We start from the raw sequence: 72,089 nt of genomic DNA, 5'->3' as shown, positions 1-72,089 counted from the left end.
AACTTGGTAAACAACAGTTATTCAAGGCTCTAGTGTGATTAGTGGCTTAACAACAGAAGTAAATGGACCACTTTATAGTGTTTACAGGCTTGAATTTAAACTTAATAGCCTTAATTGGACACTGTTGAGCAATCAAAGTTATAAGTATGGATTTTCATTCAAATTCAGTGAAGCTCGACTGAAGAACTCAAACTTTTGTAAATTCAGCAGATTTGATTAAATGAATGTAGTGTACTGTTTAATAAAAAAAAGTTGGGATGTAAATGTGAACTTCCCTGCACTCTTTGGTATCTACATGCATGGCCCATAGCAGACCTTTCACCAGTAATCAAGCATATTAGTGTTCAGCCATTTGGAATATGTGACACTTTTTGACCTCCATTTTAAAGAGCACGGCAGAATGGAGACGCTGCAGATGCCCTTTAGCAACCGGCACCACAGTAATGCAGAAGTGAGGAGAGAAATGGATGTGTGTGTTATTAAAAAAGTGGGAATCAAATTCTAATGAAAAAACGTCTAACCTTGTCCAAGTTTATGACTGGAAAGATGTTTATAACGTAAGGTCAGGTTTCAACGAAAAGGAAACAAGTCTAAAAAGTTTTAACAGTACTGCAGTTCAATCTAATAAACTGCACTCTAAAAAAATCTTAAGTTGTATTAAGAAAGTCCCAATGTTGGATGTTATTACCTTATTGTGACTCTGTTCAGTGCATTAGTCTAACAATATCCACCCAAAATAAACTAAAGTGTGCTTTAAGGGATGGGTTTGGTTCGTATTATTCAGGTGCCAACATTGGGAAATCCATTCCTAATGTGTAGTCAGTCTGAGTTAGATAAGTGGTATCTTCCAAAATGACAGTCTTTATAGTAAACCGCTCAACAGTGTCACCATCCTGTTCACAACCTCTCAGCAAGAAAACAATGTCAGGAGAAAAAGGATCTCTTATTTTAGAAATAAATACTTAAGAAACTATTGCAGCAAGCAAAGCCTGATTCAATATACAAATGGCCCCCTGACTATTGTTCTAAGACAGACTTGAAAAATGTTAACATATAATTGATTAACTAAAATCTGTTGCTTTATTTGACAGATTGAGGGCATGGTTAACTAAAGTTCAACATTTAGATTGGGACAAAAATACAATATGTGAAAAGTAAAGTATCTACCTACCACCCTAATGGCCACATTAATTTTTCACTGCAATGCTATATCATATTACACAGTATAAAATGTGACCCTCCATCGTGTGTTTCCTGTTATACAGTTTTTCTGTCTTTCATTTTATTAAAACAACTTTAGATAGTTCGACATTCTCTGGTCACTGATTTTAACCACCTGCAGCACACATGCAGACATGTGACACCTACGAAATAATAATATGATATATTATATTATTATATCATTATCATATTTTCATTTAAATGACCCATCATTCACTCTCACATGGCTGTGTGTTAGATATAGGTGTTAGAAATACTGTAAACCCCACTGCAAATGAAACAGTTTTCTAAAACAGGGTGTCCTGTTCCTTTAAATTGACCTACAGTAGCAAGGTTGGTGGCAATTAAATCAAACTCAGTAATGATGTCAGCGTTTTTCCCAGCAGCTTGAGCCAGTGAAAGCTCTTGTGTGCACATTGACTATGACAGGCAGATCATTATCTGACACAGTAAATCCCTGACGAATGGCTGTATAAAGTATCTCCAAGAATGTCTAGAAAGACATTATCAGAGGTCTGGTCAGGCCGCAGCATATCAGATGGAGAGAGAATGGTATATAATCCCAGGTCGTCCTGTTCAAATAGAAAACCAGTGCCAAAATGGATGGGCTTATAAAAATACTCTGTCTTCAATTTCCATTCATGATGCAGTCTCTCTCAACCTCCTAGCTCATCTACTACTATTCCATTACTGTGTTTCTGCCTATGATTTCTTTAACATTACTCAAAATGTTTTTAGACATATCCCACAAAAACACCTGCACTGACTTGTTGCAGCTGTTGGTCTTACAGAAGCAGGACGGCGCAAGTCATAATCGTGGAAAGAGAGGATGTTTATTCTGGCTGGACTTCTCTCCCTGTGACTGTTAAATGTCAACAGTCAGTCTGGGAAGAAAATCATTTACTTTTGACATTCCCTTGTAATAATGACAGTTTTCTCCTGGAGACGTTTGTTGACTGGAAGTGTCTTAAAACCAGTTCTTTAACAGTATTTGCTTTACTCTGAACACTTCCATGAATGTGAAAGTCAATGGTTAATCATTTCTGAATTTGTGAGAAATGTTGATTGCACATGCAGAATATTATCTGACATGGTAAATCCCTGACGAATTCCTGTAGTCTGTCCTCCCACAAAGTCGACGCAGGCATGTCGGAGGTCTTGTCAAGCTTTAGCATATCATATAGCCAGGATGGAGAGAAGGTACGTCCTGTAGTTGACTAAAGTGAGTGGAACCATCTGTAGGGCATTAGAGCTTTAGTGTGCAGCCCTTGTCTTCAGCTGCATGAAAATACACAATGGTCTCTCTAATCTGACCTGCCCAGCCTTACTATTTATTATTTCTAACTGAGAAGGAAATGTTTGGTAACTGGACCTGCACTGGACTGACGACTCCGTGGACTGTTGGGGACTGTAGAAGATGAGGAGCTTTAGATAGGTGTGTCCAGGAGCACTGCTAGCAATTATAGACCCCTTGCGAAAAGTGTGTTTCGGGCCTTGAGCAGGCGTACTGACCAAAAACCGCCCTGTGTTAAAAAAAAAAAAAAGAAAGGCTGTTTTGCTTCAGCTAGATGAGATATGGTATGTGAGATATGAAGAATTATCCAGGAAATCCGGTTTGGGAAACAGATTCATGTGTTTAAATTCTTTTCGGATGCCAAAACACTGCACAGCGATATATAATACTCTGAGACAGGAATTTCCCACCCTGCAGAGTTGTCACAAAGAAAATTATTATATCTTTTGTGTGAGTGATTGCAAGAGAGATAGAATCATTAAAGGGATACTTTGCAGACATTCAACCAACTTTCTATTGTTCTATCGTTGGCAGTATGTGTAAATAAACTATGTTAAAAACTATGTTTCCTCCATCTTACCAGTGCCCAGATTTCCCTGCTCAACAACCATCAGAACTCAAACTCAATCTGAACTGAGATTAAACTATTGAAAAAAAAGTGACAAAAAAGCCTGAGGAAGACCCAGCAGGGTCAAAACAATGCAACACCTTAAATGTACGCACGCACTCTGCTAACACTCTGCTGTAAACGTGGAGTATTAGCAGAGTGCGGGCATTACATTTTTTTCAGTGGTTTCCAGGCCTTTTTTGCCCTGGACTTCGCCATTGGGGATGTGCACACTACCACTACTGCTCAGATTAAACTATGAAACGTTTTTAAAGATAATTTTTTTCCTAAAATGTTTTCAGGAACATATTTTAGTTTATAAAAGACTAGCAGCCATTCTGTGTCAACACGGACAAGCTTGACATGCTGCATTACATCACCAACCAGTGGGAACATTTATTGGTGCAGGGCAGTGCATTCTGGTAGTTGTAGGTTTTCTATCTTTTAAAGGAAAAAGGGAATGTCACAGCTTATTTTCTATGTTTTCTCTCTTCCTGTAGCACCAATTTCAAATATGTTTGTGCCATTGCACAGACCGCCCATTTTTAAAGACCCTCTATCCAGCGGTTAAACACTAAGAATTTTTCAACCATTTAATGTTTGTAATTAGTATATAATTAAGATGTTGCGTGATAGCTGAAGTGTGACATTTGTGATCCTGAATAAGTGAATGTAATTGATCAGGTAAGTGTCTGTGGTTGGTCCATAATGGGAAAAGCAGCTGGACCACAGAGAGAGTGAGTGTGAGAGCGCGTGTGTCTTTGCTTTGTCACAGTGCTACTGAGGGCACACTAAACCAGTCAAACCAACTCTGTTTTAGCCTTTCCAGCCAAATCCACATAAGCTACTATGTTCTCTCTGAAAAAATAGGTCTCCCATTCTTCCACTCTTGAGTTTCTCTTAAGCCATCCTCATCTTTTTTTGTTTTAAGGGTGGTGGGGCAGCAGCTGTTTGTGACACTGCGGACTGGTGTCTTTGTGTGTGTGTGTGTGTGTGTGTGTGTGTGTGTGTGTGTGTGTGTGTGTGTGTGTGTGTGTGTGTGTGTGTGGTGTGTGTGTGTGTGTCAGTACATCTCAGGGATATGGAAAGTGTGTGAGTGGAAAGTGTCCGCTGGCACTGTTTTTGTTATTCAGTCACAGATGAGTCATATAACGAGTGAACAGCATAACAAAAAGAGACAGAACTCTCTTTCTCTTTTTACATATTTTCCTTTTACTCCATCCACCCTTTTCTTTTCTTTGGCCGTTCTGTCACAGGTGGCTATAAGCTGGTGTATGCGACAAGGTGTTGATTTACACACACAGCAGGAGCTCCACATGGTAACCAGGTTCAACCAAGAAAGAGCAATATAAACAACACCTTGTGAGTTAACTCTGTAGAGAGGAAGAGACGGGGAGAGGAATGAACTCAATCAAGATTGAAATTTAAATACAACATTTTCTCAAGATACGGGAGGTGATTTGCACTCAGCGGGAGCCTGAAATTGTCACTGAAATTGGAGCATCTTGGCATTACCTCTGGAAGCAGCTTTAGCAGTAATAACATCACACCTTGAATCATAAATGTATCTAATTTCTGCTATTGAAATCCTGACCCATTAACAGTAAAATGTTTACTCATGGTAAAAGCAGCATGTGTGAAAATGCTTTCACACCAACACAGAGAGACTCCTTGCAGGTCATCTGTCTGACCTCAGCACCTGGTCAGTGAGAGGAAATGAGTGGTCAGCCATCTCAGGACAATGGCCACAGTATCCATCCAGCACTGACCTCTCACACACTCACAGCCAGTATGTAGAAAACACTCGCGGCGACATGGGAGGCCTCGACCAATTGTACACTGCAGTGGCCTTTGACATTTTCCATGCATCCTGTTGCTGTCAGGGTCCACCCCCCCATCTCTCCTTTTTTCTAACCCACTCTCTTTCTCTTGTTTTCTCTTACTCTTTTTAATTTTTTTAAATTACAAGAATGTCCTTGGATTTATATTAGAGCTGGGCAAGTTAACGCATTATTATCACGTTAACTAATTAATTAAATTTTTTATTGCGCGTTAACGCAGTTTTTATTATTTCTTTATTATTGTAAAAGTTTGTTGTTCACAGGCTTTGTAAATACTGCAAAGTTGAATTTTCTGATCACCGGAGTACTTCCAGTCTGAAATATCACCTTGACAGTTGATACCAGCAAATCATTCAGCGAAACACACAGTGGCACGAGGCTTACACTACATTAGATGCAGCGTGTGGGTAAGCAGAGACAAACAAAGACAAGAGACGCTACAATGCCATAGCGACGTGGAAAGCTACAGACTGAAGGCCCATTATGGTTGTGGAGGACATTGGTCTGAGAATCGCAACAACGACGGCAGTGCATTATATTGATGAAAAGTGTGCGCTGCATTCACGTGCTATGACTGGACTGAAAACAGAGGAGAGACATTAAGCTGAAACACGCGCGGGACACTTATTGAAGTTGCACAGCAGTGGAATGTGTCAAATTTGGACAGTGTCCCTCAGTGTCTCTGCTTAACAGCGCGTTGGACAGTGTCCCTCAGTGTCTCTGCTTAACAGCGCGTTGGACAGTGTCCTTGCGAAGTGCAGAAAAGTTGTGGGGCTCTAAACCCAGGCAGCAAGTGCTGCAGAGTTAGAGCAACAACAGATGAACGTGGACATAAGAAGGAGTCGCTTATGCAACACTTTCCAATCAGATGGAATTCAACTCTGGACATGATAAATACATTGTTTAAGTTGAGATGTACACTAAATATTTTATTTAATTGCTACTTAATAAACAAAATGCTGGTAAGTTTTTGCAGAACAAATGTTAGGGCACTTTTGTTCATATGGCAGAACATTTAAAAAAAAAATTGCACTAAATACACTACTTTTGAATTCATCATTTCATTTTGCAATCAATCGCGATTAATCAGGGAAATTCTGCAATTAATCGTGATTAAAAATTTTAATCGCTGCCCAGCTCTAATTTCTATATGTGGGGGCAAAATGTTGGTTGCAGCGAGGGTGTGCATTTGGAAGTTTGTGTAAGACAGTGAATCAAAATTGCAAATTTTACTTTGTCACGTTTGATACATATTGAGGCAACAATCATGACAGGGACTGAACTGATATGTTACACTATTAGCTATCCTACTAGACCACTTTGTGCTTTATATTTTCTCTTTAACCACATGCTGTACTGCTTTGCCAAACCACTAACAAACAAGGGATGTAAGAGATGTGAAAGAGGGAAGAGAAAATAAAAGCAAAACTAAGGAGGTGGGTGTGAAAACAGGTCATGTAAGCAGTATAGAATGTGTTTGCTTACAGCTCATTCACCTCCAGAACAGGGCGGGGGTGAACAGACTCTATATATAACTGCAGTGAGGGTGCTTTGGTGTGGCTGCTCATCTCTCTGCCCTATAACTGACTCCAACTCTACAGACTACTAAGGTACTAAAGTACAACCACGGCTTCCTGTAGGCTTTTATTAAAGCCCAAGCTAAACAGACAGAAAGCTTTGCTCTCTTTTACGTCTCATTAAAAGATCACTTTATCCCCAATATATTTTTTGTTTCCTATAAGCAAGTTTGTGGTCATGTAAATCAAAGATTATTGACATGACATTGCCTATAAATTCTGCTCCGCTTGTTACAACACTTCATTGAAAGGTCATCATGTGAAATATAGCCAAGATGCTTTATTTTATAGTTGCACCGGTACATGAAATGGAATATTCTCATTCCATGTGGATAAATTTATACTGTATGTTTAGCAAAACTTTTAAAACCCTTGAGCAATGTTAGTCTGCACACAACAAGTTTATTGCGATGGACCCGTAAAACGGTCCACAGTGCCGTGGGTTCACTGCTGACCTGTCTGATCAGCATTCAGAGTGGGCAGTTACAGTGTGAGTAGATTTTGAACCTTAAAGGGCAAACCACAACCTCCGCAGGCCTGAATGGGAGAGTATGACAGAGAAGCTGAGGCAGTAATCTGGCGCCTCTTCTGTGATTAATGGGTGTAAATGTGACCCTGAACTTGATGGTGGACCTTTGTACACTGGAGGCCACATACAGAAACCAGTAAATCACACACACACACACACACACACACATACGCACACACACATTGAACACATACAGGAATGTGTGAAAGAAATAGCTCATGTTTGAGGGTGTTGACTGTGCGTTGCCAGAGTTGTGTTTTTGCTTGTGTTAGCATTGCAAAATAACTTTAGTCCATATTGCTAGAGAATGATTTATCACATACTCAATTTTGTTTGGTTTTAAATGCTGGTTTCCAACTACATAAGGATGTTGTGTGGATAAATGTCAAGTTTTTAGCTCCAGTAGTCAGACATCTTCTGTTGAACAGCCCATCCATCAGCAGGAGTCAGATTGGCTGCACTGTTCTGGGTCACCTTACACCATGTCTCACACCACAATCCCTGTTCCTCTCCTTCTCAACCTCTTTCTTCCCCATCTCATATCTATGCATACTTTCTCTCTCCTCTCATTCTGTGAACTCTGTCCCTATCTTTACTTCTGTTCTCTCTCTGTCTCACTTTCTCTGGGTTTCTGTACTACCTTTTCCCTCAAGCGCCATCACTCTTTCCCTTCCTCCCTCCCACAGGCTGGGCAGTAAAACAGGAGCAGGCTCATGGGAGGCCATTAACCACCAGAAATACGACATTAGAGCTGTGCTCTGCAGTCTCTTTTACACAACCATTGAACCAAGTATGGTAGACCAGCACCTTGCAACAAATGGCACCTCTGACCCTGCAGCTATACTGAGGACAGTGACCAGCAATAGTAGAGACTTATACAATTATTAAAAGACGTTAATGTGTCTCACCTCTGGCTAGTTTGTTGTTCTAGAATACCCACAATAAAGAATAAAATTCCTGCTTTTCTAGTTAGCATTTGCAGTTGATTTTCAGGGAAAGTGGCTATTTGTTACTTTCAGTTTGTGTTGATTCTAGCCACTGATTTGGATAAAAGTGGTAGTATTTTAACCACACATGCTGTCCTAAAGGAGTTTTCTTTAGGGTGCTGTATTACACACTGTATTACTGAGATAGCATTACTTGGAGGTTATATAGTTGAAATGAATTGACAGAAAAACCTAAATTTACAAAAAGAGAATATGTTACAGATGCATGGATGCATTTCAAGTGTTGCAAACAGAACGTCTGGATACTCACTAATATAGGCTTTTACGGTTTTACGTTAAAATCTGTGACTGGTCATAATGTGTTACTGTAGAGCTGGTCTGCCTGCCGTAAATCTTTTTGTTTCTTACTAATAAAAACAAAACAAAAAATAGCGTACTTTTCACTGTTAGTCTTGTTTGCTATTACATGTCATTTGTGATCATCAGATGAAAAATTACACAGTTTCAGAACATTTAACAGTTGCATACAGTTACTTTAAGACTAAATGATCCCTAAATTAATGGATTTTTGAGTATGTGTAGGCTACTCATGAATTTATGGTCAATTAGACTAAAAATATACACAACTTCTGCACATTAATTTTAAAAAAATGACGAGACAAATTTACAGTTAATGGATGTTGATAATGATGTAGCCGTCTAGTAGTCCTTCATAACTTTGTGTTGATCTTGCAGTCACCACAGCTTGACAATGCAGATCATAGAGCCTTTAAATCTGCAGTAACGGGATGTAATTCTGTTCCCGGGGGTTGGGTTTGATGAAAGAGCTGGTAGAAAACAATCACAGACCCCAATGCTGTAATCCAGTGCATCCTACATTATAGCATTATTATAGATTACTTTGAATTTGAGTCTCTTGCACAGATGTGTAGCTAAAAGCTTTGGTAATTGACAAAGTCTCCATAACAAGAGAAGGTCATTTGATTCATCACTAGGCATTTAAAGAGAAAGGTTGCCAAATCTAATTTGGCAATATGGCCAAATTGCTCCCTCTGTACTGCTGTTGAAAATTACAGGCTATCACATAAATAATGGGAAATTAACTTTAAGGGTGACATGAGAAACTGTTAGGAAAAAATATATATTTTTAAGCTAATCTACTACCATATTGTCAAATAGAGAACTGAGCTACAAAATATCACAACATCCTTGGTCAGGACACATATGGCACATGTACCACAAACGTCTTTAGTGCAATTAACTTATCTAACTGAATTACTTTTTAAACAATCTTTTATTAGAACCTGTTGAACAGCGAGTGCACTATATGTGTCAGGGTGTTCATATGTGTAATGTGTGTGAAGTTTGACAGGATGAGTGCAGAATGGCTCCGCCTTCACCCCGGTCAGGACAGCTGCAATGAAGACTAAACCAGACCTTCCTCCTCATGTCCCTTCCTCTGCCACACACAGAGACACATTGACGAGATTTTCTACCCTCTGTAAGGCTTTAGCTGGGTGCAGATCGTGCGTGTGGTCTGTAAGGCAATGCCCTTGTTATGAAGTGCTACGTGCTCAAGACGCTAACCTCAGGATTTACATGAGAGGGAAGCCTCAACTGCACTCCTGATCCAGAAATGGGAACCCCCCCCCCCCCCCCCCCACACACACACACACACACTCAGAACTGTCACCAAAGGCCAGGTGGTAGTGTCTTACTAGCAAACAAAGACAGGCTTATTCTCATGTAGTTTGTGATGGGAGTAATACATTTGTCATAGAAAGTAAATAAAACCACACATGTCTAAAAGGAGGATTCAGTTACCACTATCAAGCTATCAAGTAGAGACTAGAGTTAACAAGGTTTAAAAAAGGGGGTAAAAATATCTGTTTTTGTGTTGATGTGTCACATGCAGTCACCTAGGGGCAAGGGGCCCTGTGTCAAGCTATGAACTAACTTTGTCTTTTCTCTGCAACAACACTGAGCAGTTTGTAGGAACAAGCACATTGATGCATTTTCACCCCATTACATTACATTACATTACATTCACTAACTTGCACTTCTAACCTTAAACCTTACCATCAAGTAGTGACTTGATTTGCTTTTCCAAACACAACCAATCAAAATGCTACACTTATTTCCCAGGGTTCCCTGTTCAATTTCTCACTAATGCAATTATCTAATCAACCAATCGCATGGCAGTTGCTTCAATGCATTTAGCGGTGTGGTCCTGGTCAAGATAATCTCCTGAACTCCAAACTGAATGTCAGAATGGGAAAGAAAAGCGATTTAAGCAATTTTGAGCGTGGCATGGTTGTTGGTGCCAAACGGGCAGAGTATTTCACAATCTACTCAGTTACTGGGATTTTCACGCACAACCATTTCTAGGGTTTACAAAGAATGGTGTGAAAAGGGAAAAACATCCAGTATGCGGCAGTCCTGTGGGCGAAAATGCCTTGTTGATGCTAGAGGTCAAAGGAGAATGGGCTGACTGATTCTAGCTGATAGAAAAGCAACTTTGACTGAAATAACCACTCGTTATAACCGAGGTATGCAGCAAAGCAACACGCACAACCTTGAGGCGGATGGGCTACAACAGAAGAAGACCCCACCGGGTACCATTCATCTCCACTACAAATAGGATAAAGAGGCTACAATTTGCAAGAGCTCACCAAAATTGGACAGTTGAAGACTGGAAAAATGTTGCCTGGTCTGATGAGTCTCGATTTCTGTTGAGACATTCAGATGGTAGAGTCAGAATTTGGCGTAAACAGAATGAGAACATGGCTCCATCATGCCTTGTTACCACTGTGCAGGCTGGTGGTGGTGGTGGTGTTATTTCTTGGCACACTTTAGGCCCCTTAGTGCCAATTGGGCATGGTTTAAATGCCACGGCCTACCTGAACATTGTTTCTGACCATGTCCATCTCTTTATGACCACCATGTACCCATCCTCTGATGGCTACTTCCAGCAGGATAATGCACCATGTCACAAAGCTCGAATCATTTCAAATTGGTTTCTTGAACATGACAATGAGTTCACTGTACTAAAATGGCCCCCACAGTCACCAGATCTCAACCCAATAGAGCATCTTCGGGATGTGGAGGAACGGGAGCTTTGTGCCCTGGATGTGCATCCCACAAATCTCCATCAACTGCAAGATGCTATCCTATCAATATGGGCTATTATTTCGAAAGAATGCTTTCAGCACCTTGTTGAATCAATGCCACGTAGAATTAAGGCAGTTCTGAAGGTAAAAGGGGGTCAAACCAAATCCTTTAGGTGTGTGTAGGTTGAAGGTTGGATGACCTGTTTTGAACAATAGATGGCAACAATGGACAGAGAGCAAGGGGAGGAGGAAGGAGAGACAGGAGACGACAACGAGGAGGAGGAGGAGGAGGAGGAGGAGGAGGAGGAGGAGAGGAGGAGGAGGAGGAGGAGGAGGAGGGAAGAAGAGAAAAAAGGAGAGCCATCACTGATGAGATCAGGGCCACACTTTTTCATCATGTGATCAACCACGGATTGACCATGAGAAAAGCCCATCTGGAGTAGCTTTACAGTGGTGTCCAAAACTTCAGAAATGAGAACAACACACAAACGCACACAACCCCCCCCCACACACACAAACACACACTCACACACACATTCAAAAACATATTCACACATATTTTTATTCCAAACATGATACCTTTGGTTTACATGTGTAATCTTATAAATGTAATGTTTTGCACAGAAATATTTTCTGTGTTACTGCAACATTGCATTGTTGTTTACAGTGCACTTTTCAACCACTCTCCCCCAGATTACTTTTACTCTGGAACATTGTAAATAAGCCTATGAAAGACAAAAGAGCTTTAGATTTACGAAAAAAGTGTTTGCCATTTGATGCCAATGCTTCCTTTTCAGATTTGTTTATGCCATTTGGAATGCAGGGTTTCATTTTAAAGACGTAAGGCATTTTGCATTTTGTGTGTGCAGTTTTGGGAATTGTGTGTAGAGTTTTGAAAAAAGGAGATATGGTTTTGAAAACATGTGTAACCAGTTGGAAAAAACTGTAATTGAGTTTTCAGTTGTAGTGAAACCCGATCTTGTACTTAGGGGGCTCTTCAAATTGGTTTCAGAGTTACAGCTTAATAATTATCAAATAGAGATGTCTCAAGACACCTGTGTGTGTGTGTGCGTGTGTGTGTGTGTGTGTGTGTGTGTGTGTGTGTGTGTGTGTGTGTCTGTGTGTGTGTGGTGTAACAGAGACCCCTCAACTGCCCCCCAGAGACAGGCTTGACACAGAAGCTAAGAATAGTCCAGGCTGTATTACCACCAGTCGGGGAGTGAGGGGGTGATGAGTAGAAGAGGCAAAAAGGGGGGCAAGTGACACTATGCCACTTGGGAGATGACTGGTGGACACAGGAGCCTCCGACCTTCTTCGGACATCTCTTTTACCTGGTATGGATATATACATATGACCTAACTGATGACCCCTCCAACCTCTCAAAGAGAAACATGCACACACACACGCACGCACACACGCGCACACACACACACACACACACACACACACAAATACTTACTGTGTCTTACTTGTCAGGCATGCACAGGTTATGGCGTTTGGAGCCTAACCTATTATTTTTAGACTGAGTAAACAGTGGTCTGTGCTTGAGATGTCCATCATCACTGGGTGCGATGCCGTGGATTGTAAGAGGAGGGTGGAAAAGATGAAAAGGAGGAGGTGGGAAAAGGGAAGAGCAGGCGTCAGGGGGAGGGAACAGGAGGAGGAGATGTATACTTATCAGGAAGTAGGATTGCCAGAGAACTTAAAACCCCTTCTTGACTTTACATGACATGAAGACCTAGGGCTATTATCACTGATTAAAGGACAGAGATGCAATCTGTTTCACCATTTGGTTACTGCTGTCATTTCAAAAGCGTTTTTTTCAGCTTGACAGAGCCTTATTTATTTAGTATTGTGAGGGGAATGGGTTTCAGTACAGATAGATAGGGAGAAGGAGAGGAGCTACAAAAAAAAAAAATGTGCTCACATAACACACACAATCACACAGACACACACACACACACACACACACACACTTCTCACATGTCAGGTGAAAGGTTGTGACCTTGCACTAACAGCTCTGTTTCCTTTGCCAGTGAATATGAGAGCTTCATCCCAAGTCCCTGATTGGTTCAGAAAAGGGAAACAGTACACTGAATGACTTGTCAAAACAGGCATCTGACAGCAGGCCAAGGACTAACTGCATGTGTGTGTGTTGACACAAAGAAAATAGAGACATGAATAGCTATATGCAGGCCAGCAAAAAAGCTACTCTGGAGGTGGTGTTACATCAGTATCTGTGATGATGTCTGATAATCACCCATCATTTGAAATAATTGGGTAATTGGAGTAATGGGTTTCACTGTGGTCCCCTGAGCTCATCATTACAAACAGGTATGGACTGTTATATTTATGCCATCTACAGTGGCTGTCCAGTGGCATAATAGGATGAGCCAGAGGTAATTGGCTGTATTTTTACATACAAGACAGAGAGGCAGACAAACCCAAAACCAGGATTTGAGAAAAAGAGCAAAGAGAATGACAGACGTAAAAACATAAAAAACTGAGAGCCACCGAGAGGCCCTGCCAGGTGGTTAATGGTGGTTCAGGGTTGTTCAATGTGCAACAGGGGGAAAGACGGAGCGCATTACAATAGCAGCCTAACATTAAGGTCCCACTGCCATTTTAGATTTAATGACATGCTGGGTGGTGTCCAACTACATTTAATGTGCTCATCTGCATAATAGTGCTGCCCTTACAGCACTCACAGGGGAGTAATACTTCTCTGTGATCAATCTTCCTCTCTTTATCTCTCTCTTGCACTCTGTCATTTACACACTCACATAATTACACACTCAAGAACCAATGAACATTAGCATACATTTTTGCATAAATGAAGCCAGTGAAAAAGGGTACTGAGAACATTTGTGTATGTAAAATATGATCAAGCCAAATTACTGGTTGTTAAAAATTATCCCTCTGCCATAAAATGATTTGTCTTTTATACAACACATTAATATCATGGGCATTTTCCTGTGATATTTTCCCTTTACACTAATGGGGAAAAAGGCATTCACATTGTCTTGTTAAAAAATGCTAAATTGTTTGTGTGATTACAGAACAAACAGTAGTAAATTATGTTCTATTAACGAAGTAAAAAAGTACAGTTAAATGATGTTCAATTCTGTAGTCTTTTAAATTGTCAGTCTCCCAACACTCCCAAGATACTGTGGATATCAAACCCCATCGACAGGAATAGTCGAGCCTTGAATGCAGCAGGCAGACCTGAACAGCTGGAAGGACTGAGTATCATGAATCTTTTGAAATGACACTTTCCACTGAGAATGTTATATCATTTATCAAGTTGATCGTGACTTTTATTTCATCTCTTTCTCCCTAACACACAGACACATGGAAGCACGCACATATCTAGTGAGGAGGAATCTGAACCACCATAAAATTCACATCAGGTTGGATGTGACCTCCATGTCTTCTGTGAAATATATTCTCTACTTATTCGTTCACATATTTCAACTTTAAGCATGGCTGAAGGGGCCATAAAATGGCAGTGAGTGCGGTCATCTGTCACTTGCACAAGGCTGCCGAACATCCTTTGGTCTGATGGTAGCGGTGCCCTTCATGCTGACGTCTGCCCAGATAGCTCAATTGGTAGAGCAAATGCCCACATATAGAGGTTTACTCCTCGACGCAGTGGGCCTGGGTTTGACTCCAACCTGCGGCCCTTCACTGCATGTCATTCCCTCTCTCTCCCCCCTTTCATGTCTTCATCTGTCCGGTCAAAAATGAAGGCCAGAAATGCCCATAAAAATAATCTTAAAAAATCAATAAATAAATAAAGGTTGGCATCTGCTTATTATAAGACCCTATCCAATTCACAACACCTGTAGCTGGATTGAAATAGCTGCAATACAATAAAGTGGGATTATTTTTTGCAAACTATGAATTTTAAATTAACTAAATTACACCAGCATTTACAAGAGATATTATGTAAAAGAATATTTCCATTTAGATTTGACTGAGACATTGACTATGTGTGTGGTGTGTGTGTGTGTGTGTGTGTGTGTGTGTGTGTGTGTGTGTGTGTGTGTGTGTGTTGTGTGTGTGGTGTGGGGAGGCCCTCACACTGGAAGACAGGAATTCGCCCGCCATGAAACAACATGAGGACCAACATGCACGTGGTTTTGGAAAAGACATCAAAGGCTGTGCCATATGGGTAAGCTTATCAAAAACCACAGGAAGGAAGAAGAGAGGAAGTAAGCAAGAAAGTAAAAAAGAAGCAAAATAAAAATAAAAAATATTGTCCATTTCACAGTCTATAACAAATAATAATCATAATTTACTACCATGTGTCTGGTGACGATTAAGGAAAGTAATTAGCTAGCAATGAATGTAGAATGAGTTCATTAAGACAAATGCTAGCTGACTGGGGCTTATCACACTCAAAGAACCACAGGCAGCTTCTCTTTTATGACAGCACTGAATCATCTGTCATAAAAATCAGTTTAAAATACAGGAAGGAACTGCCTTGATCACCATGCCATGGCATCAGTTTTGTGAAAGATGATGCAGTGTTAGGCCATGAATGTCATTTTTCATTTCCAGCTGTACACAATAGGCCTCACAAACTGGACTGTTTCTCTTCTGATGACTGGCATTCATTACTGGGACATCTGAATGGCCCTGAATCTGAAAAGGAATTTCACTCAATAGGAGCCTGGCCCTTCCATTTATCATTTCAGCTGAAACTGATTAATTCTGAGAATACCAATGCTCGCTGCATTTGTACTGCTATGCTGCCGTTTCTCGCTGTGGAGCCAGCAACAAATGTTGTTAGCGGTCGTAAATAGAAATGTGACACGTCAAATGCCCGTCTATATATATCTTAGTCTGGGGATGATATTGCTCTTTGCATGCAGTGGGGATAGTAGAACTTAAGGTCACTACCAATCTGCCTTTAATTTAAGGCAATGTTTCTCTTTTTATTCAGCCTGTTTCCTCTTGTTTTGCTTCTTCTGGAAGTAAACTTTGTCCAGATTTTGTCTTATGTAATGTTGTTGTGAGTGTGGCAAGGCACCTGGGGACCTAAATCAAAAAATACCCTTTGGTCTTCATAAAATAGTTCTTTTTGGAACACATCCACAGTAAAAACAGAGAGGAACATTGTGTGTATTATTGCAAAGAACAACACAAAGTTTTTGCAAACAGCCAATGTGTATCTTGTAAAACAGAAGTTAAACATGCAGAAATGTTATAAGTTCTCCAGCAAATGTTTTGAGTTAAAGGAAACAAGCTCTGCAAATGCTTCTTCACTCAACAGAGACATACGATTAGACGTGCATGCAGTCTTGCCTGTGCCAGTATCAACTGGAAACCCACAGTGCTGCAGCTGTTATAGTGACAAACATTTAATCTAAGCTTTTGATCTCAGAAACTGGAAACTCATCACCATTCACACCTCTGGAAAATACTTAGAGCATACCAAGTGTGCACACACACAGAGTTACACACATACAGTCCTAAAAGCACTTACGAGTCTCTACACCACCTTGTTTGTTAATGTGTTAAACAGGCTATGATACCTTTCCTGGGTTACAAAGCTAAAGTCAATGAGCTTGATCGCACCTTCTTATATGATGTTATATTTTCAGAAATGTTCTGTTTATCTCATTTCCAATGTCAATACTGCAGCTGATAATTAGAAATAGGAGTAAAAGAGACTATATTTGTATCAAGCACAAAGCCCCTCCAGGCCAACAGCACGTGTCTTTTGACAGACCATGTCTTTTGACAGTATAGATAGGTATTTATGCATTTTCTCCTTACATAAAATGCAAATTATAGTCCAAATAATGTAATTTTCAAGCACCACAATACAGTTTAGGAAATCAGCTTTTGACTAAATGCACTGCAATATACTGAAAAGAGAGGAAAGAATGACCCACAGTTAAAGTCATCAAAGCATGTCAAACGTTTGTGATATTGTTCCTTGCACACTACCTCATTCTAGTAAAACTAAATGTGACAAAGTGCTACTTCACGCTACAGTGTGGTATCTAACACGTGTAAGTAGTGAAGGAATCACAATCAATGTCAATAAAAATACAAGAAATATACTCAGTTGCCCAACCAAAATAAGGCAAAACACAGGAAAAAACTGCACTGATTCTCACACACCCTCGGCTCAGTGTCCCGGAATGAACAAGGTGAATTAGAAACCCCAGAGAGGCAGGTATATGACTATGGCAAGGGAAATGCAACACTTATACCCATATTTAGTGATTATAATGCATAACAAATCAGGTTTCAAAAGGAGAAGGAATTTCTCTCACCTTGGAGTTAAGCAGAGAGAGTCGAGTCTAGGGGCGGCGGTGGAGGGGTGTTTGGTTTTAGCTGCCAAATCCTTAGTGGTATGATGCTATGTGGTACGACTGAACAACGAGGAGATGCCGTTGCATGTCATCAGGCTGTAGAGTAATACGCCCAATCAAGAATCCACTTTTCTCTCTGATCCCTCTCTCCTGTTCTTCTGCCTCCTTCTCCTCCCTCTCCTCACCCTAACATCCAATAGCCCTGACCGCTTGCCAAGTAGCCTACTCTCAGATCAATATGATGAAAACCTCTCACTCTTTATCTTTATATATTTTTTCAGCCCCCCTATCTTGGTACCCCTACTGTTTTGTTATTGCTCCCTGCATCTGTTGCACAGATAAGTGACTTTATCACCGTAAATCACAATAAATTTGGTTTAAAGGGCGGTTGGGCTGTGAAGTCGGGGGACAGTTGGACACTCTGATGGTTTAATCTCTCTTCAGCAACTGGACTGCTTCCGGACTCCATCAATATCAACCATTTTCAAACTGCTAGATAATTTAAATGAAAAATTTAATTTGAAAATGATGATAAGATGCCACTCATTCTAAACATGAATATGTATGAAGAGATTGACATGGCATGATAGTCAGTCTGCACTTCCTTTCCTTACAGTTGATATCTGCCACATGAATCAGGGACATATTTTCCAAATGAGATTAGTGCAGTCAATGTGTCTGCAGAGCAATGCAAGGCAATGTAAAGATATGTGACCAATTGGAAAAACCGATTGAAAGGCTAAAGGTCAATGAGGTGTGGCATCAAACTGTACTGAAAGCCATATCCATTTCATGGATACTCTGTTTGCCCCTGGGATCTGTGGATGCCAGCCGCAACCTGAGACACATACAGGCCCACTCATGAAAACACACATATTCATACTCATACCGAAACACATGCAGTTACTGTAGGAATGTAGTCTGTTCTCGAGTTGTGCACACACACACAAACACACACACACACACACACACACACACACACACGCACGCACGCACACACACACACACACACACACACACACACACACACACACACACACACACACACACACAGCTACCCTTAATGCAATAAGGCTCACAATGATGCAGACATTCAATCTGATATGCCAATTCATTAAGTACATTAAATTAACTGCATAATTTTGGCATCGTTCCACAGATCTGTGAACCGCTCCATAGTTAACATCACTGAAATCTGCCTGTCAGCAGACACATATTGTCTTTCAAAAGTCTTCAAAGTAATTCCTCTGATATTTGTAATGTAATTTATGTAATAAATATTTTATTCAAATGGTATAATTGACTACAAATTAAATTTGTACAATCGTACAAATGACTATTATAAGCTGGGAATGTGATCTCTGTCAACCCTCATGTAAAACCCAATCGTCTGTAAAAGCTATTACTGTTTATACCATTTTATTACTGTAATTAAAGTGTTGGACTAATGTGGGAGTAAACTGTTTGATGTAGCACAAGTCCCTACTAGAAAGATTAAAATATGTGTGTGGTCATTATGTTGCTGAAAAAAACACATATGTTGTCCAAGAATATGACTCAATTGTGTTTAGATAAAGGAGAACATTCCTCTGCGATGGAAAAATCTTAAAAGTTTCACTAACAAGCACTGGAATCCCGTTCAAATAATAGCAAGTGTATTAGGATTTACATGAAAAGTTTTGTCCGTCAAACATTTGTTTACATTTAACAGAATTTTTGTGACTTACCAATAGTTGCACAAATAAATTGTTGACCAAGTTAAACATGTCCTCTAACAGTGTAAAAACAACTGAAAACTGATACTTGAAAATCAAACAAATCACCCATTTTGAGGAATGATTCTTCCATATCTATGGAGTGATTACTCTCCAAGATTATCGAAATTCAAACATTGCCAAGCTTGAAATTTGAGTTAAAATTGATTCCTTCAAACCCAGGCATGGGAAATAGCTGAAAATCCTCCCTGGACCACAATGTTCTGGAAGATTTCCATGTTTACTGAGCTCATTACCCTTCATGGCTGAAGATATTCTCCTTGGGTTTGGGTTTCCACAATTTACAGCCGACACAGACACAGCCAGGTTGTTGTTGGTCTATATCCTTGACATTTCATATCCGGGATTGCTCCATTGCTGATGGAAATTTCACTTATTTTGGTCAGATATCAGTTGCCTTGGGCTTCCTTTGTGTTGGCATTTTAAACTCTGGTAGATTTATAAAGACTATGGTTACGAGGCGTTCCCTGGCCAGGTTGGAGATATAATCTCTCCACCTTGTCCTGGTTCTTCCCCGAGGACTCCTCCCAGAGTTTTTTGTTGCACGACTAAAACAGTTTTCGAACGTATACGTTCCACCAAAACAAGTTCCTTCCCTTGGCCATTTTGCAGCGGCACCGAGCCTATTTTGCAGCGGCACCGCAGCTTTTCACGGTGTTTAGCACCGCCCAAGACGATTGTGATTGGTTTAAGAAATTCCAATAAACCAGAGCACGTTTTCTCCGATCATGGAATGCTGTGTGGACTAGCAAGACCCTCCGCAGCAGCACTGCGGTGGAGGAACATCTGGCAAAGTGAGACTACATTGTTGCTAATCATGCACAGAACTTTGTGCAATTTCTCTCTACCGTCATTTACTAGGCCTACTCATCTGTCTGAAGGCATTCTGCTAGTCTTGAGCCCTGTAACGTCATCCACCATCTGCTCCAGGCTCAACTTCTCTGCTGATTAATTCTCAAAGCATGATATAACCAGTCCACTCTACCTCTCTGGGCTCCTCAAAGTTTTCAATCTGAACAAGGCTGTGTAGTCATATCAAAGATTATTGTCACAATAATAATAATAATAATAATAATAAATCAGTGCTCAATTACATGTTTGTTTTATTTTTTAAATGTGAAGGTGCAATAATGCTAACCATCACCCAAAAGGATGTGATCCTTAATTTGATTAGATTGTTGTGCATTTTTTGTACTTTTCACTACCTGCTAGGCCCAGCTCGGTGCTCAGCACCTCTCACCTCTCACCACCAGCAAGTGGATGTACATGTTCAAAGTATTTGTTTTCCTGAGAAATGATGCACCAAAAACACCAAAGTTACTATAGAAACAGGAAAACCAAGCGAGGAGAGGGGGTGTGGTGGAGGCCAGAAAGGCTTGTTGAAGAGTGTTTAAAGTTCATCTGAGGAACGTGGGTACCCAGCAGACCTTCTATCAACCTGACCTCCTGACCAAAAGCAACAAAGTACTAGACAATTCTTTCTTTGAGCATTTAGATTTGTAATAGAACTCTTGGACACTTCTGTTTTTTCAGCATCTCGGTGAAAAGCCAACCATAAACAGAAACAAGACAGACAACCATATTCCCAGATCCCAGTTCTAGATTCTAGTTAGAAGCCCATTTGAAATAACATCTTGAAGACAGAAAAAATACCTTATATTTATTTAGTCTCATGACATACAAACTACCACAAAGACTGGATTTCTGCACTGACTGTAGACCTGATCACTGCATGTGGATGTCCGCTCCTCTATAATTCTTTTCACATGTCTGTAGCATACGAGTTCTGTAGGCAGCCACAACCATTAATAAATGGGATTGGTAATGCTACGGACATGTGAAGGAATGGACTTTATAAAAAAAAATTGGTGAAATTATGAATAGTTTTATTTCAAAATAAACAAAACCAATTGCATTGGATGTAACCGCAATATATTTCCCCATTCAATTTGCAATGAGTCTATACATGAAACATCAGAAACACTCCCAACTTGTGCATTTTTGTAGTTGCTTCACTATCAAGAAAATACTTTTGGAGTAAAAACAATTATTACATTGATCTTTAGTAATCTTTAGTAAAACACTAGATTTAGCCATTTCAGTTAATTTACATGTGTTTGATTATATTTAAGACACTCATGTACAATTAATATGCCTCATTATAACCTGCCGGTATATTTGATACACTAAAAGAGTATTCCTTAAACTCTGGTACTTCAATACCAGACATGCTTAGCCCCGCAGCCTCCTTTGTGACCCTTGACCTCTAATGAGAAGAACATGGGCCCGATCAAAATCTGTGTGAAAGCAGATATGCATGGATGCACAATGCCACCTGACACTCGATATCCGATTAGCAACAACGACCCTGCGGCCGAGAAATTACAACTTGTATCCCACATTTACGAAGCATTTGCCACAGTGATGGAGAACGATAAGGCAAAGAGTTTTCTCATTAACATGTTTTTTTTAAAGCAGCTCATCACACAACAAATGAACACATCTATCATAGGGTGTATTCAGGTTATTCACTGCATCCGGTATGTCCTGCCACAAATTCTGGAGCGAGGAGAGATCCTGTTTGTCTGTAAATCAGGCCAAGAGAACACAGGTAGTCATTACTTCTGAGGGAACAACTGTTTGGAGCTTACACACATACCTCTTGCCTTCCATTACCCCCAGGCGGCCATCAATACCGCCAAGCCCGACAGCTGCAATACAACACTTGGCTGTTACCACCTAGCCCAGAAGTTCACTGTCAACACCTTCCAAAACACACATCTGCACAGCTGTAAATACCCTGTAATATAGAACCAGAAACACCTCTGTGGGCTGACATCTCAATTCTGCTCTGTTTTCCTCTTTACCTCCCTCCACTCTACCTGTCATGGTGTTTGATATCTTGATTCTGGAGTGGTCCTGTGGAAGTTTGCTGTGGGACAGTGTGAAAACACATTTGCTTTGAATTCTTGCACCCGGGCACACTTGCATGAACTAACACAAATATGTGCTCACTGTTGTTAGGTTAATGGCAATATACAGAATTACAGATTTAAAGGAACAGATATCTGTATGGTTATTTTTATGTATCAAGTAGTCTTGCTTTGCCAGACTGTCCTCCAAAGGGCGCTGAAGGGGAGCCTGGCTGCTCCACGGCGATGGGAGGAAAACACGCTCTGGTTTAATGGGATTTATTTAAACCAATCAGAATCGTCATGGGCTGTGCTATACTCCGCACAGAGCAGCTGCAAAATAGTCGTGTGAGTGAAAACTCAGATTGGACAGCAAGATGTCTCAATTTACCATGCAGAGATCTGAGAAGCAGTCAACAATAGTCACCAAGTTTAAAATTCCAACACAAAGAAATCAGAGGCAAACAGAAAATACATGCATCCGGCGGAATTTCCTGCATCACCGGAGCAATCCCGGAAGTCAAATTTCGTGGATATGGATAATCAACTAACAGCAGGTGGTGACTGTCTTGATAATTGCTTTTTTGAGGCATATCTTTGAGTTTGAAGCTCTCTTTTAAATCAAAAAAGACAGTGAATCGTGTCACTTGGTCATTCCTAAACTAACAAAGAATAACAAGTGTTTTATTTTCATTTAAAAAAAAACTCTTAATGACCTATATAAAAAGTATTATAATGATAGATTCCTGATGCAGGGGGAAGTGTAAATCACTTGAAACAGCTTTTTAAACCAGACCCAGACAAGATCAGTTAATTAGAGAGTATCCAGCACCGGTCCAACCTATGCCACCTACTGGGAAGACCCCAGTCCGATGCACTGTATCTGATCTTGATGTGTCCACGTGGGTCACTGGACACAGAAAAAACACTTAAAATGAGACAATGAGAAAAAGGAGTATAATGTGTGCATGTGCCTTTGTCTGTGTATCCTGTAAGACCCCTACAGGGGCTCTAAGCAGACTTGCTTGCTCATTACACCAATCACATCAAAGTAAGCACTTCCTTCCATTAAATCTAGTTTATTTCCCTGAATTCTGGTTCCTAGTTTGACCCCCTGCTGCCTCTGTCTGCCTGTCTTTTGCAGCAAGTCATCTTTACTCATTGTTTTTTTCTCCAGCCAAATGTAAAGCTCATGTTAACTCACTGGCAACTGTCTGACCCCTAAATTTGGGAAGAGCTCCAAATGAGGAAGAATAACATCTAACAATGGACTTCTTATGTAAAAAAGGACATCCACTTCAAAGCAGGGGTGCAAATATGAGATCACTGGAAAAATAACCTGCAATAATTTGTAAAATCTTGTTCTGTCACCGATTTGTTGACAATAAGGACAAACACCACCAACAAGTACTGTAGTCCTTTCTTTTGACTATTGCCATCTTCAGCTCAGTATGCAAAATGGTACCCCCTTTACATTGCTAAATTGGGCTTTTACTGTAACAGGGTGTGGCAACTCATGATTTCCATATATGGGTGTTATGAGGGACTTTCTCACCTCTCAAACAACTCATTTTGTAATATGTTTTTTTGAATGATTTGCTTCTCCCCCTCAATATTTCCTTGACTCTCCTCTGACCTCAGTGAACTAAACAATTCACTGCATTGAAGACCAATGAAAGTAAGAGGCTAAGCGAGATGCAGGACCTTAAGAATGCAACAGCACTGATTTTTGCCTAGAGAGCAAATCAAAAAACTACATTCACAAAATGTATGCATTTTCTGTTGTGCTTCTCCAATAAATTATATTGTGATTATAGTGTACGTGGTTCAAACATTTGTTTTATATTTCCTGAGTAACACTTTTCTAACGCCTTTTCTAGCCCTTTCCTGGTGTCCCTTTGCGGTTTCCATTTTTGTGGAGATGTATTTTGTTCTTTGCAGCTGACTGATAAATAAACTATAGACAAGAAAGAAGTTCTTGAAATATTTATTGTCTTTGTTACAGGAAACATGGAGAAATCACTGTGGGGACACACAAAATAGGAGGCTTGAATGCTGTAAGTATGTGCATACTTATATAAAAACAAGTACAGTAAAAGTACAATGAATTGAGGTGAATGGTAGTTTAGGCAAAAAAATACAGAGTGTATCACTAACAGACAATAACAGTCATGTATTAAGGGAGGCCTAAATATGAGATCAGTAAAAGAATTAAAAGGCTATTAAGTTATTAAGCATTAGAAGTTGTTCAACGCCTTGGAAAAGACTACTAGAATACTTTACTCAACAAAAAGTCGTATTCCATTAAATGCATTTTACACAAGTAAAAGTAAAAATACTTGAGTAAAAACGTACCCAGGTAAAAGTAAAAAGTAGGTTAGTTAAAATGTATTCTGAGTAAAAGTTAGTGTGCTACAATGTAAAAGGTAAGTAGTCTTATAAGACTATACGTAGGCTAATATAGATTATACCAATTAAATTAAAGAAAAGATTTAGGCTACAAAACAATGTCAATGTAGCCTAAACGTCAAACCACAGACACCTTATATCCAAACCAACATAACTGATTATCAATTATACAACACATTCAGTATAGCCTTAGAATAATTAACCAGAAAAGAGACAAAACTTAGACAATAAAAAAAAATGGCCGACAATAAATAAAAAGTATAGGGACACCATGGGGGGGGGCAACAAGCAACCACATAAATTAAATAACCTGCCACAGAAATGTGTAAACAATATAAACTCCACAGCAACTGCAGCCAAAAAAACACATATGAAAGCATAGGAAAAACTGCACTTGTTTTACACAACTTATAGTGTAATGAAAAAACACACACACAATGCTATCTACTTTTGTACTAGCAACTTTGAAGTTCCCCCCTGTAGAGAGTTAGAAACATTGGAATGAGTGTGTTGTTGTGCAGAATGTTTGCTCATGAAACTGATGTTGATGCATTTAGAGCTTTACCAGGTTATTCAAGGAATTCTGTAAATTACTTAGTTTGTTCACAAACTTTCCTATTTTGCATGGTTTCCTGAAGGCACCCATTTTCCCTCTATCTTTTAGACACACACACACACACACACACACACACACACACCACACACACACACACACACACACACACACACACACACACACCTAAACAAGAGACCAGCTGGTCCTGAATCATTCTGACATCTGCATACAGTGCACAGGGACTTGTGTTGCTATATCAGGAGAGGCTCATCTGAACTAACACAAACCCATTCTCAACCTTGTTTGCTGTTTGCTTGAGTCCTTTAGTCTCTTTACACAATGTAATTAATTTATTGAACAGAGGCTCCAAGACAAATTTATTTAAATAACTTTCAACAACAGCATTAAAGAATGATATGTCATTTTGTCAGACCAAACATAATACATGATTATCATTTTAAGTGTACAGATCAGTAATAAGACTAAATGAGCATGCTGTAACTCCTGTACATGGTATGTAAATATTTACAGTCATTCAACATGAATGCATTGTCATCACCACAAGCAAACTCTTAGTTTTTTTGGTATTTTCCCAATCTCACTAATTCCACTATATGTTTCATTATCCTCAAATCATCACCTCTAATAACCGTCAGTCTGTCCTGCTGGGGAAACTACAGTATTTAGCCAGTGAAAGCTGTAGAAAAGACCAGTCATGTTCCGATTCAGGAGAGATGAATGCAATTAGATATTCACACCCCAATCCTACATAAAATTGCATGTTGATATCTTTTCAATACTCTTTGACCTCTATATACTGTATTTCAGAGTTAGTCTTTCACGCCCCATTACTGTTACTCTGAGTTAGATTTTGCTTGCTCATGAATTGATCTGTCATTGCAATTTTGCAGTTATGTGTCACGTTCTGCCTTATCGTATAGATAGCTAACCCTGATTGTTTGTTCACCACACCCCTCACTGCTTTGCTGTCCTCACCACCCTCCCTCGCTCCTGTTTTTCCAACTCTTCGTCCCTCTCTCTGTGTTGTCTCCTGTTCCTGCTCTTCTTCATTTCCTGTATATGTTTCCATTTGCCAGCTCCTAAGCCTCTTCCTCGCACCCTTGTTGGCCTTTTCTCCAACCATAGTGAATCGCAATACTCCTCCAGAGAGCCAAAAGGAGAGCTCATCACTCTCAGGTAGTCTTTATAACGCTGACGGGACTCCACGCTGTGGCGCAGCTCCACCATGGGGTCATCACTGGGCTTGGGCTTCCCATCCAGTTGTCCATGTGTAACAAGTTGTAGCTTGAGATGGAGGAGAGTGTGGGTGAAGTGTGTGTGCTCTTGAGCTACGCAGACATACACGCCAGCATCAGAGGTTTGGAGGGAGCGAATCAGGAGACCTCGATCTGTGTGTACGACACGATCATCCAGCCTGACCTGGGAGAACATATAGAGGTTCATCATAAAGAATGAGGTCATGTAACTACAGCTGCCTTCACTTAGTACACAATACAGACATGTGGGATATATTTTCTTTATAATTTAAGATTTAAAGCTTAACTATAAAACAAGCAATGCTTTTTCCCAACCCCCAAACAATCAATCAGAATGACAGCACATTACAAAACTTTGGTTTGATACCTTGCTTCCTGTTTACTTTTCCATGCCTGATTTGTATCCAAGGTGTGTTAAACATGGTAATGACCCCTAAAACAGGAAACGTATTGAATTGGGTGTGGTGAGCGTAAGAGGCCAAGGGTCATTATCTGGTGTAGAAAGATCCATAGATGCATGATGAGTATAAGCAGCAAGCAAATGCTAAAGAAGGTATTTGTGTGTTTGTGTGTGTGTGTGTGTGTGTGTGTGTGTGTGTGGTGTGTGTGTGTGTGTGTGTGTGTGTTGTGTGTGTGTGTGTGTGTGTGTGTGTGTGTGTGCGTGTGTGCTTGTCGTTAAGGTGTAAGGGTAAGTGCTAACGTTTATGGTCCGCTCTTTTCATCTAGCATCCACCATGATTCATCAGGTGGCATGACATGACAGGGCCTAAAACAACACAGCTGTGTTCAGAGGACAGAGAAAGAGCATGACAGGTGTGTGTGTGTGTGTGTGTGTCAGTGCATGTGTGGATGCTTCAAAAAGACACCTCCCATAGCTCCGACCCCCAAGAGGTGTAAATGATAAGAAAGCTTGAGAAGAGGCCAGGCATAAACTCCAAGTCAAAAGCAATACATTTGTGTTTACTTATGGACGTGCCCGTGTGTGTGTGTGTGTGTGTGTGTGTGTGTGTGTGTCTGTGTGTCTGTGTGTGTATGTGTATGCGTGTGTGTGTGGCTCTGTGGTGGTTTCTAGGTCTGACACTGATGATGTGTTGTCCAGCCAGAGGCAGACCCCCAGGCCTCAGAGGCTCTTTGGATCTTGACCCTTACCCACATTAAATTTACTAGTCTGACTCCCATCACAGTTTCGTTTCATGACACACCTCACTGACTGTGACAAAACACATGGTATGTATATATATATATATATATATATATGTATATATGTAAAAATCGTATTTGTGCAAAGACTCTGTGAAGACAACTTTTTAAATCATTCAATCCGTACTGATGTTTTTGTGTGTTTCTTTAAAGGCATCCTCCCTCTGCCATCCAAAATCAAAGATCAAAGGCATCTGTGACTAAATGGCAATGCCAGACTTTTAAAGTCACCCAGATGGTCTGTCTTTATTTATTATTATTTGTGTATGTGTGTGTGTGTCTGTGTGTGTCTGGGCATGTGATTAAGCCAGCAAACACCTGCAAAGAATAGTGATATAGCTTTTAAGCATATTGAATGGAGCTCCGTGTTCGTAGGGACACTTACATGCACATTTGTGTGCATGTGGGAACAAGTGTGCATGCATGTGGAGTAAGGTTAACCTAATGAAACACTGCTTTTAATTGTTAAATGGAGCACAAGTAAGTGTGCTTAAGCTTTAAGCTATGTTTAAGTGTCAGGTTAAGAACTTCCCATGCTTCCAGGTAGGCTGTGCTTTGTTCTAATGAACCCTATGAAATGTAACGTCATCCATGCTTTTCTTATTGCAAATTTTCTAATGGGCCTGCATTCCAGGCTCCAGGAGGTGAATACACACACAAGTACTAACACACACAAACATAAATGCTGTGAGAAAGTCAGAGGAATCTCTTCCAGCTCAAATATTAATATCTGACTTTTTACAAGTGGAAAAAGAGGAGGGAGTGTGTGTGTGTGTGTGTGTGTGTGTGTGTGTGTGTGTGTGTGTGTGTGTGTGTGTGTGTGTGTGTGTGTGGTGTGTGTGTGTGTGTGTGTGTGTGTGTGTGTGTGTGTTGGGGGGCTACAGGTGCTGCTACAGCTGGTCTAAGATGCATTCATCAAAACCCATCAGAAGGCAGAACGTGTGGAGAGAGACGGAGAAGAGAAGAGACTGTGGGAAATTGTGGAGACGACCAACACAGTTGATGGAGTAAGCAGCGTGAAGGCAGGAATAAAGTGAAGAGACATTAAGGTGGGACTGATGAGGGAGGTTGAGGGACAGATGAGAACAAGGGATGACAGACAGAAGTGAACAGGGTGGTAAGAAAAGCACAGGGAGTGAGAGGTTGACATGAGCCAGACACTTCAGAAATCACCTTTCCCTGTCCCCAGGACCACCTTGTCCTTCATGAGGGAAGCCCTAAATCACCACAATCATCTGGTCTATAAGGGCCACTCTTGTAGGGATGTGTGATAAATTAATCATTTGGTTTTAATATGTGTTTGATATTATTTCTATTATATATATTATATTATATTATATATATTAAGTTTCAGGTTGTACAATGCAGGTAATCAGGCTGGAGTATTTTTTTGTACTTGACTCAGCTGCCAGTAACCAGTAATTCGACATTACCGAAGGATGGAGAGAAGAAAAAATTGACTAAAACTGGAAAGAACAAAAGCAACAGCAAAATTAGGAAATTGTCAAGTAGCACCAAATTACAAGAAAGCCATTTGAATATCTAAAAAGTGGCAAATCTCAGACAAAAGCACTCTGAAAAACATGCCGTGCTACACAGTTCAAACTAAGACACACACACACAGCTAATCTCATCAGCTGAAAAGTACACAGAGTGTGTTTCTTTGACCTCCAGCTCGGTGTGGTTCACTTTGACTCCTTTACTTTGTTTTGACTGTCAGTCGCATTGCTAGCGTTCAGCCAAAAAAAACAATCAATCAAGTGCTTCTTAATCCACATGAGAAAGAAGTTAAACGGAGTGAAAACTAGCTAGCACTTATTTTTACAGTTAAAGATGTGTTGCTTGTAAGGGGACTAGAGATTGAACCCTTATCTAAGCATTAGACTCAGTCAGGATTAAGAAAATATTTCTCTGAAACTACTCTGGTTTTTTTAATTCAGTTCACATATATAGTCATGTTACTTAAATGCTAATTTATTAGCTCTTTAGTAGAAACAATGTATTTTTCAGCCATTTGTAATTACTTAAATGTCCACTTGCTGCCCTGCCACAGAAATACATTTGATATAGCAATCACAACAGTCATTCAGTCATTATCAGGACATTCTTAAAGCACCTAAACCTCCTTTTTCATGATAAATATAAACATTGGTGTTACATGTGCCTCTGCTGTGTGTATCTTGTTTTCCCTCTCTCTCTCTTTCTTTCTCTCTCTCTCTCTCTCTCTCTCTCTCTCTGTCCCTCGTTCTCCCCTTCTCCCTCTTCCTGTTACACACCTGAGTGTAATCAGTGCTCAGGTAGAGTGGGGGAGGTGATAAGAAGGCAGAGAGTGAAGGGACAGTTCCACAGGGAGAGCACACTAGTGAGGGGTTTCCTCCTTACGTACTAGAAGGTTTGTCTTTCCCAAGCTCCATGAACACTTGAAGTGGTATGTGAAGTTTTCTTATTTTAGTTTATTGTGTTAGTTTGGGCTGGAGGTTACCGGTAGTTCAGTTATATGTCTCTTTTGTTTGTTTTTGGATTTGTTGATCCTTTTTGGGTAATTTATGGGGAGTCGCGGGGAGCAACGGCCCATTGCGAGGTTGGTCTTCCCATCTATTCTTTTTGGCCGAGGTCAAAACGGGTAGAAACAGAATGGAAAAGAGGTTCATCATGCCATAATTTAATGGGAGGATAACTGTGGTATCATTACATCGCTTACTTTTTAAAGAGGAAATGTGCGGAAAGTGTATGGAGTAAGACACACTCCAGTCTCAACTGCTTTTCACTCCGATGTTGAAGAAAAATCACATAACTTCTATCAAAGAATCTTGTGATTTGAACTGAACCAACCAGGTCAGCTTTCAAAGCACCAAAACTGTTGTCTCTATGATGTAACTGCTAAATCACAACCTCCAACGTAATCTATCTGAGGCCAATGTAAACAATGTGTGTGTCCTGTTCGTTGCGGGAAAGACAGACGTTAAACTCCCAATTACGCTGCTGCTGCAGGAGGGGCCCTCAGCATCTGCACCGCAGCCAGCCAGTACTGAGTTGGGAGATTATACAACTTTATACCTTTTTCATTTGCAGAGAATACATTTGTCATTTAGAAATTAATTGTATGTACCTGCTCAACACTATCTTCTGTATTTTTTTGGAATCTGTGTCTCTCACATGACAGTCCTCATGTGAGAGAACTTCGTCATTCAGTGCTTCATCACTTTGTCTAGAGTCCAATAGGTCACACATCATTGCATGCCTAGGCGCAAACACAGAAAACACCCCATTGTGTTCATTACCCCAAAACACATGGCTGTCCCTAGGGAGCGCTATGTTATGATTTCTGCTGTAGGGGATCATAAAGAAACACACACCAAGGGGGAAACAAGGCTTTCTGCTGTGCGGGCCTATAAAAGAACTCCTGGGTCTTTAGTGGCCTCTGCACCTGTCAGTGTGTTTACATTCACCCCTAAGAGAGAGGACAGGGGACCAGTGGTGGGAGTAAATAAGTGTAGCAGGAAGTGGGGAGGTAGAGGAGGAGTGAGATGGTTGAGTGGTAAGAAGGCCATTTGCAGTGGGTGGAGAAAGGTTTGTATGTTTGGATAGGGGAGGGGAGAGCACTGAGGTTCTGAGTAAGCAGGTCTCTGTTGTCTCATTCAGGAGACAAGTGTCCTCGCCAATGAGTTCCTTTCCACACCTCAAAAACAAATGCATTCAACTTTCTGTCCCTATGTGTCCTTCAGTCCACCACCTTGTCTCCCAGGATCTGAGTTTTAAAGTGACTTTGGTCCTGTGCAATGACAGCAAAAATGAAAAAGTACAGATTTGTTTAACAGCCCTGTAAAATAAACATAGATTTTTACTAAAGATAATTATTTTAACTTCTTTACAACAGCTGGAAATTCTGCTTCAAATGTGCCATAAAAAGGCCATTGTCTATATATTTTTTGTTTTAAGTGATACTTTATGTAGGTCAGTATTTTATATATTTATATTTTCTGGTCCACCACTCCATTTTACCATCCAGAACACAACTGAAATAATCATAGTCTCCCTTGAACCTACGCTCTTCCACAGGGGAAAGCAGTTACATTCCAGCATGAATACTTGCAAAAAATGTAACAACAAAAAAGAAGGTTAAAGGTACGGTAAAATGCAATTTGCATGTCTCTTCTCCCCCATTTTTCATAAAAAATAGATTATGTCCCATCACCAGGTGGGTCTGGTTTAAGTCATTCCTGAACTTCCTTAAAACCAGAGGTGCTGCAGAAAATTTCAAAAAGCCCTGGAGACTCATAGACATCAATAATGACATTACTCAAGAAACTAGTGAGAACCTGGATTGCTCCCTTAATACCTATAATTCCACAACGGATGTGACTTTTGGGTATTCAAACTATGAACGGTATCTTAAAGGTCGAAGCACGGTTTTCTATCTTCCCCCAAATAAGCAGGACCTGCAGCAATGTGATTTGTGGCACAAACATTTGCTGGGTTCAAGGCTCAGACCACATTGCTGGAAATGTTGAAGTCAGTTGGATGCTTTGAAGTACTTATGTAAGAAATGATTGCTGCTGTGAAAAATGTCTTTCATTGGCCCTGTAACTTCCTGCTTTGTGACCTGGCATGAAGAAAAATAACCCCTCTGGGCTAGTAGAAAAGGAAAAAGGTCCACCTTCAGACTTTAGAGAGAGTGAAGAAAGAAAGGGAAGTAAGGAAAGGAAAACGTGGGGTTTTCATTCATGTTTGGGTGGTGTCTGACCTCCTCCCTGCGTTCAGATCCATGCCTCTGTATGTACCACCGGATCAGAGCCTGTTGAGATTTGGGGATACATTCGAGGAAGGTGGAGTTGCTCTGCACCCCATAGAGGACTCTCTCCTCCACCTGTCCCCCAACAAGACCTGAAGAAAACAAGACGGTTATTGATCCAATGGTCTTTTCTTTGGTTCTAAAAAAAAAGTGTGTCATGTAGGTATCCTCTAGCGACATTTTAAGTGATTAATTAATTTGTTCGCTGGCTGTGTGTTTACAAAGAGAAAACCAGAGTCCTTACAAAGAGAGATAAAGGCTGAACTTAGGATAACAAAGGCTACATACTGTCTTCAGTGTCCCAGCACTGACTGGCAGGGTCTCCATGCTTGATGTCCTGTCTTCTGGCTCGCCTGGAGAACAAACCCACAGTTTATTAAGATTAGATTACGAAATTTCACCAAAGTATTTTTTCTGATCTGGTTAAAATGTAGAATTGATTATTATATTTCGGTATTTGCATTTCAGCTTCAGTAATACCGCCATCAGAGTTCAAATACAAAAATAGCCAAACTGAATGTAACACTGGACAAGCTGAAAATAATTGCTTACGTGATATTATGGTTTCAATATATGATTACCATTTAAAGGACAGCTATTCATACAAAAAATCGTTTAAATTGGTTTTCTGTGCTTTTCAACATCTCAAACTGCGATATGTTTTCTCAAATGTCAGATTTGCATATTAAATATAAAATAAATAACGTCAATAAAGTTTCTTTGGTCTCTAGTTTGTTGCTCACTTGGGCTTCTATGGTTGTATAAATTTCACCTCCTCCACCTCCTGTTAGTCTTGTGCGATGGGACATCTGCAGCATACACTCACTGATATCAGCTTTCAAAAAGATGCAAAACCTAACGCAGGGCCTCCACTGTTGCACAAACCATAACAGCTTCCCCACTGGCCAATAATATGGCAGTGGGACCTCTAACTGTAGGGTCTAGATTGTGTAGAGTCTTGGTTCATGCAAGCAAGAAAGCACACAACACATGCATTTCATAATGCCCTCTGGCATGGAATAAATGCTGAAAACATGAAGAGAACTTTGTCTAACGGTCCCAGAATAAAAATCAAGCCCCGGGAACAAACACACACACACACACACACACACACACAAACACACAGATACACAAACACACACTATGGAGAAGCTGGGAAACAAAGGGTCAGTAGATACACTTGTCTTTGCTTTTTTTAGATCACACATATTTTCAGGCTGTGAGCCATGCTATGCCACAACAAAATAATTAACTAAATAATTCAACCATCACAATGACATTAATGTGCACCAGCTCTGCACACATAAGAGAGGGGGTCTTTATGTTTTTTAAGCCAAGGACCCATTAACTGAGAGAGACAGAGCTGGGACCCCCTACTACATACAATATACTGTAAACATTTAAGTTGCATATTACAACTGGGCCAACAATAACGTGTAGGGCGGCCTAAAGTCTTCATAAATACCTTTTTAGTGCATAGAATAAGATATTTAATAGACTAATAATTTGTTGTCATGATTTTATAAATCATGTTTTGATGTCAAATATACATGTGGCAAAGTAAATCCTTAGAATGAACTGTATCTGTGGATGGTCTCAGTAACTACCTTACTTATTGGCCAGTAAGCAGTGAGATTTCATACTTGCTAATAATATGTTGGATTTAAAGTATGTTAAGTCTTTTTCATTTTTGAAATTGTTTCAAAAAAATTAACAATAACTTGGAGGCCCTCCAGCATTGACTCTGAGGACCCCCTGCGGGTCCCGGACCACCTGTTGAAGAACCCTACATAAGAAGAAGTAAATGTAAAAGTAAATTTAAAGTAGTTCATTTTGAATTTGCATTTTGTGTTTACACATGTTCACATGAGTGTATGCAGGTTTGTGTACAGATTACAAATGCATTATGTTGGATTTTGTAACTTCCCATCCAAATTTGTGTGAAAAATAATAATAGAATAGTAATTCTGAGTAACTCTGTACAATGAACTGACATGGCATGTTACCTTAGATATGTAAAAAATAAACATTCTAATATAAGGATTATGACTTGATATTATTATTAATATATTATTCATCTGTATGTTGGAGTGTGGTCTTGTTGATAATGCCAGTACTGAGTAACTTCACCATTTCCATTCAGGAAACATTTGAGCACAAGTTGCCTAGGCTGTCATCAGTATCATTGGTATGTGTTATGATCACGTTATATAATGAGTAAAACAATTAAACAGGTTTTTTTAAATCAACATTGGAAACTATATCCTCTTCCCTATCTTATCAATGTGCAGATATAGTTACAGATTTGAACTGCATTTTTACTGTGAATGTCTGCATCTACAGGCTCTAAAGTAAAAAAAAAAAAAAAATCAGTACTGTAGGTTGACTCTCATGCTACATGTTCGGCAGAGAAATCTTTCAAGAGTTTAGCATACCGCTTTGATGCAGGGACGTATCGTGAGCATGTGTGTCCATCCCATGCGCAGTAGGGGTCTCGTGCCAGGCAGCATTCAGCACAGGCTTGGCCATACAGGTGACATCTACTGAGTGAAACCTGGGCTAGCCCTTCATTTGATCCCACGTAGAGCTGTTGCTATAGTGAAACACACACCACACTCTGCTTTAGGAAAGGTAAACATACAGATCTATGTATTATCCATAAAGGAAATTCCTTTTGGTTAGCAGAGCAAAAAATGACATGCAGTCCATACAACTCTACGTTGTGTGGTCTGTGCTAAAAGAATATTACACAAATACTTTTCATATAACAACGTCCTTTATAACAACAAGACTCATTTAAAATGTCAAAACCTTAAACAGACACATGAAACAAACCACAAAGATTTAAGGATTTTTCAACGTGAGGACTTTTGGACTGAGGATCGTCTCTGACTCGTCTGAAGTTAATGAGAGTCCCTTACAGAATTTCCAAAGAACTTAAAAAAAAAAACACCAGGGAGCATGCACACACAGCCACACGCACAGGTCAAACACTGCTGGAGATTAATGGAAGCATTGATTGGGGTTGAAGTGTCTACTGACACCCCTGACCCTAAGATAATGAGGCAGAAAGGGGAGAGAGCGCCACAAAAACATAGGGAAGGCTAAAGAGAGAGAGAGAGAGAGAGAGAGAGAGAGAGAGAGAGAGAGAGAGAGAGAATTGAATAAATGAATGATTCTGGGATAAAAAGAAGCATGTCGTGTGCCACATCAGGCATGCACACACAGCTGAATACATGTGACATGAATGAAGGCAGAGAAACAGTGTGAGAAAATGTGTGGGAATAACATGGATGATAACCTGTTTAGAAGACATCTCCATACTGTGGATGGGAGTGGGAACCTGCAAAAAGTAAAACAAATAATTGTCACCAGCTTTAACACCTCAATAAATAAACATTGCTGGGGCACTGTTTGTGTAAAAAACAATTACCAGGAGATTAGTTTGCAGATTATTACCTCAAAAAAATACATCAGTATTGTGTAGTTTGTAACAATGTCATAAATATTTCATTAACTGATGAGTCAACTGTGGGACAACTCGAGAATCAAAAATTGTCTATCAAAAAGCTTAGAGCGACTCAAAGTGCGTGTGCTTCTGTATCTGCATTTGTGCATGTGGCTGTGTTGCGCCCAATACCTGGAAAACTTGAAGTTCTTCAAGCACCACTTCCTCTGTTGACCAATTTTCCTGAGTGATGCTCACCACCTTTAGAATTGAGCCGGCATCTACAACAGAGAGTGAGACAGGAGGCAGGAGGGGTGATTAGGATAAATCAAGCAAACATATAAAAAGGACACATAGGCATAGACAAGTCAAAATAGTCAAAATGGCATAATCACTACACCAGATCATGACAGCTGGCAGGTTGGTGGCAAAGAGAAGATAGTGGTCCACAATGCAACCTTACATGTTTTAACAGCATCGGTAAAATCTGTCTCAGGCCAAGGACAACTCATAGTGATCTAGTGCCCTCTGCTGGTCATAAATATACATATATATATATATATATATATATATATATATATATATATATATTAAAGAGAGGAGAGAGAGAGAGAGAGAGAGAGAGAGAGAGAGGAGGGGTGTTTGTCTCACCTGTTCCAAGAAACATGACCTCATATTGTCCATCCTCTGCCAAAACTCTGTCCACCACGATCTGAGTCAGGGTGTAGTCCACTCGGACACGGGTGAACACCGGTCGACCAGTCAGAGGGTAGACAGAGCGATACATAAGGGGGTGGAATCGAATAAAACTGACCACCTCATCTGGGAAGTCTTTGGTGGTCTTGATCCTTGGATCATATGTCTTGCTGGGACACTAAAGAGTAAAATGAAAATCGTTGATCTTGTGCAAAATTCTCACAGTCACAGACAATTTCGCTCCCTGAATGTGTTTCCCATATTTCTTTTCAGATAACCGACTAGTGGTTTTTGTCTAAGAAAGCAATGGTACATGTCTCCCTCTGGTGGTCAAATGAAGGAAAGCAGGGAAGGAAAGCACATCTGGAACTTCTGTGTCTCTCCAGCTTACCCTTTCAGCGTACACTATAGCTCAAACAGCTGTACACCTGAAGCATACTTGGAATTCTCTATCCACTCCTTTCCCTCCCTTGATTACGTTTTTTAAACAAAATGAAACAAGAATCTGATTAGTATGCCGAGTAACCTCATTGAAGGTTATATCATATATCGTGTGCAGATGTGAGCATGCATACCCTACAGCATCTTGAACATTTCACCCTTCAATCCACCACTTTTAAATTAGGCCATGTTTATTATTCTGTAATTAGCAAAAAAGTTGATCTTATTCGTCTAAAATCTTCTTAAGCTCGGAGCTATCAAGTGTGAGCTGTCGTTTTTTTTCTGTGGAAAACGCACCGTTCCAGGACGGGGATACGGTATCCTCCCCTCGTATTCTACCCATCGATGGTCCGGCCCTTCCTTGTGGGCGTAAGGTCCATTAAACACGGCCCTTATGTCCGCCATGCTGTACACACACACTGCTGAGCCACGGAAAATGGAGCTGACAGGAAGGAGAATACAAGAGACCAGGTTAAAGCTAGGAAAGAAAAGGGAGAGACCATTGGTGGTGTTGATGATGATGTATGAATGATAATGTGATGAATAATAAACTTACCTTGAAGTGGTGAAGACTGCATACACTTTGGGGTTTTTGTCATCTCTGGTAGGAAGCATGAAGATGTCCTCTATAAGAGAGAGGGGAAGCAACACAAAGGTTATTTGTTTGTATTACCACTATCTGCACAGAAGAGATTTGTCTACCACTGTGCCACTGCTGGCGTAATTGGAAATTCTGTTCCTTTCTAAAGTAAACCCTCAAGATTGATTCTGATCAAAATAAAACTCAGTTTATTGGCCCAGATTTTCTTTTTATTCTCGCAATCACTTACGGAGCTCATCAAAGTGTGTGTCCACTCCATCTGGTCCAGGGATAGAACACACAAGTCTGGTTTTGAGGAAGGTGGTCCATTTATTGGTCAGACTTCTCAGCCCACCCACATCATTCTGAAACACAGCCACATACAGTGTAACAAAACCACAGTCAGCATAGTGTAGCTGTCAAACATGACCAAAAGAAAACCACAATTAATAACACACAGTTAACCACAATCCGACTGTAATCTATCTAACGGACTCACACACAAAATCAACACACAGCATCACAGCCTGACTCAGATTCCCTGTACTAATTAGGAAAATAAACAGGTGAAGCACATGCCTCTAGTGCGAATCTGCTTATTTAAGCAGCACAAAGGAGGCCTTCTTGTTAGTATAATGACAGTCAGGAGTAATTGAAAAATGGAGAGGAAACAGAGAGAGAGAAACAGTGGAAAAAACATCAAAGGAGAGAGGAAACAAATGTAAGTGCAGCATGTTGGAAGAGAGTACTAAAATCAAGCAAGGCTGCAGACTGATAATGCAGGGTTTATCTTTGCATATGAATTGCTGTTTTAAGTAGCGGCCTTTTAATTGAACTATGGTAAAAGCATTCAAGTGCACCTCTTTGTAACGCATAGAAAACTCAAGAGATCCTCCCTATTAAAGTTGGCCCGTGCGCTAACCTAGTGATATAGAAAAGATTGTTAGGGTTCAACACACACAAAAACACACTTGTGTTTAACAGACAAAAAAAATGTAAGCACTTAATGAGGATGTTTCACAGTGGCAATAATCTTCAAAGAGGATTGAAGTGAAGTGCCCTCACTCCTTTTACATGCAGGGAAAAAGACACAGATAATGAAGAAAAAATACAAAGACCAAAAGAGAAAGATGGCAGAAAGAGAGGGCTGTCGTCAGTCTGCTTTACAGCTTATTCTTAGGTCATAAATACGCTGAAAGCTTTTCTCTGAGAATGTAGCAATAGGCCTCCGAATGCTAATGGCAAACTGCTGTTAGGGCTAGTCCCATTTGGAATGACTTATGGCACACTGTATAGCATACAAAAGGTCCCGATTATAAATCTATTCGGCTCTCGGTCAGCTGTGCAGTGCCATCAAATAGAACTTAATAGGCATTGAAACATGATATGCTTCTTAAATGTCTTGCAGAATCTAACATCTAAACAGAGAGAACGTTTGATTTACAAAAAATGGTTCCATTTGGGTATGAATTTGAAGTTTGGCATTTTGCCTTAAGCATAGAACTTTGAATGATGACTTGTAGCTCCAGTAAAAAGTCCAGTAAAGGCTCTCACTGTAAGACACATTAGACAAAAGCACCTGCCAAAGTAACATAGTCTCATGTAATGTAATGGTACCATACAAAATATGTTTTCTTTATCACCCATTTAATAGAGAATACATGCATATCCTTTGGGGGAAAAACAATGAGAATGATATGGCGTGTCGATCTCAGTAACAATGTAGGCAGCAGCTCTAAGATTTCCTTGTCAGCAGGCCACAAAGGGGCTAGAACCATGATTCACTGCCCCAGACAGACTCTTTCAGATGACAACAAAAGAAGAATGTATCAGAGAGGCCTCCTTCTGGGTGACATAAAACACTCTTGTAGTGGCCAACACAATGATCCTTATCCGATCAAATCGAGTTAAGATTCCCTCATACTGTAAGAGGTATTGCACGCCTACTGTCTTTCTCTATAGTCCCACTATATTGCACTTATCTATCTTCCAAAGATAATTTCTCTCATTACCAACTGGGTCCATGTCCAAGTCCATGTGCAAGTATCTTAAAGTAGTTGGGGCTTTTCATTCTTCCAACCTCTTTTTTCTCCCCTACCTATCCAACCATCTGTCATAGCCTCACCTCCATTCCTCTGTGCTCCTACATTTTTACAGTACACTTCTGTTGTATAATATCTCACCTTGCACACACGAGCCACTCGGGACAGGATGCTCTTGCCGTTGCCTTCCCATGACACCTCGCGGAAGAAAAAGTATATCTTATCATCATCTGGATTGTAGGTGTCTGCAATGGCATGAGCAGATATAAACCTGGCCTCTGAAGACACGGTGAGGAAAAGAGAGAGAGGGGAGAGTGTTAAAATAAGTCAGGTAATGGATTCACCATGCACCGCAACCTTGAGGTGGGATTAACGCTACACCTAGCACAAGTTTATTTACAGTTTTGTTCCATATCTACAGAAAGGTCTGATATATTGCCTTTTCTATTTTCTAAGCTAAAGCATGGGCCACTATCTCAACCTGCCGTACAACTGAATATATAGACAGATAAAGTGATTTTAGGTTAGTTTAAAAGGAGTTTTGTTTACTTTTCTATGATTTTCAACCTGTATTGGCAGTATCTATTAGGCAGCAGTGTGGCATAGAGATCATCTTGAGCTGGAGCACCCAGTCTCAAACATCTACCCTAATCATGTGTCCTCTGAGTTTGACACAGTATTCAGATCCTTTAATCAAAAGTAGTCAGTTAGAAGCAGCGGAACAAGCTATAAACACAATATTGACATATTACCATGTTATAAAGTTGAACATGTTGGCAACCAGTTGCCCATTTACACTTTGAGCAGACACAGAGCAAAATTATCTTAGGAGATGTGTTTCTTGACACACAAAAAATGTAAGACCAATATAAACTCTCCGTCTTGCTCTGTTCTGATCTCCACCGGTAATGAAGGGGAAATCTGTCTCTTTAGCTGCTAAATATTCCATTATGCTCACCAGCTCGTTGCTAACTTTGTCGGCTTTTTGTTGCTGGACAGTTAGCAAACAATGGGTTCATCAGAAGTTTTTGCTGGAAACAACTGCCTGTTGCAGCTGGAAATAAGGTTGATTAAAGTGGTTTAGAGTAAACAAAAACAGTAAAGTTCCTGCAAAACTAAAACAATTAGTTGCAGTTACTATTATTAATAGCAGTGCTAACAAAGGGTTTCTGGGCTGATCTTATGTGAATTACAGTAAGACATCAGAAAAACATATACCAAGAATGATTAGTAATTAGTAACAGTGTGACAAGAAGAACATGGACAGTAAAACGTGACGTAGGAAAAAGCCTGTGGGGATACACAGCATGTTGCCATCTGTGTCTTGATTCAGATGGGGACTACGTACAGTCTACAGACTTATGTGTTTCAGTGACATTACATCAACATTGGCTCAACCTCTAGTAGCCCAGCCAACCACCAGAGGGTGATTCCCCAACTGAAACAGCTCAATGTACAACTGCTAACACACTCGACAGAAGGTCATTGTTAGTAAGCAGCACTGGAAAGATGTTCCACAGGCTCACAAGAACAGAAAGACTGCAAGAAGGGATGTGCTTTCTCTCTGCCTGCCCTGCACCAACACATGAACTCTGTACACATACTTAGAGAGAGAAAGAGAGAGAGAAACAGAGAGAGAGACAGAGAGAGAGAGAGAGAGAGAGAGAGAGGAGAGAGAGAGAGAGAGAGAGAGAGAGAGAGATAATTACTCCAAACATCTCTGACTGTGTGGTTGTGAAATGTGAAGACCATGTGTAAGGATTTAGATCCGGGTGACAACTGTTGATACACGACAACCCATCAGTGGCTGTAAAACACTCAAGACTGAAGATGTATACAAAGAGAGTCGACTCACTCTTCAGTGATGACTGTGTGCGTGCGTGCACGTGTGTGCAAATGTTTGTGTAGCTACAAGGTTGTGTGACTAAGACCCTGCATTTTGTGGAACACTGTAAATTCCCCTGTAGGTGTGGTCCCTGTTCAGCTATGGCATTCATATAAAAGTTCCAGCTAAATGAATAAGTGGCCTGTTTCCTCCGCACTGGAATGTCAATAACCGTCGTGAGGGCACAGAGGGGCTCTTTGTATCAGTAGAGAGGCTTGAAGTTCGGAGAAAAGGCAATAACAGGTTTTGAGGGCACTCAGCATGCTAATGTGGATATGTGCAAGCATGTGTGTACCATTGATCCAGTATTCTTCAGACATGTCTGTGCGTATGTAGTGCTGGTCAGGTGGAGGGCCAAGGGAGCGTGTGAAAGTTGTGTCTTTGCCCAGGAAGTCTGATGATGTGCCCGCATACAGGTACTGATCTGGACCAATTACAGACACAGGTCAATCAGTCATGACATTACATTATGCAATAGTAAAATCAGCACATAAAGAACATTATTGTACATAAAAGGTCAAACAGCAGTAGCATCTTACAGTCCTATTCAACATGTACACCACGAAAAAACAGACCTTATTGTTTAGCTTTTAGCATTTTATAGGCTTACCTCGGTAAACCTACATAGAAAAACACAGACTCAGAAACATTTCAAGAAACAAACATATGAAAAACAGATAAGGCTCCAAAGCCTTTTGTGTTTACCAGGCTCTGCCAAGTGAATGTGTTGCTGACAGAAAACTGTCTGCTCGCCTCTTTCTTGAGCAAATCATTTGCTGGAAAGTGCTAGGAATACAAATTTACTCAAACAACTGAGTGGAAACTTGAGGAGAAGCATCATTTATTCCTGGGTAAATGGTGCTGTGCAGCAATAACATGCTGCACAGCAGATAGGCAGGCAGAGGATTGCCATGTTGTGTGAGTGTTGTGTGATGGCTCGTTTTACCTGTGAGGACTGAGGTGAATGGCTGCGAGGGATCAAAAGGACATTTCAATCTGCCAGACTCCACTGTCCTAGACAGCAGTTGGAACACGCCATCCTGGGAGACAAAAGAGAGATAATGTGAACCTTTAGCTAATTTAAATCCAACTCCTGAACTTGTGTCAAAATTATCCTTCACTCGCTCATATCTACTTTACCTCTCTGCGGCCAGTGATTTCAATGAAAGCACAGTTGGGGTGGAAGGATCCTGTCCCACAGGCATAGACATGTGTTCGATTGTAGTTGTGAAGGACCCTGACAAAGTTAGCACACTCCAACTAGGACAAGCAGGGGCAGAACAAGCAAGAATGAACAATTATAAGATGATTGAACAGGTGTACTGTATATTACAACACACAATAGTGAACAGATAAACTTAGAATCTAAATGATTTTTCAAGAAGTGACTTTCTTTGGAAACACTTACATTTGCATTTTTGCCTGCCAGTTTGCACATTTCCACTTGGTCTCGGGGAGCAGGCCAGTGAATCTAATGACAGGTAAATAAGAAGAGAAAACATTTAAAATCTCATAATGTTGTATGTGAGCTGTCACTCAATCAAAGAACTTGAACACTGACATTTACACTTTCACTAAATCTCTGCCAATATGTGCTACTGCAAAGCGTTATAACCCTTTGAGCTAATGAAATAACAATGTAATGTGTTTGAGCTGCAGTGGTTCAGAATGCAGAAGCCAGACTTTGCTCAACATCTGGAAGGAGAGTGCATAATACTCCTGTTTTAGCATCTCTACACTGGCTACCGGTGCACTTTAGAGTAGAATGAATTTTATGGATCACTTTAAATGGTACTACTGAGTGAGCTCCCGACCCCCTAACCAGATATGAGCCTAAGTGCAGCTAACTGGCTCTTAAAAGCTAAAAACAAAAGGAGGCCAGGAATTTGCCATCAGGGCCCCTCAACTTTGGAACAAACTGCCAGAGAAGTTCATGCAAGCCAGTTCTTTATTCTGTATCAAATCCCTTTAAGACACACAATACTTAGCTTTTACTGTAATTATTCAATTTATTTTTCTCGGTGAACTTGTATGGTTTTTATTCAGTTCTTTTCCATGTTGTATTTTATTTCCTTTTGGTCTGTACATTGTCCACTGTTATGCTATAAAGTTGCAATATAAACAACTTAATCTTAACATTTTAAGGGATTATTGTACAATTTTCGGGGTTTTTAACCCAATTAAATTTTCACCCCCAAGGGCTTGTAAAGAAGAGAGAATGGGCCCTATCCCTCCATTGTCCTGCAATTTCCACCATGTTCACCCCATGGGGTTTAAAAAAGGCTTTTGTGCTTCCCTGGTTACCCCTTAAACCCCACCAAGGGAAACCCATCGCCAACCCTTTTTCATGGGTCTACAGAGCCTGAATATGCATGCAAACACACCGGCAAAAAATATCAAAAACCTCATGAATTTTCCAAAACGGCTACCGCCTTTAAAAATTCATACAAAAAATAGTGACAACAGGGTGTTTTGACCCGAGTATGGGTGGGGCCCCTTTTTGAAGGGCCTTAAAACTGGTTTTTAAACTCGGGAAAAGGAAGTGATCAGTTTTCTTGTTTTTCAACACATTTGGGAATAAAGTTTGACAAAGCAGCTTCCCTAAAAAATTTAAAGGGAAAAAAAAACTGGAATGTTTTTCTTTAGAATATTTGCCCCCTGTTTTAGTTTCCTGTGGTCCTGTTTTTAAGGTAGGCCCCCATCATTTTAAATGATGAAAACCAAAAATTGCTTTTTTAAAAATTAAAATTTGCCCCGTCAAGGGCTGGGCCCAGAGGGGCAGAGAAAATTTGACCCTTTTAGTGGGTATTTCCCCCCGGCCCAAAGTATCAGTAAAACCAAAAAAGGAAAAAAAATGCAACACTTTGAGAGGGAAAAAAAAATTTAAAAAAACCAGATAAATTAAAAAACAATCTGTTTATCCCACTTTCAGATCCAAAACCCCCGTGCATAAACCCCACCCCCGCTTTCCAAAATTTTAAACCTGAAATTTCTTCCCAAATTCATTTTGGTGTGGTATATTTGCCTAAGGGTGAACCTTATTTCTCCATAAATATTGTTATTTTTTTGTGTGCCCTATTTAAAATGATGCCCGGGCCCTGCCAGAAGACAGTTTTAGACTGCTGTTTAAATTTAAAGGTGAGCTTTCTCTAAAAAATACTGGTTTTTAGTACATTTCAGCTTAGCAACACTTGGGGGGAAAAAACCTTACATTCCCCCCAAACAATTGGGCCAAAAAAGGTAAAAGGTGTCAAAAGCCGCAGCGTGGGGGCCCCATAAAAATGACCCCCTTGCCCAAAAAAAAAAAAAAAAAAATTTTGGGTTTTAGGGGGTCTCAAAGGACTCCAAGGGGTTGGGGGGATACTCCATCTCCGTTCTAAAATTGAAATTTTACCCTTTTTGTCACAGGGTGGGGAATCTTAAAACTTTCTTTAAACCTTCAAATTCTACCCTTAAACCCAACCCTTTAAAGGTGCTCAAAAACGCTAAATTTCCCCTTTTAAATTGTATTTAGAGGTTTTTACCAGAATGGGGGTTTTTTGTTTTGGTTTTTTTAATTTTTTTTTCAAAAAACCCATATTTTTTTTTGGTGTGCCCCCCATTGTGCAGCTCCCTTTTCACCCTTTTGTGTTGAGCTCCCCCTGTTTTAACTACCCCGTTTAGGGATCTCACTTTCCTCTTTGGGGGGGGTTCCCTACACCTGGGCCCGGGTACGGGCTACTAGCAATCAGAAGCAGAGTTTATGAGGGGGAAACCCCGCTAATTTGGGGGAGCAAATTTAAAGTGTTTTAAAAAAGGGGCCCCCCGTTTTGCGCGGGAATTAAACGCTGGACTACAATAAAGCTGCTTGGAGCAGAACCCCTTTTTTGAACAGGGTTTTTTCTGGAAAATGGTAAGTCCCCTTTTATAAAGCTTCCCTTTGGGGAAAAACAGTTTTTGGGGCCCGTGGTTTTTTCTGGAAAATGGGAAGTCCCTTTGATAAAACTGCTTTTTTGGGGGGCGAACATTTGTGAACAGTGTTTTTCTTGGAAAATGGTTTAATTTCCCTTTTGGGGTTTGGCCCTTTTGGGGTTTTTCCCCTTTATAAAAAAATAACGGCACCAAAAAAAATTAGTACACAATAAAGGGAAAAGGGGAAAAAAAAAATAAGCATAATTTGAACACTTTCAGTTTTGCAAAAGGCCTAAAAACTGCTGTTTATTTTTTGGAAATAAATTCTTCTTGGCCTTGTTTTTTTTTTTTTCTTTTTGTGTGGGATCGTTTTTTCCCAAAAATTTAAAAACGTAATAATTTATAGATTAAAATTTTATTTTATATAATATATATAATATGTTTTTACAATTGGGCCCTTCTTTTAAAAGCATAGCGTAACCCTTTTGGGGGTTCTGGGGCCCAAAGGGGCAGTGTCAAGCAGGAGATGTGATCCTGGCCCCCCAAAAGGAAGACGACCTCTCTCTTCATCCGCCCGCCCCGGGGGAGGGAGTGGAGGCCTCGAGGGGGCCCAAAAACCGGATACACGCCCCGGGTTGCAGCCCGGTTTTTGGCCCCCAAAAAATAAAAGACAGGGCATAGAGACAAACCAAAAAGTTAATAAACCCTGCAGTACCGTGAATGCTAAATTTTTCTTTTTTAAAAAACCCCCTTGGGGAAAAAATTTTTTCACGGGTTACGCTTTAAATTGAACTTTTTTTCTCTTCAGTTTTACTGATTTCAAAAACCCAAAAACGCCCCCGGGCCCTTTGTCTTATTAAAAAAATGTTTTCTTGGGGTTGGCTCGCAAAATTGCCTAATCCTCTGTTTTCAAGTCCCTTTGCTTTACATCCTGACCCAAAAAGAATACAGTAGCCGAAACATTCAACAGCACATACTTCAATTAATGCATTTTCAGATATCTTTAAGGGTATTTTCATAGCTGTAGTTTCCTGACTAGACCTCATGGCCGATAAAGTGATCTGTGGTAGCCCAAGCCGTCATGGAAACCGTAAGATTAGATCATGAAAAGAGCAGGTAGAATACCTGTTGCTCACTCATAAGACGATGGAATCATTTGCTGTTGACTTCAATACAATTTATAGTGGTAACACTTTAAAGGACAAAGATCCTAATCATTTTCAGGTTTGTACTTTTGGGGTTCTACTAGAACATGTTTGCATGGTTTTATGTTAGAAAAACACATTACTTTCCTCATACTGTCTGTCTAAATACAACTGTATTCCCCCCTTTGTCCGAAAAATCCTTTTTTTGGGTTTTCTTTAGGGGCTTTTTTTAATCTGATGTTTTGGGACCCAGGCAGCCCACTGGGTTGTCTTGTTTCACAGTTTATTGGTTGGTAGGTAGATGTACTGCACTGACAATTTGAATTTTTCACGATATCCCACCTTTAAATAAACTGTTCATAAAGAGTTAAAATATACTGCATATTGGCTCTGTTTGTGTCGGTTTTGTTTGGTCTCCCAGCTTCAATGGTCCATTTCTGGGAGCTGAACACTGACTACATTTTCAGCTCAGTACTGTGTCCTTGATCTACTTGATCTAAGGAAATCTCTTCTATCACCAGGCTCTTTTCAGTGCACCAGTATAGCAACATGCCTTGAATAAACACTGGCCACAGGACTGGGGGAGTCCTGTGGGAGTCACTCTGAAAGGATTGACATTGTGATTATCCTCTTGGTGTGAAGGATTGAAGAGGTTACCAACCCTCAATATTTGAACTTCTAGGACCCCTCCACGCTACGCAATCCTTCTTAATACCTCCTCCCATACACTAGCTCACACACAAAGCACCCCCACATGCTCATTTCGTTCACCCCTATACATACATCATGCCCCCAGCAGACTAAACCTCACAGAGAGATTAGTCCTGCTAGCCCTTGGCTAATGCTAATCTGCTCTGTAAACACGTAGCACTGTGAGCCCACTGAAACCGCCTGCTTATCTTAGCATAGTGCTCCACACCTTTCCTGAGAGAAGAGAGCCCTCATCTCGCTAAACAGCTCTTGATTAGTTCCTCCGCTGGAGCTCTGAGGTGCTCTCCTCCACACATGTATTTGAGTAAGACATCACCATGTTAGCTTACTGACACTAGATTTAGGCTGACAAACTATTTAAACTCTATAATACTAGGTTGGTGATGGTGCAGTGGATATGACACATGCCTTTGTTGTTGGTTTGATTCCCACTACGATATATCAGCCAATGTGTCCCTGAGCAAGATACCTCACCCCTTGTTGCTCCAGAGGCATGCAACCTAAAACACACTGTATAAAGCAATTATAAGTTACTTTTGATAAAAACATCAGTTAAATGACATGTATTGTAATGTCTGCCATTGTAGAAGTGCAGACCACCTTACACAGCTCCGTTGTTGCCTTTTGTATGAATGTTGAAAATAAGAGGACTAGGTTGAAAAGAAACATTGCAGTAATGATGCTGTTAATGAATCTGCCATATGGGCTGGAAGAAGAGTCACATCTTTTAAGCACACTATTCATTAGAAGAACCTATCGACTGTTGTACCCTGCATTAAGCTAATTTTTATGTTGCATAATCATAGCCTCGATCTGCCATTATCAATGTGTAGGAGTTAACGTCACAGCTAGTATTGTTAAAAGGAACTTCTAAACAAAGAAACCAATGAAGAATAGCTCAAGAACAGGCAAAATTAGTTCACTATATTAAGATTAGATCTGAGTTTGGATAAACTGTTACCAGTACAGTAATTGTCCTTAAAATTTACTTCTTACTTCTTACTGTAACTAATAAACTAGCTTTTGAGTAATATAGGCCACAAGACTAAGGATATAATGCATGTGGTGTAACTTAGTCCATTTGGGCACGCATTAGAAACAAAGTCATAACAACAATATGAATGTGTAGCGTATTAAATATTTAAACCAGATGACTTTACGTCTCATTTGGCAGAAGGCCACAATGTCTATGTTGTGACTCTGGATGTAACTTAAACTTGGCCCTCGAGATGTGTTTTTTTTAGAGGAAAGCTTGTAAGTCTGGAGCAAAAGGCAGTTGTTTTTTAGGTGTTCACTCAATCAGGGATGATTTCACTTCGATTGTTTCACCCTTCACTCATTCAAGCTGCACTTTTCACAGGAGGGCGATGCAATGTTTGAAGAGTGATCGCTGCTGGGTGGTGTTGCTTTTGAAGAGTGTTGAGATGATTCAGACTGAGAGAGCCAAAAATGGGCATTGTTCTACTGTTGTGAGGTCCAAAGGAAACCACTGCAGGTTTTTCTTCTTGAATGAAAAGTAAAGTTTATTCAGCCGTGCTCAATGTCAAAGCCAAGAGACACACCCTGATAGAGTATCAAAGTTTTAAAAATGTCTCAGATATATGGCCCCATTAAAATTCAATTGTATATGAAATGATAAACACAATTATTTTGGTTGGTTTGGAACAAACATTAAATGAGATAAACTGTGGAGCTAAATACTAGCCTAACTGCTGAGTAAACACTGTCCTTAGCAATCATTATTCCTTCAGCTACTTACATATATTTATTTTGGACACTTAATGTGTCTCTATTTCCAGCCATAGGTTTTGGAAGCCTTTGACCAGAAGAGAGCCTTTGGAGGCTGAAGACAGAGGGAGTTTACTTTTAGGTCACAGTAGGGATTCAATTTTATGGAGCAAGACTGAAGTTCATTTGTGTGGTTTCTTGTAGCTGATACATAGAATGAGTGCTAGATACTTTGAAGTAAAGTTTACACTGGAGTCCAGAATGGGTTTTAAGGGGAGCAATAATTCAGCTTTCCCTCCGGTGGCACAAAACAAACAGCTGACGCAAAACTAAACACATGAACGCAGTGCACAGTTTGAACGACGGTCTGTTATGAACCAAGAGCATCCACATAAAATCTATGTTCTGTGTGTGAATTAAACATACGGGACTGGACTGCGCTAACACTGTATTTTATTAAGTGATAGCAGGTTTGGGAAATAAATATTTGTCAATGAGAGGATTTATTGGCTGTGGTCATCTTCAAGGAAAAAGTGAGAAGGGAACATTCTTGTGCCCATCAAACATGACAATCTTCAAATCAAAATCAAAATCAAAATGATGAGGTTGACAAATGAATCAGCAAGTGAGTCTTAGATCTTTCTTTACAATGTTGTTTTAAAGACCCTTTACTTTAACAGTGCAACTGAGTGTGCTAATCTCTTTTCACTTTTCCTCTTGGCTGTGTGCACAAAGTCACATGAGAAATAAAGACAAAGGAAGACAAAATATCACAGGAAGAGAGAAAGACATGACCTTTGAAGATGCACACTGAAAGGATGAAAAATACAACAAATTCAAGCGCTTCATAGGTATAACTATAGCTCTAACTATAACTCTATCTAGGTGCCAGTGCACATGCTGACAAAAGTTGATGGAATGAGGTCAAATATCTTCAAACCTCAAATTACCCAAACATTTTAATTTTACTTTAAGACTGCCCTGGACACACACTGTAATAATAAGAGAGTGTAAAAGTAAATGTAAATATGTAACAACAATAGAATTAACAAACAAATCAACAATATTTCAATTCTTACCTCCGTGGCTGAGTTTAACCCTGGGGACACTTTGTTTGATGCTTGCTCCAAAAGGGAGGGTGGCTAACAAGATCAATCCCACCAATGGGATGGGATGGGATGCTACCTTAATTCTCTTCCCTTTGCCCTCATAATTACTGCCAGACATGCAGTGCAGAGCCCCAACTTCATTCCGACTCTGATAACCAGAGTCCCCTTTCTTCATGGTGTGTGGAGTAGTCTTGTTCAGTTTTCACTCTGTCCTTTTCTGCAACCCTGGAAAGAGACGGGAGTGAAGAGTCAAGCTAGGGAGGAGCAATCATAAGTGTGTGTGTGTGTGTGTGTGTGTGTGTGTGTGTGTGTGTGTGTGTGTGTGTGTGTGTGTGTGTGTCTCATCTAACTTTGTGCAGGATATGTACACAGGAATCTGCTGTGACTATTCAGTCGTTTCACCATGGAGCCCTACAGGCATGTCCACTCTCTTTACCCGTCCTACATCAGCTGTTGTCTGTCATTGGCTTCCCTTTTGTGTGTCCTTTAAATCTGTTTGCCCAAAACAAAGGTCAGGCTAACAAAACAGTCCCATTCTACTATCTTTCAATCGGCCATGCCTTTCTCAGTTTCTCTCTCTCCTCTTTCTTCTTTTGACCTGGATAACTCATTTAATTCCTTAGCTAAATGATACTTGCCAATAGTTTTAGCATTAGCCGACGACCCTGTCAGCTCCACCTTTATGTCCTGTAAAAAATGGGGCACGTTCTGTCTGGGACTTCACAGTGCATTAAAGAGGCCTGTAGCACAATCATTAGTTCACACTCAATGGAAAGTGAGATGTATGAGTTAAAAGTCATGGGAATGCTCACTATCTTTTCTGGCACTAATAAGCAAGGAGAACTTGAGCGATGTGCACCAATTGAACAAAGTGAAATTATTGTAGAAGAAACTGGACATTTTATTGGTTATGTTCAGGGGAGAATTCTAACATTTAAACAACAAAAATGTGTAAATGGGACAATGTTTCAATCACAGTCATTTGGAACTGACAAAAATCAAACTGGGATTGAAAAATTGTCCATGTAAATACATTTGTGGTGTAGTTACTATCTAATTTCCAATAGCCTTGCACTTGCTTGCATATGTGATGAGCATTTACAGTAACTACGGTCTTTCAATCATGCAAAAGTGATTATAACAGGACACAGGTTTTAAAGGACGTATAAAGGAATCATGCAACTAACAGTTATGAGTCTGTAGAGTGGATGTTTTTTAATTTAATATCGAGAGACAAGTTAGAATAAAATCAAGAGCAAAGTGCTAATTAACAAACAAGTTGCGCCTAAAAGTAAACACTCTTGCAAGGAATCAGTACCAAATTATTCGTAGGTACAGTGTCTATGAATATTCATTGTGATTACTTTCTTAACTTATTGTTACTGATTTACTTTGATTCAGGTGCTATATCACTATATCAACTATACTGGTTGAGTGTTGTGCCACCTAAGAAAAGTGGTGCACTGTACTACATTGGAATGCATTGTTACCTCATGTAACCTCACCCTTAATCAGAATTGTTGTGGATGTAGTGCAACACTCTACCCAAAAAGAAACTGAGTATGAACAGTCTTTTTAACCTGAATTCCTGCACATTCCACAGCCATCTAGCAACTAATTAACCAAACAATCAATGAAGAAATTAATGAATGCATCAGAAGAATGTCTCCTCCCTAAGGCCTTACTGCTACATCTCCCTTATTACTTTCCTTCTACCCCCATTTCAGATAACACACATCAACTTGTCTAGTGACAACATAAACAATGTCGACCTAAATTAATAGATCTGATGTGGCAAACTCGCGCATCTCAAATACTAAAAACCAAGCATTCATGCTTCCTGTAGGAAAAATTGGACAGATAGAGGGAAGATCCCCCTTTGGGACAAATTTTGTCTATACAGTGGCAAGAAAATTATATAGGTTGACATTTTGAGAACATACATGCATTTATGCCTACACACACAGATTTGCAAGGCATGTTGGCAGACAGATACAAGCTGTAAAAGTAATTTCACTTTATTTATTTTCCTTGTCCGGTTTTGGCATGGTGTTTGACACTTGAGTTCATTACGGAGCATCAGGACCGAGTGGCACGTATTCAAGCGCCCCGCAGCTTTAAACTGGAGAGGATTAGACCCTGATAAACCGACTGCTGTTTACTTAAGATGACAAATTGAGGCACCTTCACACCTTCAGGGTTAAAAATACAGATATAGAGCTTTGAGTGATGGATGGGCAATCAGCAAAGAGAGTGAGAAAGTGAGCAGGTTTAAATCTGTGTGATCTTTGCACACTTTGTGAGCAACAGTGATAGTGCTGGTGGTGGTGTTCATCCTCCTTGCAGTATCTTCAAGGGAGCAGTGACACGATATCAACCATGTGAGTAGCGTTCAAGTAATGTATCTCTCTTTACCGTTTAAGTGCCTACATCTATCAGCATTACAGGCCTGTTTAGCACAAAAATACATCCTAAACAATGGAGAAAGCTCAAACCTTAGAAGAGGAGGAATTAAAAATTGCATCTGTTGAGAAAAGGAAGTCAACAGCAGATCGTCATGCGATATAGCATGGAAGGACATAACAAGCCCTGCCAGTCAGTCAATACTTTGGAAAGGCTGAATAATAGAGATGAAAAGAGAGATAGAGGAAAAGGAGTGCGACAGAGTGAGAGGTGCGAAAGAGAAGAAACAGACAGCTTGTGCCATGTGGGTTAAGCTAACACCCCTGTTTCCTGGCGGCTACAGTCCCTGTTGTCTTTGGCAGCACGGCCGGCACACAGTGCAGGGGGTGATGGGAAACAATCCTGATGGTAATGGTGACAGATTTAAAGCTAGCAGCCAATTATGTGCTGCTGGCATCTGATCTCAGCCCAACATATAGCATCTTGTAGGTGTCACTTCCTCAAACATAATGGCTTTTCTGATTTGGGCTCAACATCAAACAATTATGTTGTAGATTTGCCATAAAACAATTTCACCAGCAGCCATTAATTAACAATGATCCAAAATATATTATCAAGATGCTATATAAAATACTGCAGCTAAACGTTTGACTGAAATAATATTCCCAGCAGAAGTTGTCAGCCGATCTGAGGAAGGAGCAGATGGTGAAGAAGTGCTCTGGCCATGGGCATTCTCACACAGAGACCACCCCTAATGAGGCATTTAGCAACACCCGGCTGCCCTGTAGAGTACACTATTATCAAACCCCTCCATCTCCACAGGACAGAGTGCATTAGCACGGCTATTTGTCTTTATTCCCCGACCACAGGCACTGACCTGGCAGAACAACATAGGTAATTGTTTCTAGCTCTCAAGACATTGGTTGTTTTTCTTGGCAACAGTCAATCATATTTTTTTTTTTTGGTTATCCTTGCATTTAAGCAAGAATGTAACTCTCCTGTGAGTCTGTGTGAGTTTATGTCTCAAAGGGGAAATACAGGACAGCCACCATGCCAAACTGTTTGTGTGTTCACTTAACACAAACTATGAAGCATATACTGTGCAAGGAAAATTAAAGTTGCTCTATTGGCTATAACTCCAGTGGTAGATGGCAGTAAAGAGGGAAACAAAACACTGTTCAAATATAGACAAGCGCAACCTTTTAATTTATGTCTTGGCGCTGTCATACGGTATATTTTATTTCCATCACAAGCTAATTTACTTCTAGAAACAAAGTAAAATAGAAACATCAGCACTGTTCAAATGTATGTGAATAACAACTATTAATATTGATGTGAAGGGTCCAACATCAATGTCTTCTAATTCCTGTTTAAAATATTTGGCCTTAATAATGTTAACACATGACACACTTGGTGCAGCTCTCATGGTGTTTAACTGTACGCAGAGAATTAACTGTTGCCAGAGAGAAAGTAAATATGAAACATGTGATCCTTGTGGCAATGTAAGTTTAAAAACCTCAACCTACTGTACATACGGTTACACTAAAGCTTTTTGGCAACTTTTTTTGTATCACTTACTAATTTTTTTAAAATGTGTTTACTCAAGTCATAAAGTAAACATCAAGGCAGCAAGCTGTGATTCTTATTACATTTTATCTGAAAAATCAATTCTCCACCTTATCTGAGGAAAACCCCGCATCTATCAGCACAGCATGTGTATCACTTGGGAAATTATATATCACCCCAAAAAATGAATGCAAAATAAATTGCTGAAATATCCCCTTGCGAACAAAATGTAATCATCCAAATACGGTGATACAGAAAGAGATGGGCTTTGAAGTTGAAAATGTAGCGGTAAATTATCCCTAAATAATGAATGAACGCAAAGTACAAAAAGGATATCTAATACCTCTCCATGGACTAGAACATTTGATCCTTTGCCATTAGGAAAGTCAGTATTTCCTGCAGTCGTTTACCTGCTAATAAATCCTATATATCAGAATTCCATATGCTGTCTGATTACAGAATGCCCCTCACAAGACTAAACAACTCTGACAGTTAACTCCACTGCCCTAGTAAAAGAGTTTATGTGAGGTTTTGAGTGAACCATTCATGCCCTGTTCTGCATCACATGAACACATTCACAACACCACATTCAAAGTAACAGACATCTCATGAAAATCCCACTTTGCTTATGCACAAAATCAGTGAAGGGTTTTGCCAAGATGAGAAAATATTCCAGTGGAATTCTTTCCATTATAGCGGTGAAGAGTATATCTGTGGAGAAAAACCTAAGGATATGGATGAAATTCCAACCCTGAGGTCCTGTCTGTCCACATTTTGTCCCTCTCTAAGCTGTTATCAGGAAGAAAAAAACTGGTAAGAGAATACTCTGGGCAACTTCTGGTATGATAACCAAATACACCAAAGACACATTAAAGTGCCTAGTGCTGCCTTTGTTAAAGACTCACTTTATGTCCAATGTTGCAGTTTTATCCTTCAATCTTTGTAAGGGGACGACTGAGCACAGCTCTGGGACGGTGCCAGGCCAGCTCTGGTCTGCTGTTGTCACACCAAGGGTGAATGGAAAGGTGGAAGAGTGGGGGCGGGAAGTGATACTGGATCTGTGGTTTAACTCATTTTATATAGAGAGGATGGTAACAAATGGAAAACAATAAAGTGGAAACAAAGTTGAGAGGTTTTTCAAAAAAACAACGGCATATAGACACATCTGCCAATAGGTTTGTTGATAAGGGACAACATAACAAGTAACTCTACACATGCTGAACAGAACATGACCCGGGCTTGCAACTCTGAATGTGTCTGAGTCTGCATGCATGAACATATGTCTGTGGGTAAGCTGATACCATCCTGAGATAGGCAGATGGGAGCAATAAGGCATGAAAACAATGACTGACAGTTGTAAGTGCTCTCACTTGTCTCCCAATGGCCTGAGGATTCAGGTACACCCATGTATGCTATGCAACAACTCCTCTCGAGAGCATTACTGTCTTTTACAAATGTGGGAAGCAACTCTATCGTTCACATAGGCTTCTTTTATTTGGCTATCTCTACACCAGCTCCAGTTCAGTAGAGACAATGAAAACACGGGGACCAATAAGGTTAGGTACCGAAACCCGGTGCTAACATGGCACCAGTGGCTAAACGAACGGTATCTACCGGACTGAATAGCACCGCTGATTTCGGGGCCTCATTTGGATGCTACTTGAATGCCTGCACTGCCCTCTGATGCTCCAAAACCGAGGTTACAGGCAACAGAAGCATCACTGCACAGGACGCTAGTTAAGATAGATAGATAGATAGATAGATAGATAGATAGATAGATAGATAGATAGATAGATAGATAGATAGATAGATAGATAGATAGATATTTAAGGATCCCAAAAAATGGGAAATTATGGTATTACAGCAGCAAACACACATCAGTCACAAAGCACAGAATATAAATATAAATAACACTTGGAAGCAGGTAATGTTAGCCTACTATTAACTAGTAGATGGATTAAACATGGTTTAAATGCTGACAACTAACATTAAACAGTGTAAAGTAAAGGATTCCAACACCGGGATGTAAAAGCCTGCAGCTGCCCTTGTCGGGAAAACAACACAGAAGTTGTGGTGCGTTCATTGAAACTGCTAGCCTAACCCTGTGGTGCATTCAAAGTTTTTTTAAATACCCCTTTCCCATCTGGTAGTTGTTTTTGTCGTTTACCAGAAATTTACTGGGGAAGTAAGTTATCATTATTGTTATTACATTATTAATACATCATTTAATTTTGACCATATAGCCTTAGTAATAAACAAGTATTTCTTAAATGTCGCCGAGTGTCATGAGCTCTTTTATTATTTTTTCACTTTTAAAAAAAGTATCGGCTCAGGCACCGTTTAGGCACCAGCACCGTTTTAAAAGTATTGCTTTAGCACCTATATCGAAAAAAAAAAAAACGATACCCAACTCTAGAGACCACAGAGCTGCAGGGCAGGCATACCCAGCCGGACTGTCTGTCTGCAAGTCATTGGCACCTAGCCGTTGTAGACTCTTTAAACTCATCACATCGCTGCTGCAGTAAAGGTGGCCTAGCTGCTTTGTCTGTGTGCACTGAAGGATTTCTGGAAACATGACCATTTAAGGTGAGGCCAGTGTGCAGCATGACTACAAGTATGTTTGAATAACACTTTCCACCAAAAAAACTGTTGAGTTTTGAGAAAGAACTCTTTCAGTTTTTCATTTTCATCACCGTCCAGGAAAAAGCCTCGGCATGAACGGCATGACGTTGTCACAGAGTGCAGGAATGGTGCTGTAGGCCATTCAAAACACACCTGAATATTGTAGCTGTGATTTTTAGAGTAATGATCAGTCCAGACACGCATTGCAGAACAGGAGTGAATAAAAGCACACAGGCTCAGGGTTAGCACAGCATGGGTTTGAAGTGATTGATACAGTGAACAAAGGAACACACATATGCTACATAAACCCTTCAACCAGACACACATTATTATGAAATCCTTTTTCCCAACCATGTTATCGCTCTCACGGAAATAAGATTACAATACAGTTTCAAAGTATGTTGTCACTTTTCAAAAGTACCTTCAAAGCACTCAAAGATTACGAGCATATATTCACATATTGTGATGTCAGCAGCAGTCCTCAGCCTTCCCCTATCCACAGTTGCTGTGTATACATCAGTCTGCATTAAGTATGCCCGGCAGACACTACTTGAGTGACGTAACGATTGGACAATGTTTAAAGTAGAAAATCAGATTCAAGACTTTCTGAGTTGTCTTTCAGTAGCCCGGAGCAGAAATCATTTATTTACCCCAGTCATGCTTATCGAAAGCCCTGAAACGGCAAGAGAAATCAATAACCACACAAATTCCATCCCTTCCTCTCTCTGCCTCCCTTCAATAGTTTCTTTGCCTCTCTCAACAGTCCCCCTCAACCCAACCTGCCTTGTAGGGAGTTAGATAAACCTTTAGAAGTGCAGTAAGTGGAGAGTGGGTCCTTGAGACTGTTAGGTATACAGACCGGGGAAGGATGGTTTAATAACTACACCACTAAACCCACATGAGTGTTTTTTATTCCTGTATGCTTAACAGTAAACCACAGAAATGCAAACGGTGCAGTGAGCTCCAAAAGTAAAGCAAACATGTTCACTACAGCACGTTTGATGTACTGTTGATCCGCAATGTGAATATTTTGGATCATCAAAGAAGCTCTGTAGGTTTAAGTGTGGAGTCCCCATATTCGCCCTCCCTCCTCAAAAACAAAAATATTCACTAATATAATATATTGTATAGTACTATGTAAGGTAAAATATATGTGTCTCTCTTGCCATATATTATTCAGTCGTGTAAATTAAAATGTAATGATAGGTTAAAAAGATTAATATCACAAATGCGCTTCCATTCATAGAAATTCATTCACTGTTAAAAAAAAAAAACATTACGGCTGTCTGATAAATAGCATGTATTACAAAGATTTGTGATTTTTACAATTCTAGTAATTTAAAAGGGTTACTTGCAGGCTCCATTGCAGGTTGATAAAATACATCGTCATATAAGATCATAAAAAGTATTTGAAAATCCAGTACATAATGTGAAAAGTTAGTTGTCACCTTGGTTATAAACAAAGCAGTTCAGAACCATAAAACGTTGTCATTTATTAGACACGTACTAAATCCTGGCTTTTAAGGGTGAAATTACGGAATGCTGCAGAATTTAAAGTCGGGATATGACAGATGACACATCAACGGAAAAGGAAGATATGCAAATGTAGTGGGGGAGTCTAAAAATGCTTTCAAATATAAAAACTGTATTTTGTCAAAAACATTATATAGCCTAAGAACATGAAGTTAAAGAAAACGTGTAACGTTAGTCTGTATCCTGTATCGGCTTGGAAGGTAGGTTTATTACTACAAGCAACCGATGGGAAAGGCAATAGCTGAGTAAACATCAACTGAAAAACAGTAGATTAACTTATTCTTTTTAAATAAACTGCACGTGATTTCCATTACAGTTGTTGTCGTTGAAGCATTTCATCTTACCTGCGTACTCAACTCCGTGTCTTCTCACATGCAACACATGTCCTCGCTGTGGACAGTAGCGTCACTTTGCTTAATTGCCTGGCGCACAGAGTAAAGTAACCAAAAGTATAACTATCCTCTTGCGAAACTTCGTCCTGACCGAAAGAAACGTGGATGGATAAAGCGAATACTGCCCCAAAATATTTCCACTCCCCTTAATTGCAGTCAAGCACACACTAGCGCTCTTGAACTCTCAGTGCACTCTGTCTGTGTGTGTGTGTGTGTGAGTGTGAGTGTGTGTGTGTGTGTGTGTGTGTGTGTGTGTGTGTGTGTGTGTGTGTTGGGTGGCTGGTTACTCTGTGGCAGTTCGCTGCGGGAAAGACATACGGTAAACTCCCAATTACGCTGCTGGTACGGGAGGGGATGGGCCCTCAGCATCTGTACCGGCCAGCCAGAACTGAGCTGGGAGATTATACGACACATTCTCGCATTTTAGAAACAATAGTATAGAAAAGCATTATTGAAGTGTACAATAATGCATCAAGTCTGCAGTTTTAAACTGGTGTTTAAATTAAACTTAATTAAACTGTTGGATTCTGTTCCAGATGCTCCCTAGCCCTTTGCCAGAAGATGAGATGGGATGGGTCTTCCTGATGGATTAATGAGATGGCTAAAGAGGTTTGTATTCAATGACTTATAACTGATATATAAAGCATTAATACATAAATGTTCAAACATAAAATGATCACGGACATTTATAAAGGAGGTCTTATAAAGAGGTACTAAAAAGATGTTTTGATAAATGTGATAGATATGAAATACAATGAATTTGAGTAGCTTAGAAATATACTAAGAATAAGAGAATGGCATAGGGTGTAATAATGACGAGACTTGCATGACTTATTTTTAGCAAATGGGAGTGACAAATTGATTGTATAATGAAAGTGTGTCATGCTAGCCAGATAACATGGTAATTGTTAAGTTTGGGATATGTGAGCATGCTTGTACATTCAAGTTCTAATGCTGATCCTCTTTCTGAACCTGGTATCTGCTCCTCATGGGTTTCCCTCGCTGGTGAGAGGAAAGAACAGCTGTATTTGGTCTTAGGCAGCCGATCCTGCTGGGTGGGATGCCTTGGCCGCGTGCTTTTTATAGAGGAGCGTGCCGTCCCAATCCCCCTGGTTAATTTTAAAGTAAACATTGATTTCTTTGGCAGTCTCAAAAATGCACACACAGACATGAGTCAGTCCAAAACATCATTCAATTTTTTTTTCTCCTACAGCAGAAGTTGTGGAAGGGTCAGCGCCAAGTACACATTAATTTAAGATGAGAGCTTTAATATTGGACTCAGAAAAGAAAGTTGCAGTGTGTTTTACTCATAAAGTGAGATGGGATAAGAATGTTATTGCACTTTGGTGGTAAGTATTGCTGATCCGGTTCTGGGTGTGTATCTGCAGCAGATGTGACTGGGTCCCAGTTACCTAAGAGGATAAGGGTAAAGGTTAGCAGGTTAAAATAGTGTCCTCCCTCCCTGCTGGGCGGTTCAGTGTCTGGGTGTGCACTTCCTCATGACAACTCACACACACACACACACACACACACACACACCACACACACACACACACACACACACACACACACACACACACAGTAAAACCATTAATGATGAGCAGCATTGATGACATCAATTGTGTTGAGCACTGCATACTGTCATCCCATCCCTGCCCATTCTCCTGAGAGTTGTGCTAAACATTGAAAGTATGTGTGTATGAGGTGAAGAGACGTGCGCCCCGGTTGGATTCAAACTGGCAACATTGAAATTCATTGTCAGTATCTTAACCCCTAGGACACAGCAGCAGGGGAGCAATGAGCAAGCAAAGGCATTTTCTATGGGCCCCTCCCCAAGTCCACAGCTATTGAATGAAAACACAGAGTTAACCTCCTGCTAGCGTTGGCACCCAACAGACTTAAACAGGGCACGTTTTAAACTTGTTTTTAGCCTCTACACATGCTTGAAATGTCATTACAACTGCCTAGCCATGTGCAGTTATTCCTTCCGAGTGAATACAGTGAATTTGACTGAAGTAGATGTGACAGAAAGGCATGCAAGTTGTGTTAATACAGCCACTGCACATACCTCTGTTTATTTCCTGTTTTCCGGTGAAGTCCACACTAGTCAAAACACGTCTTTCTGTCTCATCTACTGCAGTCAAATTCACTGTGTGCACTCAGAAGGAATAACTGCACATGACAATGACAATTCTGTCACATCTACTGCAGTCGAATTCACTGTATTCACTTTGAAGGAATTACTACTCATGGCTAGGCATTTGCAATGACATTTCAAGCATGTTTAGAGGCTAAAAACAAGTTTAAAACTTGCCCTGTTTGAGCCTGTTGGGTGCTAATGCTAGCAGGAGGCTAACTCGGTGTAGGCAGCACCAATTGTTTTAATTTTTCTCCCTACTGACAGCACTCCAAATTTACAAACAACAGAGCTATGTGTTAAAATTGACCGACATTCTCTTTCAAGCAACTACTCATAGCCCCTTGAAAAGTTTCAAAAATTGCATTCATATTCTCAAGAAATGGAGTGGTGCTGACAGCAATGTACATATTCTTTTGTTGCAAATAAATTGAGAAGCTGTTTTTAGTGGGGTTAAGAATATTTTGGCAGTGTTCCCAGAACAGCTGTCAAATTATTTAAAAAGCAGAAGCAAAGACCGAAGACAGCACAGCAAGTGGTCCATTTGTCCAATTAGGGGCAGGAGCAGTTAATCGACATTTGAGTGAAGAACAGAATTGTGGTCATCTATTGTTCTGTTTCCTTGAAAAGACATTTGTCCCTAGCAAATGCAACATGCAGTGAAATATAGCAAAGTGAACCATTTGGTTGAGTATGGTTTGGTTTTATTTTAGTGTTTGGGGTTACAATGAATCGTTTTTATTCTATAGTAAGTGTGTGGATGCATATTAATGTGCGGTGTGCACAACACACACACAGACATGCATACACCATTGTGTTACTCCCCACAACTTACACAACGGTAGCTTGTTTTGGGTTTTTTCCATCCCTATCCCTTGATATATGGAGTGTTAGTGAACTGAGGGGATTTGGCAATGCAAGACATGATGAAGCATACCAAAGAATAGCCCCATAATCCCCAGTCATTTCTACAATGCTGATCCTCCATTAAGGAGGATCAACCGTTCACTCTGAATGAGGTGGAAAGCCGCAGAAATGTGAGCTCAGTGGTTTTCAGAAGAATATACCATCTTGGATTGGGCTGATTATTCTCAGGCACAATTGTGATGGCATTGCCAAAATGTAAACAACAGAAGATCATGGGCATTGGAGGAGGAAGATAATAACCCTGAAGTCATAGGGGTGCAGAGATTTCTTTACAAGGATTCAAAATCTTCTCCATTCAAAGGGATTAACTCTTAACAAATTGGAAACACTTACACTAGTACATTATGTGTTTGGGATGTGTAAGTGGCCAGTTTATCACTTCACAGGGTTTGGTCCATATAACCTGTCTAATCGCACTTGGCAGTTGGCAAAACATTGAAAATTATGATATAGTCTCCAGCAGGGTTTAATGTTCTGTGAAATGAGGTGAGACTGCGGAAATTCTTATAAACTTGGGCAATAATGTTACATTAGTAGGTCCGCAGCCCTCAATTGTTTGAAGAAGAAAACACATGCTTTTACATACTTGTGATATTCATGTGGGAGAAGGCCTTGTGCACAACCACACATACAGTGGATGTTGAGAGTACAGAATGCAGTGCAATCTGTGAGTAATTTCTAAAAGTTATCGTGAAGATCTTCAGCAAGAGGGAAGTCAGCCAGGCCTGGTCACCCAGAGAGACTATGCTGTACTTGGGACACACACACACACACACACACACACACACACACACACACACACACACACACACACACCACACACACTCACACACATGCAAGCCTCCAAGCTTTAGTGCCAATAGACTTGCACTGATTAACTAACAGTGATTACATGAGCCACCGGGCTCGTAGTACTCTGACTACAACTGGAACACAGATAATTATCAAGGATTGTTACTTATCGATGATTAGGGATAAGGATCCTTAATTAGATCTTAACTAGACATGTCAACAAGCAAGGAATGACTTTGAGAATGCCCAGAAAATTCTAACATACAGAAGTGCAGCAGATACACACAAAGCGTAATGTCTTTATAAATATGTTAATGTATATATATATATATATATATATATATATATAGTATATGTGTGTGTGTGTGTGTGTACTTTACTGGTTTTACTTGCATAGAAGTGGTAAATGAAGTGGTAGGCCTAAGCGTCTCATTGTCTCCACCTTAAAATATACCGGAATTTCCTCACCCAGAAAACAACCGTAGCCTATAGGTTGATTTTGCAAGCAGGTCGTAACTACTCATAATTATGTTTCTTGCTAGGCTGTAACCTGTTGTGGCTGATAATCGCCAGACCAAATGAGGAAGCGAGGTGACAAAGTATAAGAGCACCAACTTTTGCGTGAGAAGGAAAGGTGGGGGGGCTGGATGGCTCGTATATGGCTAAAACAAACACAGGCCTTTTACTAAGGAGACTGGGGCTCATGTCCATGTGAAACCATGAGTCAACTGTCACTTTTAGAAAATTACTGAGTTTTACGGACCTTAGCAAAGATGTCTGTGACTTCACGTTGCATCCTCATTTTAGTAGTTTTGCTTTGACTTATTTTAAGCCAATCCCTGATGTTTTACTAACCCTAAGTATTTTTATTCCTTAAATTTAAGGTCAGTCATTGACTAGACCTATTCTGTTGATTAGGTATGAGGATTTGTTGGCATATGCACTTACATACAGTTCACCTTTAGCTTTTCCGTAACTGTTTTTTGGATAGGTAGCCAAAAAACTCTTTATTGTACCGTGAAAATGATGAATGACAGTGAACACAATACAACTAAGCGGCCAACGTTCAAACAGCGGTCAACATATATCCAGATTATGGCTGTGTTGGGATGACATCAACAGAACTGTATATCACATAAAGACTGTCAGTTTCATAAACTATGGGTGTCACTTAGTAATGAATAGTTACAATAGTCCAACTCCAACTGCCTCTCTGCAAAGTGGAACTGGTAAGATGAAGAGGTACAACATCAATTCAGAGGTGCTCCACTGTAAACCGCTCATGTTCTTTGCTTATATGAAAATCTACTAAATGCACTGTTAGATTCTCACCATAACATACAGATGTAGCAGCAGAAGTAAAAACAGAAAAACTAAAGGACAATTTGGGCGCAAAATGAACCTAGGGGTTAATGATAAATGTGTACCGAGTCAACCATTCTCAATCTTGTTCTCTCATCCATTGTAGGGATATGTTTTAATGCTAACCAAATGTGACTCTGGCTTGAAAGAAGCTAACGCTTGTCTTCCTTTTTGTGTATTTACATTTTATGAGACTGCAGCACTACATTTCAGAGGACTGTTTTTGTAGTTTTAACTTTAAAACCTTTATTTGATGCATATATTTGCCATAGTATAGATCTACATAATTTCATCACTTTATCATTGTTTCATAAAATATGGGTTTTGGTTGAAACAGCAAGCAAAAATACCTTGCCTCAAAAATAGGCCCACATTTTCTTTTAAAGAAATTGTCATGTTGACCTTTAAAGGTGGATAATGTAAATGAAAAGGCTCATCCAGCGCTCTTTTTGGCCCCTGTGTGGCCATTTATTGAAATACCATGTGCAGAAGTGAGACAAACCACAGCAACCAAAACTCCCCCAAATACCCTCAGATTGGACTGAACCATTAGTGAGAGAGGTCACCACAAACATAATGATTTAAATACTACTGGCTACATCAATACTGTACATGTTAAATAATTTGCTTCCTTTAACAATAAACTGCACGACCTAATCATAATCCTACATCATACTACTCTTTGCTTATTTATTATCTTTAACCTCTTCAGATACACTTGAAAATATATGATTTTCTCGCCTAAATGTTTACCCCCTAAAACATGCTGCAGTTTCCACATGCTTTGGCCCTCTGTGATGACCCTGAGTTCATTGTGAAGCTAACACTCAATTTGTTGTTTCTAGTGGCATTGTGACACTAGGCCTTACTGACACAGAGCTACAGAGGTTAGAACACAGAATTTCTATTTCCGTCCAAGTAAATCATCTGAAAAATTAATAAAAAGCACTACTGTAAGCATATTACATGGGCTACATACTAAAATAGTACCCTAGCCACATATCTCAACTTAGAACAGAAACAATCCGGAAGAAAATGACTTATAAAATGGATTTTATATGAATGTATTTCTACAGATATGTCTGTGCGTTTGTCTCATTTCTTATTTCTAAAAAAGCCCAAAAAGTGCTAAATACAAAACTTCTGAAATACAAAAACACATCCACATCACTCACACACATGCCTAAAAGAAGTACATACATAGATTTATAGGAATAAGTAATCATAATTTGATGAAATGGTGAAATGCCATGAGACGGCCTTATTTTTGCAATGAAAGGGCTGGAGTCATCACAGGGATAGTTTTTTCTGGCCATGTTTAATATCAATCAACTCGTCTTCCTGTTGGCTACACAGGGATGCCAGTTTTATGACCTCTTTCTCTAACTGGTGGGATATGCTGTCAGTTTTTCCCACGTGGGCCCAATGGGGACTGTGAGATTTCATTGGCTTACCTTGGGAGTATCTTGAGAAATACTGATGCTATTGGCTGAGAACAAAGTTCATTGGAAACTGCAGATGCCACAAATTCCGATGGTGTGCGGAGTGAGAATGTAGCGTGCACACGGAGAAATGATGCACTATCTAGATTTCTCTACGTCGAAACTTGGCTAGAAACTACAAGATTGTGAGGGGACCAGATCATTATGGATTACAAGGCTTGGATATTCTAATACCTTGGCATGTTGACGAAGTAGGAAAACTACGTTTACGGCGATCTTTCACCGCTGTGGATAAAGACACGAGGACAAAGGTAGGGATGCACGCTCGATTTAGACAGAAACGGTGCAGTGTTTCTTAACTTCATAACGTGATTATAACCGCTGTAAGTCACCTTATGCTTTGGGCTTGATGGAATCACAAGACTTTAAGCTTTCTAATGATGTGCTGCATGACCGTGTTGGTGACGATTTAATGCTTGCAATTCATGAATGAAAACACGTTGTGGAAAAACAGGTACCGTTTGAGGAACCGTGCCGTAATTAACTTCCCCTAAAACCTTTCTTGTACCTCAATAGTTTTGAACTTTTACTCACTGGTTCATCTTAGGAGTAACAGAGCATTTTCTATGTAGCCACTCAATGGAGTGTTCTCTCTTCCTCCAATACACACACAGTGACCCACACAAAACACCGACAGACTGCCTTTCCCAGACTGAAAGGGAAACAAACAATCACAGCTTCAAACATCCGCGACACAATCTAAACAATAAACCCACAGCCCAATTAAATGTGTTTAGAAGTACACACATTCAATGCACACTTCAACACACACATTTCAAAATTCACCAAGCCATACTGCCAAAGGTAAACACCAAACATGTAGGCCCATTAGACTGCAACTGTAGCAAAAACATACACCCACAGAGGTAGAAAGTGAACACACGCTTAGAAAATAGTTTTGTTCTCAGTCTCCTTTTTGTTTATTTATATTCTAAGTGTGTAAGTGATTGTCAAGTGTCCGAGCGTGCAGACATTTATTTATTTTCACCAGTAACATACAGCTTGGTGGCTTACAGAGCAACGTGCTTCACAATAGGAGTGAAGTGACCAGAAAGTGGAAACAGGTGGGATGTACAGCAACTGGGAGAAGAGAATGATTGAGAATGTGTAAGACAACAAGAGGTATGTTACTGAATCAAAGAAAAAAGGAAAAGCACAAAAATGTCATACCCATAGGCCTGCTAGAAGAGTAAAATGAAAAGTTAACTTCCTGTTCCAAGCCATCAATGAACCTTGATCTCTAAGTAATTTTATAGTTGGAAAAAAAAACAGTATTTGTACAATATTTTCTTTATTTCTCTTGTTGCATCTCTCTTTTCTGATTATTTGCAGTCTCAGGTCTGCACAGCTGGATACCAGCTGGTAAACAGGATATTCCTCTGTGAACATTAAAGAAGCATGTTGTTTCTGTTTCTGAAATTATTCTGTGCAGGAAATAACCAAAGGGAAACCATGAAGGTCTCACTCAGGTACTCCCAAATATTCACAAGTGAAAAACTGCCAATATCAGCATTACTTTCTCTTAAACATTTATCTTTTCTGTGCAGGAAAGAGGAGCAAAGTACCGATTATGAAGGAGGGAGTGTCCGTCCTAGGAAATGGATTGCTGTTATCTTGCCATGACTTATAAAAATGAATGTTATTCTAATAAAAATTATTTGCAGAAACGTGTGTAACAGAAAATCAAACTCACGGATCACGAGGAGGTTAGATCGAGCCTCATATTCTACAGAAAAGACAACCCATTAACCTTAACACCGCCTCTACTGTCAATCCAACCATTCAAAAAGGTACTTTCCTTCAAGTCAAATCCAGACAATCTGTAAAACTGTCCTTTGTGTTTGCCATTGTATCCACACTAATTCATTGAGCTGAAGTCTGAGATCTTGACAGGCCTTTACATTCCTCTCTAGTGAAATAAACATCTGTGGATCCCATCGGATAAGCCAATAGCACTTCTTAGGAGAAGACGAAGACAGAGGATAGAGCGTAAATTAGATCTTCAGTGGAAGAGTCTGACATGTGGCCTCAGATGTTCTACATGTCTTTGAACAAAACACATTTAACAACATCCTCCCCTTTGTAGTTTGCAAGTGTGTGTGTTTGTGTGTGTGTTTATGCGCGCGCATGTGCGATACAGAACAGCTGTGTTGTGTTGTTTTATCAGGGAGACCTCTCCTCCCTTGATCAGCTGTTCCCAACGTGTAGAATAAATTCCAAATCTACAGTAATGGTTCAAACAAGGGAGGTTTTCAGTTGCTGATCTCATTATCTTTCACTGCTAAGTGTGTAACAAAGATGATAGCCAATAAATTTAAACTGTATTTATTTCACAACTTCTTATGTGAGGTAGAATAAAACAGAATAAACAAGTATGTACTTTTTGTAATGTATAGCAACATGAATCAGACCAATTGGAACCAGGTGTATAGACAACACAAAAACAAGCCTACGAGAAGCTCTCAGTGACTAGGCATCATGCCATGATGTTATTCACTGGTCCTGTAGAGGTTTTTATTTGTGTTGTCATCAGAGAGGGTCCTATGTTGACAGCAAGGAAAGGAAGGGGAGGCATGTGCACTCAGCTTCCTGTTAGAAGGCTTAATTGTTGTGTGCTAATGAGGACAGTGGATTTTTTTTTCTTAGCTCATTCTTTCTCTTATTCACCTTCACTCTCTCCATTGCCATAAGCTTTTTTTTTACTGCTACATTGTTGACATGTGATCCATATCTACACCTCCAGGCAATCAAACAGTGGAGGTAGGATAGATAAATAGATAGATAGAGAAAGCTCAAAGGGAGAGAGGGCATTGCAGATAGAAACATAGCAATGCCTGTGGCCCAACTTGGTTGAAATTACCGCAGCATTCTGCTGGCTTATCAAACATCACAGTTCACTTATTCAGGGAGGGGGGGTTGTCCCCTGAGGTGGTCCCACATTCACAAACAGTGAGACAGGTCGCTTTTTAAGATGGATTCAAGATTTGACATGCCAGAGTAAACAGTGTCTGTAAGTCTGATTCCAGTGACCAAATGCCGTATGTGTGTGGCAACCCGAGAGAGAAAAATAACAGCTCTACTTCATTGTTAACATGACTTAGAAGGGCAAAATTTTGGTTCTTTGGAATAGACGTGAGTACTCAATCAAAACCTGCTCTGGATATTGACAGTATTAGTACTCTACATGTAGTTTTTCTTAGTGTAAATGAGTGGGATGTTGGGCTACAGTGGGCGTTTGTGTTTCAGTATGTCAGCTCTCCGCATTCCCTAAATGAATCATTTTAAATCACTGCCGCATCCTGTGCTGGCTTCAGCTTGTAATTGTGGTCAGTCAAGCATAAAGAGCAAGGGGAGAGCAAGCGAGAGGGGCCGACAGAGGAGAAAAAGAAAAAATTGCAAGGGAGATGGATTCTATGATAACCTCACTACCCTTACCGAAGTACTGTAAATGTTCCAGTTTAGAGGCCATCAGAATGCCAAATATTTCTTTTGGTCTTGTGAAGAAATTTCCCTCTTTTTTATCTCTGCTGTCACTCTTGTTTAATCCTGTCAACAAACACCAAAAACTCTGTGATTTTAATGAACATTATCAAGAAGCAAAGTTCCTCTTTTCTAGACTGCCAGTTAGAAGAGACATACCAAAGTAGACTATATGATCAAATTACTGATACTGCATCAATTTTTGCTGTTATTTCTAATCTTTACCGCACCACTGACGCCCCAATTCAGCCAGTTATTATTGAGCTTGTATTTCTGCACCTATTCATTATAACAATGGATTGCATTTACATGATTTTCATTAGGTCTCAGAGGATGGTATTGACGATAATGTGCATGCCGGTGGAGTGTGACCTCCATATCCCATAAGACTACGTCAGGTGTGTTTTTAATCTACTGCTTCACTTTGGGGAACACTCTGTGTCGATGTCTGGTGCTGACTGGCCTATTGGAAGTCATAAATCACTCTATTACAGTATTTCAAACAACTGAGAACAATTAAAAGCAGTTAAGCACCCAATTACCAACACATTCAGATTATTGTGGGACCTCAGCATCATTACCTTCAGTGCTAATATGGTCACAATCCATGCTGAGGTGATTCAGTCACTTACTTCCACTATAAACCTAAGATTTAACTGACCAATTTAGACTAATTGCAAACAATTTGCAGATGTTAGGAGTTTCAATAAAAGTACGGCCATTCAGAGCGTTGTTTGGTAGGGGGCCCATGATGGAGGCCCATAACAAAGTTCTAGGTGGAATGGTGCAAAACCCCAGGGCCTCAGCAAGGTGGGAGACATGAGTAATTCCAGGTATATGTGTGTATCTGTAATCATGTAAGGACATTTGTAATAAGGCCCTCAGAGAGAGTCTTGTGTAGCACCTGACTGGCTGAATGGGCCAGACTGAGCCATAAAAACACCTTCACCTCCATTAGCCCATAATGAGTGCTGTGTGAGGCTGCTGGATACTGCACTCTGGCTGCTACCACACTGCTCAAGCCTTCACTGGAGAGGAAATTAGGAGTGATTGGTACAATGACTCACTGTGAAGTGAAAGTGGCACAGGGACAAACCAGGAATATATGCTAGAAGTAGTGGCAGGGTTTCCATCCTTCATGATGCTTATTAACCTGTAGGGTGTTGGTGCTGAAACAGGAAGACACTTGTAACCATTGCATTTGTGTGTGTGTGTGTGTGTGTGTGTGTGTGTGTGTGTGTGTGTGTGTATTAATGTGTGTGTGTGTATTGGTGTGTGTCTGTGTGACTGAATATGGGACCAATAAAAGTAGCAACTCAGTGTTTTAAAGATGGAATTTCACTCTCCGGCACCATTCTCTCCATTGCTCCATGTTAGTGCACCTCCCTCTTCAACACTGTCCCAGGCAGGTAACACCTAATTGTGTCGTGCAACAATAATCTCTAACAGCTGATTGCATGAATACAGATGGAGTACTGTGTGGAAGAACAGAAAATATGTGGTGTGTATAAACCTGAACAGTTAACTTCAGCACTGCCAATATGTGACTTGAGATATAGAATAAGACTGAAACTTTTATCCATGTCATTTATAGGCCATGGCAAATCCTTAGAAGTTACTTGTTTTGTAATTATATTGTAGTTCTGATGTAAGAATACGTTGCTATTAGTGAAGACTGGTTGTGTGTTAGCCTCACTTGGGAGTCTAGGGCACTACAGCTGCATGACTTTGACACCCATAACCAAAGAGATGGGCAATAAATAGAGAGAAGAGAAAAAAAGGAGAGGAGAAAGAGGGGTAAAGCAGTGATCAATTTTGGAAAATGAAACCCTTTATCTGCTTTTCATTTGCAGTAATGGCCATCAGCTCAGTTTGTGCTAGCTTGTACTGAATCTTTAACCTTTCAAATCACAGGGGTCATTCCTAAGAATCACTGAAAAAGAGCTTGTTATAAATCTAAAGGGTTTTATTTTTTTCTCACATGGGATTGCTCATTACATTGGAGTAGTGCAACTGAAACCAATACCACATGGTTGTAAACAGAAGAAACTCAATTAGCAAGCTAAGAGGGTCATATGAGGGCATTGGGTTTCAAGAGACAGAACAGACAGAAAAGAGGAAGCTATATATGGGGGTAGACTGAAACACAGGAAGTTTCTTTGTGTAGAAGAAAGCTATTCTCATCAATTCTCAGGATATCAAGACATGAGACACAAAATGTAATTGGGTAAGGCAACCTTATATGTATACCTATCAGGATTATCATATTTGGCTCAAAGGACTAGTTTGACAGTTTAGGAAATACTTGTTTAATGAGAATTAGTTCAGTCGACACTACTCTCACGTCTCTATAGTGAATATGTAGCTACAACATAGACTGTATATTAATAATATGCAGTCAATGAGCTACAGCCAGGAGACAGGTAGCTGGACAGGAAACAGGGGAAAACAGCTAGCCTACTGGCTCACTAATCAAAATGTACAACTCAGGTTGAAATTTTTACACTTTAGTTTTTTTAATGGCAAGAAAATACAAAGGTGCTGACAACCAGGCAAGCCATTTCACCCTGCTTCCAGCCTTTATTCTAAGCTACATAAACCTTCTCCTGGCTGTAGCTTCATATTTAGCATTCGAATAAGAGAGTGGTATTGATTTTTTTTTCTAACTCTCAGTAAGAAAGCGAATAAGCGTGTTTCCATCGATGTCAAATTGTTTCTACATTTTTACTGACCCTTTGCCCCTTCAAGAAAAGGTATAGTCCCCTCCAGGCCAACCTACCATGTCTCTGGCCTCAGCCCAGACCTGAACCCCCAACAAAAACCAGTGGCTTTCCTTTGGCCCACTCAACCCCACCTTTCAGCCCCCTCACCCTCTAAGCCAGACCACCTGGGAAATAGTCTCTGATCTAACCTCTACCTGTTTGAAGACCCCGGCCAGCATAAATTATGACCTCAATCTGGTGAGTTAATCACATCACAAAAAACAGTGATCCTCGCAGGAAGCGAGACTTAAAAACCAGGAAGTTCAGGCAGAGGGACAGCCCGAGGCTGGTAATCAATCGTGAGTTGCCTGGCGTGAGGTCACCTGCATGTGTATGTGTGTGAGTGTGCGTTTAAGTATTCATTGTTTCCAACATATTTCTGACTTTCTGACATTCTGACTTTGGAAAACTGCCACTACATAACATATGACCTTTGTCAAATATGCAAAGACAATGGGATAAGGCATTTATGTTGCCACAGCAACCACTTGCTTAGTTTTGGCTTTACTAAAATGTGGACCTAGCCTCACAGGAAACCTCATTATGACTGATATGCAGT

General features: G+C 40.1%; 1 protein-coding gene across 1 annotated transcript; it reads right to left on the bottom strand.

Moving 5' to 3' along the window:
• Positions 1-24,113: 24,113 nt before the first annotated feature.
• Positions 24,114-58,800, bottom strand: sema3d (sema domain, immunoglobulin domain (Ig), short basic domain, secreted, (semaphorin) 3D). Its single transcript, XM_032524662.1, has 18 exons — positions 58,521-58,800; positions 50,023-50,277; positions 45,841-46,109; positions 42,877-42,939; positions 42,609-42,728; positions 42,415-42,508; positions 41,764-41,892; positions 39,725-39,861; positions 37,792-37,906; positions 37,518-37,587; positions 37,259-37,403; positions 36,476-36,698; positions 36,017-36,105; positions 35,678-35,719; positions 34,812-34,969; positions 32,665-32,729; positions 32,329-32,468; positions 24,114-26,547 (listed from the first exon to the last, which is right to left on the bottom strand). The coding sequence occupies exons 2-18, from the start codon at positions 50,225-50,227 to the stop codon at positions 26,083-26,085; spliced, it is 2,529 nt and encodes an 842-aa protein (XP_032380553.1). The 5' UTR covers positions 50,228-50,277; positions 58,521-58,800; the 3' UTR covers positions 24,114-26,082.
• Between the last annotated feature and the right edge of the window lie 13,289 nt (positions 58,801-72,089).

The sequence above is a fragment of the Etheostoma spectabile genome, chromosome 8, assembly GCF_008692095.1.
Source record: "Etheostoma spectabile isolate EspeVRDwgs_2016 chromosome 8, UIUC_Espe_1.0, whole genome shotgun sequence".
NCBI lineage: Eukaryota > Metazoa > Chordata > Actinopteri > Perciformes > Percidae > Etheostoma > Etheostoma spectabile.
The sequence above is the reverse complement of the archived record's forward strand: the minus strand, read 5'-3'. Positions and strand labels throughout refer to the sequence as shown.

What these genes read in the sequence shown, in the direction of transcription:
- sema3d (XM_032524662.1), bottom strand. Translation starts at nt 50,227, where the DNA reads ATGAAGAAAGGGGACTCTGGTTATCAGAGTCGGAATGAAGTTGGGGCT. An exon ending in CACACACTTTGATGAGCTCC is followed by an intron (nt 37,588 to 37,791) that starts GTAAGTGATTGC and finishes TCTCTCTTATAG; the next exon opens with AGGACATCTTCATGCTTCCT. An exon ending in TGGAGATGTCTTCTAAACAG is followed by an intron (nt 34,970 to 35,677) that starts GTTATCATCCAT and finishes GTTTCACTATAG; the next exon opens with CAACAGCTCTACGTGGGATC.